We start from the raw sequence: 71,268 nt of genomic DNA on the forward strand, positions 1-71,268 counted from the left end.
ATTTTTCTTCAACTCTGCATTGAATATCTTTGCTCATGTTTCCCCTGTATTCCTCTTAGATATTCTGCTTTCTAGAATGAAGTTTAGTGAAAAAAACATCCTTTACCAGAATATCAAGCAGCTAAAAAAACACTGAGCATTATGAAGCTGCTCTAGTGTCTGTCAGTGACCTAAAACCATTAAGACACTTAATGTTGGTATTTTATATCTGATGGAACTTTGAGTGCGGAGATTGAGCAGTGGGAGAGCAGCAAATGGCAGGAACCATTTTTGGAATAAATGGATTCATGTTCACATGTCAGTAAATCTCTCTAATGTTAAAACATGCTGTTGCTATGATTTAACTATGGGAGGATTTTTATTTTAAATCAAAGGAGCTGTCTCAAATGTTAGCTCTTGACTTTGAGGCAGCTTTTTAACTGATTTACTGATGAAACAAATCACTTTATCTTTTGATGTCTGAGACAAAGAATTAAAGTGTTGCTTCACCGGAGTCTATTGCTGCTTAGCGCTGATGTCTATATTCTGAATTATACAATGAAGGAGGTATCGTAAAATGAAAAGGATCACCGACAAGGGATTACATAAAATGAAAATGAGAAGAGGCTGTCTGAGCCAGTGACACAGGGCTTAAAAATGCAAAGGTGTTAGCTTCAGAAATGACAAACTGCAGTCTATTAGCGACGTTTAGACAAACACAGATGAAAGAAATACTGCAGAGACCAATGAGGATTTCTAAATGCTCTGGGATCAATGATATTGAGGGGTGCTCTTAAATCAATAAGAAAGCCTGCTGGGAGAAAGCACTGGTCTGTGGATAATAGCAGGTCTTTTTTTTTAAACTTGAATTATTGCACAGTCTTGGTGCAAGTGGTCTGATGGCAAACTGGAGAATATCCTGGACTGTTTTCTTCTAATCGAAAAGGCAAGGACTTTCATCATGATGTACTGTTTTTTAGTCAAGTGGAACAGTGGATCGTGTCTCAGTTCATCAGCTGTGATTATTACAGACCACTGACCTTAGACTCCTTTAAAAATGATGTAATACCTGCCAGAAAGAGCCAGATGCTCACAACAGAAGACAATGAGGGATTCAAAATGTTACGACATCTAAAAAACAGGTGGAGCATTTACCTATCAGTCCCCTGTTTGCATGAATCCCTCTGTAGTTTTATTTCTGTGCTTGTACCAAATGACAATGCATTGAGGAGGTGGTGTATGAAGACTCGTGGGCAGACAGGGATGGGTGGTGGAAAAAAGATTTCTTTGGTACAGTTTGCAGAACTGGTTCAGCATGGACTGGTTCTCTCTGCCTAGTGCTGCAGACAGTGTTTAAGCACCTTCCCATCCCTCGCCCTTTATTATGCTGCACATGGGTGACATAGGACCGAACTAGTGCGGGCTGCTCCAGCTGCATCTGCTTGTGAGCCCACAGGGAATGGTGCGCGTGTGTGCTCGCATGCGTGTGTGCATGTGTGTACCCTTCCTGCGCACCAAGGCTGCCAGAAAATATGGGTAGAGCGCAGGGATTGCAGGGCTCTGCACTTACCTAAGCCATTCACAGGCTCAGCATCACACAGTTGATTCAGCACCTTGCTAATAGCGCACACATTAACTGCAGCACAGATCTGAGGAGGAGTGCAGTAATGAGAGAGAGCCCGGCGTTTATTGCTTCTCAGTGTGTGTGTGTGTGTGTGTGTGTGGGGGGGGACGTCTGTGTTGAGCAAATGTGTGCATGGTGCGTCTAGTGTGTGTTTGTGAGAAAAAGAGAAATAGAGGCAGAGAGAGTGAGAGAGAGAGAGAGAGAGAGAGAGAGAGGGAGGGAGAGAGAAGGAGGGAGGGAGAGAAAGCGGACGTGTGTTAGTGAGAGCTGCGAGGAAGGATGGCTGCTCATGTTTGAACTGCCTCAAATGCTCAAAGGGAGAGTCAAGGCAAAAATTCAGCAGAGGCAGAGAAACAGACGTCTCACTGGGGGACGCATCTTGTTCATCATTTGTGGGGAAGAAGAGAAGATTTGGCAATGCCTGCTGAAGTGAAAGAGGTAAGTGTGTGGTGGAATGGCTCTATTTGCTCTGTACCCTCCCTCTTTTTTTTTTTTTTGCCCATCAGTTTTTTTTTCTTCCTGCAGAGAACTGTAGCCCTCCACAGCTTTGCATTCTGCCTCTGTCATGATGAATGAAGGAGGCATCAGTCGCTTCACCTCCTTGCCTCACGCTGATGCAGTCTCCTTGTGTGCATGGGGACATGATGCTAACATCTTCATCAAGTGTGTGTGCATGCACGCGCGTGGCTATGCATGTGTGCAAATGCATAGGCAAGCTTATGGGGGGGGGGGCTAATGTTTGATTGCATTAAGAGGGGAGGTTGTCCCTCCAGGGGGGAAATGCTGCACATACTCTGGTAAGTGTATTGCCATGATGTATCAGAAAGACATTAAATCTGACCATGCAGTATTTAACTATTTGAGGATCAGGGGGAGTGACGAGAGGCTCCAAATGGAAACTTTGAGGATGAATATCCTTCCCGTCTTTTTTCTGGGCTGTCATTTTCAATCAGTATTCTCTCAAAATAGACCTGCCTGCTTGGATTATGACTAAACATGAAGTATTGCATAATGGACAATTGTGTTTCTGCAGGAAACAAGTCTTATTAAAGAAGACTCTTTTTCATGCATGGGTCATTACAGTGCCATTTTGATTCACAATGTACACTGACACATTCTGTATACTTACAGCAACGAATATGAGCATCACTGATTCAACAGATAGCGGAGGGCAGATGAGTTGTGACAAAGTTGTGACTAATGTCTTCTGACATCAGTGGGCTGATGTCATGTTTTATTATCCACTGGGAGTATTACTCTCTCAATCCCACAGTTTGATAAAGACAAACTGCCTGCTAAAGCTGATTTATTCCAAGTTTGATCACTACAAGATGACTTCGCCCATCTTGTTCAATTGCAATCGAGAGTGCCCATTTCTCAAATCATCCTTTCCTTCCGTAATGGATTTGTGACAAGTTTGAATCATGGCTTGTGCCTGTTGTGCCCTTGAGCTGGTCACCAAAATCTGAACTCAGTCAGCATTAGATCAGACTCTGTGTCTCCCAAAATAATACCCTGGCTGCAGCTGGCCTCAATACTGAGAGTTGACGGGAACAAGATGCTAATCATGTCATTCTGTCTCCTGCATCGCTGCACCTAACGTCTATATACCATACTTTGTTTTGTTTTTTCTTTCCTCAGCTGAAGTCAGATTCAGAATCGTCATCTCGACCTATTTGGCTCTGTGAGCACACTTAGTTAGTGATGGTGCAGTGAGTTATTTAAATGAGCTTTGACTCACAGCGGCCTGGCCTTCCCTGGAGCTTGAATCAGACAGGAACGGCGCACAGGCCCCTGTCCAGCCTATTATCGTCCTCCAAATCCTTAATCAAGCTGTCTGTAGAGGACAGTGGTACCCCCGTCTGTATGTTGGCCTGGCGTTCATTTTAGTGCTGCCTAACAATACCCAATCAGCCTCCCCCAGAGGTGTCCAAGCCAGGATCATCTCCCCGCTGCCAATTTCTCCTTTGTGACCCTTTCATCTCCTCGTTCCTCTGACACATTTTGTGCATGGATATGAGGGGCTCTTGTGTTTGGTGAGGTGTTTGAAAAGCGAATCAAGCCCTCTTCCTCCACATTCAGTCAGCTGTTCACTGCAGGCTGATTTAATGCGGTGGAGTTGAGTTCTCAGCACTTGTTCAGTTTAATGCCGCAGCCTCAGAAAGAAGAGAGTTTGGGGAAATTTAACAGCTTATTGTTTTTTTTATGTCAGTGCATCGCTCAGCCTGGTGTGTCTGTGCCATTGTGCGATAGATATCAGGTAGGATTATATGCAGTTGTGTCACATTTCTTAAAATGAAAATTGATTTAGGGAGTGGAAACGCAAATAGTAAAATGGGTTATAAATGATGCAGTGGAATTGATTTCCTCCACAATAAAATCTTTTAATTATACTCTCTAATGTTTTGATGGGTTGTTTGCGTTATGGCTTGTCCTGGATTTTAGAGAAATTCAGCTGCTGTAATCAGAAGGCCCTTGAGCCTGGGGGGAAAAAAAAGGTGTATCAGATAATCGGATATTGATTGAGATCATTAGAGCAGCGAGGCGAATTTTTGTAGACACGCCGAAATGAACGTGAAGTTTGTTAGAATATCAGCATAAAATGTGTTTACAGTCAAATACTGCCTCCAGTTCTTTCTCAGACCAAGATGCTGAATAATTAATCCACTCTGCTTGATGAAACCCATTTTGTTGAAAAGAAAAAGATCATTTACGTTCTACTCGAAATAAACAAGTGGAAATTACAGAAATATCCACATGTTGTACTAAAACAGGAGTTGGGTTTTTGAAATCAGGTCTCACACCAAATAACTTAAATGACAATAACTTAATGTTCACATCCAGTCCTGTTACAATCCTGCTTCATTCTGTCAAGGGGCATGTTTTATACTTACATAACACAATGGGGAAAGTCAGCATCTGTTTAGAGGGACAGTTACACTTAAAAACACATTTTACTCTCACCTGTTGTGTTCCCGGTGTGAGTTGCAGAGTGTTTGAGATATCAACCTTGGAGATGTCCACCTTCTCTTGAATGTAATGGAAGTAGATGGCACTCAGCTTGTGGTGCTCAAAGCACCAAGAAATACACTTGAAAAACTCAGCAGCGATGTCTCTTTTCAGAAATCATGTCCTGGATACTCAAGATAATCCACAGACCTTGTTGTGAGCAGTTTCACACAGGAGCTATTTTCTTTGTCCTGAACTGTATCCGCCAACTGTTTCACCGGGAAGAGAGATGTATGCATCTACTGTTAGCTCCCCACTGCTAGCACCAGTGAGCTAGCTAGTGTCACAGCTCAGCTGAGGAGGGCACCATTAATGTTCACATCTCACATTGTCATGACCATGAGCCTCTTGTTCATGAGTAGATGCACACTTCCTTCTGCACAGTGATACAGTTGGCAGGTGTAGAAACAATAGTTCCCACGTTAAACTGCTCACAACAGGGTCTGTGGATTATCTTGAATAACTGAGTCAGGGAATCTGGAAAGTGACATTTCTGCTCAGATTTTCAAATGTATTTTTTGGCACTTTGAGCTCCACCAGCTGAGTGCCATCTAGTTCCATTATACTTGAGAGAGGGCAGACATTTCTGCGGTTGATATCGCCAATACTTTGCAACTCATGCCAAAACAATCTAGACTGATAAAGAGCATTACAGGAAAGAGGAAAAATATGTATTTTTGATTTTAGAGTGAGCTGTCCCTTTAAGCATAAAATATGTAGATGAAATAGCCAGTTTTTGCCAGTAAATAAAAGGTCTGCTCTTTGATATTTAAACAGTTTTTTGCCAGTACTGATACAGATAACAATACAGATATTGTCTGTATTGTTTCATTTCATGTGTGATGCTCCCACCAGTCGAGTTGACCTACTAAACTGTTACTGAGGAGCTCGCTGCAGATGCATGCTTCTGAAAAACACTGCTTTACCCTGTCCTGATTTATTACCAAACACTACTCTGTTTGTGTTCCCTCACCCTCCTTTTTTTGTTACACAGCAGTCTGATCTCTGAAAGCCTCCCTGTCTGTCAGTATTTGTACACATCAAAAGAAGTAATTCGGTTCCCTGAAGTCATTACAGGAGTTTTAACAACTAACTTTATCAATTTAAAATCGGCTAGTGGCAAATTCAAACAGGAGTTGAACCTGAAAGTTCAGGAATTGCCTATTATGGTTAAAATAATGAACGAACACTCCAGTGCACATGTAATTAAGGGACCAATCATGCATGCATTCACCAAAGGATTCTGATACATCAGGAATAATTTCTCACTTGTTATACTAATAGCACACTTTAAAGCAATGGCATATTGTGCATCCTAGTCTGCACACAAGGATATGACACTGGAGAAACCCTGGAGCCACTTAATTAAATAAGTGGTAAATGGCATCTCACATCTTTATTATATCTGTCTGCATGGGCACATTGCTCAATTAGATTACAGCTCACCAAATAGCTTAAACAGGGGGAAAATGTCTCAGATTTTCCAGACATATATTAGTCTAATTCATAAATAAGTATGCATATTGGCATTTTTCAGTGTGAAATCAACAGATCATGTTTCAAATTATACAAATTATATGGTAATGGAGTGGAAATGAGTTGTGCACTCAACACTGACTCTGCTTACATCCCTTTATCAAATACAGCTCCCTTATTATGTGAAGACAGCCTTAATGGCATGGTGTGCTGTCATAGCGTTGTCTACCCTGTAATCATTTCCCAGTTTGTGTATAATGTATACATGACTTACATAATTCACACAAATGATGCTGGTCAGTGACAGCGCCTTACTTATTCCTGTCTGCGTGCTTTAGGAGCAGAGTTCAGAGGGGCCTCCTCCACTATCTTTGTCCCAGGAGGCTAAAGAGGCAACTCTGGATAATCCATCCGCCACTGACGAACTGGACACGCCCACCTCCATCGCCTCTGTGATGACCTCGACCAATGAGAGCTCCACAGAGACGGACACCCCGCAGCAGACAGACACTGAGGTGCATGACTTTATGTTTGGTCACACTTTGTCACCACCTACTGACTCCCTACGGTTTGTTAGAATCCAGTCTTTGATCGATTGGCAAAGACCACAGAGTAAAATAAGTTTAAAGGCCATAGAAGAAAACTTTTGCTACGATAATAAATCATTTTTTAAACATGTGGACATATAACTCAATTTGCTGTGTTTTTTCCTATGGTGTCTTAAGAATGAGAAAACAGGAAAAGTGAGGAGTTACAAATTAAAAAGAGCTAGTAAAAGACACATCTTGGAATATATGATTTAGTTTTACATCTGATCTAATGTCAGATAATACATTTTACAAATACTTTTCACTTTTTTCAGTTATTTGAATTTTATATATTAATTGATTTATACTTGAATCATCAGCGTTTAACAGCGTTTGTTTTTCTCCATGGATCATATTGAAACTTTTTAATCATTATTTTTTTTATCCATCAAACCAGAATGTGCTTTAATTCATATAGAAATTAATCTTTAGAAACAGATTCTGCATATGTGGGCAACGGAACAAGATTTTGGTGTCTGGAGTGTTCCGCTTTTGGTTTGTAGTTGGTTTGTAGTCCAAGTAGTATTGACCAGTCACATTTGAGCAGCAAGTAATCAGTCCGTTATGAGACTCTATTGGCCGAAATGCAACCTTGGAACCCAGCAGCTAACATCTGAATTTATATGAGCTTTTTATAGATGTATCTGCATTCATATTCAGGTATCTGTTTATGGAAATTAGAAATGACTGGTGCACAGAAGAGGAAGATACTGGGTCTGCCAAAATACTGTCCCTCACCCCCAGATGCTTATTGTTGTCAGAGTGATAGTTAATGGGTTACGAGATAGTAAAAAATGTTATGCATGTATAAGGAAATTTTCCAAAAAATTGCAACAGACACACATACACAAACATTGTTAATACTATGTGAGCATTTATAGTAAATAGTAAACTGGTAGACTGCGCTTGTATAACGCTTTTCTAGTCTACTAACCACTCAAAGCACTTTTACACTAACGTCACATTCACACATTCACACACTGGTGGCTGAGGCTACCACACAAGGTGCCACCTGTTACTCAGTAACCATTCACATGGTCTCACACACACTGATGGAACGGCCACTGGGAGCAATTTGGGGTTCAGTATCTTGCCTGAGGATACTTTGGCATGTGGATTGGAGCTGGGGATCAAACCGTCGATCGTCCAATTAGTGGATGACCCGCTCTGCCTCGGAGCCACAGCTGCCCCAAAGTAGTGAATAGTGAATTGTAATGCATACATTATGCTTTATTACAACCCTCATAAACACACATAATGCTCACTGATACACTATATCAACAGTTATAAATCATTATAGATGTGACTTACTGTGAAATAATAGTTAACTAGAGGTTGACTGATGGGCTTATAAACATACATTATGAATACCTACACTCACCTATAAACACCTCAACATTCAGCTGTAGTTGGGACTCATAGTATGCTGTATTAGTCTATGTAGTATCACAAGTTATCATTGTATCTGTTGAGTAAAGTGAAGTTTATATTGATGCATCTATAATAATGTATGCTTCATCTTAATGTTTCACTGCTGGTGGTAAGTAAAGTGTACATTTTCATGCATTTAGAAGGAATCTATGCTGCATCATAAGTGGATGTTGCCAACCATACACCAGAAGGCTTTGAAAAGACTTTGAAAATACATTTAAAAGACTAAAGTCTGACACCATCTTACATCTGAAGATACTGTGTCAGAGGTGAGAGAGTTTTATTCACAGACTTTATACACAGATTTTGCAAAGACTGGGGGTCACTGTTTGCAAGCGTGCTAGCTTCAAAAAGGAAAAAAAAAAAGTATACAGAATATAGATACATAAAAAGAACACAACATAGAAAGTTTTACCAAACTATACCTTTTCACCTGAGGCAACTTTTGAGTCTGGTCTCCTAAAATCTCTGTGTGAAACCATCCATTGCAGGTTCTGTAAGTTCACTTCAACAAACAGCGCTATAACACTGAGTTTCAGTTATTCTGACAAGCAGAGAAAAAAACGCCCTCTGGGGCAATGATACCATGAAATTTAATGCAATTAGGTTCTATTTCATTGAGCTGCTGCATATTTATATGTTTTTGTGCTTCAAATGACAACTTTTGCTCACACTCTGCTCGGGAAGAGTTAAAACCAAATTCAGTTTGCTAAACCAGACAATTAAATTTCCTGCAATTTACCCGGCTTCTAAACAGTGGCTGGACCTCAAGTTGTTTCATCAGAGTCCAATCTAAACTCATTTTCAACAAGGGGAATTCATTATTGTTTGGCAGCGAAGAAGAATTCATTATTTACTGGTGGCTCAAAAAGCCAGGGAAGTGCTGAAATGATGATGATTGATCATCACAATGAGAAATGAGCTGGGGTGGGCTGTACAGTTTAAATGATGAATAAACACACCGTGGGTAACAAAAACATGTTTGGTCTATTCCAAGTAAATGAAGACCAAGCAGTTCCTGCTCTGACTGTAAACACACCAATTTGGTGGAATTTATTCGAAGAGGAAACCTGAGACCTTTCAGACAAATGGGATTTTAAGGACGAACAGATTCTGATTAGATTTTTGTAGAGATAATAGCTGTGGTGCATTAATCCTTGTAGGAGTCCAAGGCCGTGGAACAAGAGGGCGAACAGGCCCCCAGTGAGTCCCAAGACTCCTCAGAGATGCAGCAGGAGAACTTACAGACACCGGACACACCTGATCTCCCATCGACTCCAGAGGTTCAAGAAAACACTCCTATTGAGCAACCTGTTCCTGAAGCAAATGTTGAACCCACTGAGTCTGTAACACCGACCACACCGACCATCAGCGCCACCACAGCACCCCCACAACCTCCGGCGGTGGTGCAGTCTGAGGAGCCTCAGCCAGTGAACCCAGACAGGCAGAGCAGAGTGTACACCCTCCCTGACACCTACAGAGGCATTGGGGGTGACTTATGTGCGGGGTATGGAAGCCTGTCCCGCGCCACCCTCCACAGCTACTGGCCTGCCAAAAACTTCCAGCCCGGGGCTCACTACACTTTACCGTTCCTCAGGGACAGCTACGCTCCAGCAGGCCTCAGCAGCCAGACAGAGGATGATGGCATCAGCGAACGGGGAGAAAACCCTTCCGACATGAAGACTGACTACCCAGCTGCCAGTTACCCAACACTCGGGGGAATACACCAGTTCAGGCCAATCACCACCATGGAGCTCCTCAGGGAGCCCTCGAGAACCAGGTAAGAGGACGGTACATTAGATCAAACGTATCGATCCCACAGGGGAGACCGTGTAAATAGGTTTCAAGTGTGTTTCCATGGTACCAAGCTGTGGGGTCAAATATAGATCAGTCTCTCCTTGTATTTAGCCACTTTGAAAGGGCCATGGGAAAATGAATCAGTAAAATGTTTGTTTTGCTTCGTTATTCAGTCACTAAAGTACAATAAAAACTTTATTTAAGGTCAATCTCATTAAACTTTTTGTGGTTAGAAAAAGACAAGACAGGAAAGGATACTCTGTCTGTGTCACTGAAATATCAATAAGGTCCCTGATAATGAGATCACCTTAAACAAAGGCCACTAAAAAGCCAATTCACCTTTGACATTAACAGTAAGAATAACCTAATGACAGTACAGTTTTGTTTTTATAACAGGAAAACACTGTGATTACAGATATGTGGACAGTAAATGTGGCCAAATACCTTGACACCAAGCTAAGTTAGCTCTATGGTCAACCTGGTGTCAGTCCCAACTGGTAAAATACCAACGCTTGGTCAGTGGCCCTTAGTGCCAGATACTGACACACAGAGGTGCCCTTTAGCCATGGTATGAGACGTACCAGTTGGTGGCATTTTTTTGATGCTCCCAGCAACTTTTGTAGTATAAAATGCAAGAAAGTCCATGTGGAAGTGAAGGTAGATGGGTCAAACAAACTCCGGACTTTCACCCAGGAAAACATTTTTTTGTTCTCCATGTCAAACCAAAATTTAGCAGCAATGTGGTGTGTTGGTATGTGTAGCATACTACGCTAGTGACGTATGTCATGTGACATTACATTAGGTTAATAACAAAGTTATTTTAAGCCAAACTATGAAGTTTTTTTTCTAAACCTAACCACCTATTTTTGTTGCCTAAACATAGCTCTTTAAGACCAACAGGAGCGCCCGCAATCCCATTTGCATATCTATTTTTAAATGCCGGTAGAATTTCAACCAAATAAGATAGAGCAATAATTCTTTTTGCATATAAAACCAGAGGAGGCACACTGACATATGTGGCATTCATCATGCCCCAAAGTGCTGTTTCCTTGCACTAATGGGTTTGTAGAAATAGAGTAAAAAGCCCACACAAAAAAAAAACATTATAGTCCAGACCGCGGATATTCGGTACATAATCTGAGATGGGAACAGAGATTCAGAGGTCTGGCACCAGGAAAGTGAAATAAGAAAAATTTAAAGAAGGTGAGAGAGTGCATGTGTAGTGGTACTGCCACAGTACAGTAGTAACAGTGTACAAATCAACACTCACAGAGGACCTGCTGTGAAAATTATATATCAAACTTTGAAGCAGCAGACACCCAGTAGTCGCCTCTATCTCGGCCCTGCGAGTCAGCCTGGACAATAGAAAGACATATGGACAGCAATTAAGTAGCAGCTGGTATCAATCAGGAATGGCAGCAGGCTGCAAAGTCGATAAATAAGGAGGTTTCACCTGTTATTGCCTGCCAGAAGCTTTTCCTTATCCCATATAAAGTGACAGAGCTGCTCACAAAAGATACAAGCGACTCACTCATGCTGTTAAACTCCCTGAAGCCCAGTCTATTAGACTGAGAGCCATTAAACCTGTTGCATTTACAGTAAAATGAATAATATGACACTTTGGGAAATTTATTCACTGTCTTGCTGATAATTAGATGAAGTGATTGATATCACGCTCATATTTGTTTGTTAAAGCTACATCCTGTGAGCTTAGCTTAGTTCAGCATTAAGACTAAAAGCAGAGGGAAACAGTTAACTTGGCTCTGTCTAAAGGTAACAGAAAATATTGTCATTGTGAGGAAACACCAGGATGCCACTATCCTGCCAAGAAATAGTGCAGCATATATCACCGGGTAACACCACAGCATGATGCTTTTACACTTCAGTTTTTGTATGGGATAAAAAATCAAGATATAACATGTCAATTAGTGAGCTTTAGAAATGCTGATACAGTAGGTGTTTTTTTGTGTGCAAGGTCCCCTCCTGTGTTAATTTTAGACTTTCAGGGACAGTGTGTCAATCCCTTTTTTAAAATGAACCTCAATTTTTACAGTGAATGTGCAGTTTCTGCTGGTTAAATGCATATAGAACGTACAGAAAATAAACTTAGAATGTAGGCTAAAAACATTTGTTTTAAGGTTTACTTCCTTAGGTTTAGCCACCAAAAGACTTCAGCTATGGCTTCGGAAAAAAAAAAGGTTTATCTCAAGATAAGTAACTATAAGTAAGTTTGTTACTAACGTCGCTTCCCGTCATGTGACATACTAGCACACTGTGTTGTTATTAAAATTGGATTGACTTTCACACAGGGCACAAACAGCCAGCACCTAGGTCAAAGTCCAGTGTTTGTTTGACCCATTCACATCCACTCCCACCGGCCCTATGCAGACTTTCTTGTTCTTTATAGCACAGCTGCCCCCCCCAGCATCAAGAAATGCTGGACCCATCACCTCTGTGTGTCAGTGTCTGACGCCAATGGGCCCTGACAAGCGTTTGCGGAAGTTCATGGAGGCCAGCAGTAATCATGTTTATCCTAAATACAAGAAAAGCTAACCACATTTTATTTTGAAACAAAACATTCACCACTTATTAAATCAACAACAATAAAACCCAATTGTATTTATTGTTGCTGTAGTAAAATGTAACCTATGTCATAATGAAAACCCCCTCCTTTGAAAATGGGCAAAAAAAGAACTGCAGATGGTCTGCCACATGACCAGGCATGTGTTAATATGAGTAAATCAGATTTAAGGAGGGTCCATTCATGGGAGCTTTTCAGGGGCCCAGCCTTTTCTGTGGGCAAGCCTATCTTTAGGTTAAGCTAATTAGCTGCTGGCTGTTGTGTACAGAGAGTACTATCAATCTTTTCTAATTCTCAACAAGAGGGCATATTATTGTATTTCTCAAAATGTTGATTAGCACTCATAAAATAATCCAAATCTTAAAATTCAAGATTGATCCCAACACGCATTGTCTCTGTCTCTTCAGAGGTGGCTACGATGACGCCTTCATGGCCCAGCTAGAGGGGAACCTAAATCCTTTCTTCCAGGCCATGTGCCGAGCGCAGACCCTTCAGTTCCCCCACAAACGCAGCAGCATGGTCAGCCTGGACAGCATCCGCAGAGACCCGCGCTGGAGAGACCCCAACCTTCATGAGGTGATCTCTATGCTCAGCCACCCAATGGACCCAGTCAAGTCCAACGCTGCTGCCTATCTGCAGCACCTGTGTTACGAGAATGACCGCATCAAGCAGGAAGTGCGGCAGCTCAATGGGGTGCCGATCTTGGTGGAATTATTGGACCACCCTAAAGCTGAGGTCCATCGCAAGGCCTGTGGCGCTTTGCGCAACATATCCTATGGAAAAGACCACAATAACAAAATGGCTATCAAGAACTGTGACGGCATTCAAGCTTTAGTGAGACTAATGAGGAAGTCTAGCAGCATGGAGGTCAAAGAGTTAGTCACAGGTACAGCTCAGTTCCTCATTCTCCCTGGAGCTATATCCTGCAACCTCTACTTTGCCTCTACAGATTTTGTTTTCCTTCCTTTGCAGGCACTTTGTGGAACCTCTCCTCACATGAGCCGCTGAAGATGATGGTAATCAACAGCGGGCTTCAGACACTGACTGATGAGGTCATCATCCCACACTCAGGCTGGAGGAGAGACACAACCGACCCCTCCAAACTGCTGAGTGCTGAGTGGACAACAGTCTTCAAAAACACCTCTGGATGTCTGAGGTACACTTTAATTCTGTCATGGAACAAATGACAACAGCTACTAGAAGCTGGAGCTTCTTGCAGCTTTGTTAACAGAGTTGTTTCTGCAGGAACGTCAGCTCGGATGGGGCAGAGGCTCGACAGAGGTTGAGGGAGTGTGAGGGGCTGGTGGACGCGCTCCTTCATGCCCTCCAGTCAGCTGTCACCAACAAGGACACTGACAATAAGGTCACTTGAGTCATCACACTGACTTGAATTTAGAGACTTCAGAAAAAATGTTGCAAAAGAAGATTATAACAAAACTAGCACCCTGATACATTTAGGCAAAATAATCAAAATTACTGTTTAATGACTATTAGTCATTTTGGTTATCAAATGCTGTGTTGTAGAAGAGAATTTTTAGTCAAGTGAGCCATTTTCCTGAAATAGTCAGTTACTATCCATTATGTATCCAGCTGAATCCACTGAGACTTCTCTCTCACACTTCACTGATTCAGCATCAAATTTAGGTTTATAGCTTGTAAACAACTGTATTTGATTCAGACATTTAAAAGAAAAACTCCAGGAGATTTCAACCTGGACCCTATTTTCCCATGTTTTTTGTCTTTTTTTCTTTTTAATTGGTCCAGTATTGAGAGAGAATAATCCCTACTGGTCAATGAAACATTTTTCTCCACCATTCACTTCATCCAGTCTGTTTGTTATCGTGTGTAACCAAGTCTCATTCAAGGAAAAGTCTTGTTCAGAAATCTTTTGAGAGGTAACTTGTTGCAGGAAGATAATAATAATATGGAAATGTTAGTGAGAGTTGGAGAGAGGAGTGCCAGAAAGTGTTATCTTAAAGATTTTCATTGTCATGGTTGAGTATTTAGCAGACTTTGAACACTGTGGAAAAGGTAGTGAGATTTCAGAACAAGACTTGGTTACACACAGTAACAAACAGATTGGATTAAGGGACAGGTAAAGAAAAATATTTCATTTTTTCTGTAGGGATTCTTCCCGTAATGTTATCAGACACTTATAATTACAATCTGAGCCTGTCAGTGGCAAACACAAGCACTTTTAGTGGGCGTAAATTGACAGTAAGAACATGACCGAAGTGGTTACATTGCAGCCTGTTTAGCTGCTGTTGACTGCAGTGATCTCCCTCAGTAATGGATCATTTTCACAAATTGTGTCTCCATTAGCTACTTAGACACAAAAACATGGGAAAATACAGAAGTTTCCCTTTAATGCATGACTCCAAAAACAATCAAAGTATGGATAAGGTTTCTTCAAAGTCTGTAACATTTCCTCAGAATTTCATTTTTGATAGGAAAAATAATCCTTATATTTTATTCTGAAAGGGAATTAGTAAGTATAAACACTCATATGACTCCTGCTGCACAGCTTTCTGTACAGCATCTTTAATTGGAATCTTCTGTTGTTGGTCTCCATTCAGTCGGTGGAGAACTGCGTGTGCATCCTGCGAAACCTGTCCTATCATGTCCACAAAGAGATACCGGGAGCCGAGCGATTTCAGGAGCCCCATGTCAATCACCTGATGAGATCAGTGGGGCACCAGAAGAAGAAGAATGAGCCTGACTGTTTTGGCGGGAAAAGACCCAAAGGTTGGTCGGCTGTCATTCGTGATGACAGTCATTATTATATTATTTCAATATAGGTTGCAATATGATTTTATCAACTATCATTCCATTTCTCAGGTTGATTTTTTGCTCATTGACAAAACAGAACCCACTCATGAGGACATTTACTGTAACAATTAACACCCCAAATTAAGACTTTAATAGGCTCTATTTGAATTTCGAGTCTGATAGGGACTTTAAAAAAGCAGTTTCCAAAGCACAAACGACTAATAGAGATGCACTTATGTCTGATTGTACACACGCTGAGTCATTTTTAGAAGGTTTTACTGTTTATTTTATGATCTTATACTTTGTTTTTCTTCCGTCTTCCTCTCCTCCCATTACACTCCACATGCATCTTTTAGTTTTCAATAGTTTCTGTGTTCTGTTTACGTTTAACAGCGTATCTCTGTAAATCAACCATGTTCTCCATTTGAAAATTTTCATTTACTTTCAGCATGTCTTGGCTTCGAGCTTAGGTTTCACATTTCTTGCCCTTTTTTATGCCAATGAGAGCCTGAATATTTCATAACCCTGCACATGCAGGATCTGATGATATATTTTGCCCTGCAGGAGGAGTGCCAGGTTTCAAAATTGAAAAAGCTTGTTTATACTGAGTTACATCAGTTATGTGATTTTAACACCATGCAAGGGATGTACATAACAAGCAAGACAGTTTTTAAAACTGTGAGAAACATTTGGTAGTGATGCATAATGGATACTGTGTAAGTAACAATTTGAGTAACAGCTGATATACAGTAACTAAATGGCTGCAGCAATCCGAGCTGCAGGATACAGCTTGATGGAGAAACAACAGGGTTAGAGTTAATTGTGATTTAAAGTTTTATAGCTTTTCACCACTGCTAGGCTTTCAGCTAAATTGACAAATCCCTCTGTGAGCCAAACATCAATGTGATACTGTCAGTTCCCCCCAGTGTCTCACCACATGGAGGCTCTGTGTTTTCTGCATAATCTAATCTTTGACATTGTTCTTCTTCTCCCTTCATATTCATCAGAGGAGTGGTTCAATCAAGGTCAGTCTGCTCGTTACTCACGAATATTTCCATGGCAGCAATATTGTGATTCAATACCACATTAAATTTGCTGACATTCTCCATCTGTGTATTGATATAATGAAAACTGGTGTTTGTGTGCATGTATGTGTCTGTGATGTACAGGTTGGAAAAATGGATTAATGGACAGAAAATACGGTACATTGGATTTACCAAAACGTACAGAACAAATGAAAGGTATATACTTGATAAAAAAATGTAATCACCCTCACATAAAACATTGTATTCTAAATTTAACACACTTACTGATTGCGGTAACACTCGCAGTGACATTTGGAAATACATTAGGCTTATTACTAATACATTAAAGTAGATAGCTTATGTATCATATATCATTATCATACGTCACTAAGGTTAAGAATCAGTACCTGCTTTCTGTGTTATGCTATTTGCTTTGTATGCATGACACTGGCATGGCCTGAAAGAGAATTCATTTAAATTCAAAGCCACACTCCAGCACCTGCACCACTTGAGGAGAGTTTCATTACTAAAACAAAATGACCCTCCGACTGAAAGACATTTTTATCTGGCAACATCTAGAGGAGGAACATTTCCTCTGGCAGGCACCGGAATTTACTCAAGATGCTGCCTGACACTGATATATCTTTATTTGCACGCACTAAATTGTCTTTAGCTTTTGTGTAGCTGTGTGGCTGTTTTTAGTCATGAATGCATTCTGTATATAGAAACTACAAGATTGTTTTTTCGCCACAATAGTACTGTAGTGCGGAATCCTGTATATATGGATCATGGCTGCTGTTTGAACAGAGATCAAAGCTGAGCTCATGCCTCCCACACTCCAGCCAGTGAATGCAAATCAGTATGACAAGCATGTTACGGTCCCGGGTCAGCTTTATACTACTTGTCAGTGATCCAGCAGCCTCCACTGCGTCAGTACAAAAATAAAAACCTCTGCAGGACTCTGACAGAGTTGTAGTTTGCTTTTTTGTACTGTCCAGTATACCTAGTGACCTAAACTAATCTAGGTAAAGTGTGAAACAATGTTTATATGATAATAACACCATCATTTAAAGGAACAGTTCACCTTAAAATCAAAAATACATACTTTTCCTCTTACCTGTAGAGCTGTTTATCAATTAATATTGTTTGGGTATGAGTTGCTGAGTGTTGGAGATATCGGCCGTAGCAATATCTGCCATCTCTGGAACATAATGGAACTAGATGGCACTCGGCTCAGGAGGTAGAGTGGGTCATCCACTAATCGGAAGATCGGTGGTTCTATCCCTGGCTCCTTCAGTCCACATGTTGTAGTATCCTTGGACGAGATATTAAACCTCAAATTGCTCCTGATGATTGCGTTGACTGGTTGAAAACTGAGTCACAGGTGGCACCTTGTATTGTAGCCTCGGCCACCAGTGGGTGAATAGGGGAATGTGACAAGTGGTTTAAAAAATGGAGTTTGAGTAGTTGAGTCTGATACATTTGAAAAACTCAACAGCAATGTCTCTTTCAAGAAATTATGACCCAGTTACTCAAGATAATCCACAGACCTTGTTGTGAGCAGTTTCATGTTGGAACTATTTTCTCTCTACTGAACTACACCTGCCAACTGTATCACCACGCAAAGGGAGCGTGCATCTACCGCTAGCTCACCTAGCACCACTGAGGTAGCTAACATTACAGCTCAGCCGAGGAGGACACCATTAATGTTTACATCTTGTACTGTCTCAAGCACAAGCCTCTTGTCCATGAGTAGATGCACATATCCTTCCGCGCAGTGACACAGTTGGTGGGTGTAGTTTGTTAGAAAGAAAATAGTTCCTACATGAAACAGCTCACAGCAAGGTCTGTGAATTATCTTGAGTAACCAGGTCATGATTTCTGTACAGAGGCACTGCTGTTTTTCAAATGTATTTTTTTGTGCTTTTGAGTGCCATCTAGTTCCATTATATTTGAGAGAAGGCAGACACAGAAAAATATATACTTTTATTTTGGTGGTGAACCATCCCTTTATGTATTTAGCCACTGTTGGTCATGCAGGCACTTTTCCACTGCTTGAATATCATCCCTGACTTTCTCTGCTTTTCTGTTAAAGGTTTGGAGCTGCTGTACCAGCCTGAGGTGGTGAGGCTCTACCTCTCTCTTCTCACCTGCAGTCACAACCACAATACCCTGGAGGCAGCTGCAGGGGCACTGCAGAACCTTGCTGCGGGACAGTGGGCTGTGAGTGGATGGAACAGTTGCTAGTTTTTTCACACACTCAGATGTGGAGTATATCCCAAACATAAAAAGGTCTCTTCATAGGACTGGGAATTGGAACATTAAACTTTAAGTCAATGCAGTTACTACAGGACATTTTGGTTGGCCCAGTCTATATCCAAGTGAGATTGCTATAGCTGCTGTCATAGTGTCCTGGTGTCCTTATACATTGTCTATGGAACACATCCAAGATTTGCCTCTTGATGACATCATCACTATCACTCTCTTTGCTGTTCAGTTTAAGGAGAGACTTAAAATGAACCATGAATAAATAACATAAATCAGTTTATTTTGGAGGTGTATTTACCATCTAAGTCAGATCACAATGTGCAGGGTCAACAAGACATCCTCCTCAGGCTCGTAAATGCCCAGAGAAGCTTTTTTTGGCTGGATGGGTTTTGTTTCTGAGGCTGCATCAATGTGCAACTGTGCAGAAGGGGGAAAATGTGGGGTTGATCATCTTTATCCAACTGGACTCTCCACATTGACTTTGTCACTAGCCCATATGATCAAAAATCACTTTTACTGCTATGTACTCCAAGTGGATCCATAGGCATGTCAAATAATGTGCTTTGCCAAGACGTACTACGCCATGAATGTCACTATAATTTAACACAAACGCAGAGGCCGTGCTCAGATTAAAGGAGTTTTAAAGTCCTTAGATTGTGTGATCGAGTTGTATCACACACAGGAGAGCAGTTGTGAGAGCAGGACTTAGTTCTTACTCATGGTATTTTTACAGTGTACTTGTGGAGATATGACTTGTTTGTAAGGGTGGAGAAATAGATGGGTGTAAAGGAGGGGATACTCCCAATCATCAGTCAGCTGTTATATATTCCTGGATTTGTTCTTGCAGTGGTCCAGCTACATCCGGGCCACAGTGAGAAAAGAGAAAGGGCTGCCCATTCTGGTGGAGCTGCTGCGTTCAGATGTGGACAAAGTGGTGCGAGCTGTGGCGATTGCTCTCCGCAACCTGGCGATGGACAGGAGGAATAAAGACCTAATAGGTAGAGGGCAGGCTTGTGACTTTCATCTGCATACACATGGCTCTACACCTGCACACTAACTGTGGGTTGTTGTCTCTCTGTCATTATAGGGAGCTATGCTTTGAGGGACCTGGTCGGTAATCTGCCATGTGGGCAGCAGCACCCAGCGAAGAATCTTGAGGGAGATACCGTGGTGTCTATTCTGAATACCATCCATGAGATTATCACAGATAGCCCAGAGAACGCCCGAGCGCTCATACAGGGTCATGCTGTGCAGAAACTGGTGGCCATCAACAAGTCAAGGTACTTTAATGCAGGACTTCTGATTTCAAAGGTGCCTTTATATTTTTACACAGAACCAAATAACGCAGCATCATGCAGCTCCGGTGTGTGATTTTAGACAGTGCACCGGCATTACCGAAGCAAAAGAGGCATGAAGAGTGTGACACATCACAAAACAGCACTGGCTTCTAGTATAGTGGTTCCCAACTGGTCCAGCCAGGGGGTCCAGATTTCTCCTTAGTCAATAGTTCAGTGCCCACACAGTTTAATACATTCTGTGTCATGCTTGCATTTGGCCATGTCCTCGAGCTAGTTTACTGTCTTTGTTAAGTAGCTGTCCGCCTGTCACTCACTCTTAAGCAGGAAACAGCACTTCAAAATAAAAGCACTGTGCTGGAAAGTCACTGTACTTCAAAATAAAGTGTGTTTTTTACAAACTTGACATGTTGGTGAGTCACTTGCGGTTGATTTAGAATGGACCCATGACCCACTTTTGGACTGTGACCAACCAGGTGGGAACCACTGCTCTAGTGTGACATTAATATATGCGTCAGCAGCATTTTATAAACAATACAATGGCATAACATGACAATAACAATAACAATCATTTACCATCTCTGTTCTATGGTGGCTAATCTCAGTCTCTGCTTGGAGGTTAAGGAGCTCCCAGACCTCATTGTTTCCCCAGTGTGTGGACATTTTCAGCTGCTGTTGGTCTTCTTTGAGTTAGCTGCTAACTGCTATGAGCTGCTTTTTAATCTCCCGCTGTGGGACACACGTACAACATGTTGTAGAAACCTCATGTGCCACTCATGATCTCATCCTGGCAGCTGTCCCTTTTACATAGATGTTGTGACAGCGCTGTTATTACCTCAGTAGAACAAAACACAATCATGTCTTTCCATAGTTTTGATATGTACCCTTCATAAAATGGATGGTTGTTACAAAAATATTTTGTATGGCAAGTTCAGCAAAAAGTGATGACATTGATCAAAATAATTGACTAATCCCATTGGCAAACAGAGTGAATAAAAACCACTCAGAAGATTCCTACTTAATCGCATGTAATTTTTCACCTATCGCTTGGATTTACTTCATATTTGCACTAACAATGCATTGATATCTGCTCTATACCTCAAAGCAATATGAATAAATTAAAAGATAAATAAATAAATGGATGAATAATAAATAAAAATATATATATTTAATAGAAATAAAGCCTAGGGGCTTTTAAAAACGAAGTTGCTGTCGGCAGAAATTTCACATTTACACCCAGACCCTTTTAAAAGAAAGTTACTTTAATGGAAGGTAATGATGGTATGTTGGTACAGTTCAGGCCAACACATTGATAAAGCCACTTTACAAACAAACAAACAAACAAACAAACAAACAGTACAGGTGGTGCTATACCTCAGTATGTGTAGAGTGAAGAGTAAAATGCAAAGTATTTAAAAAGAAAGTGTTTTTTTTTATCTCTTTTATACCTTTGAAGAAATACCAAAAATATAAATTTTAATCCCATTCAACCCTGTGGAGCTCAATGGTTTTACAAATGTATCTTTTCTTACAGTTTCTAAAGGTATACAATGCAGGATTGTCCGTTACTGCTTGTAAGCACGCTCGCCACCACTGAAGGTGAAAGTAAAAGCCAACCCCAGATTCAGTCGTGTTTGGCATTCACCTCGCTCTATTTGCGTTTTCTCTTGGATGCCTTCTGCGTATGGTCTGGCACCTGGTTGCTACCTTTTTATAAAGCCCCGACCTCACCTGGATGCTGTGGGAGCGCGTGCACATAAACAACTTGAACTCAGAAAATAGGTAAAAAAAAAATAAGAAAATAGAGGCAGAGGGCAGAGTCTCCGCAGAAAAATACACCGTCACACTCTTCTAATGGGTCATAAGTGATGACTGAGTGGGATTGCTTTTGTGTACGTCTATACGTATATTGTTTTATTTAAAGAAAATCCTGCATAGTATGTCTTTAAATTAGACACTCCAGGCTCACTATAATTGATGCTGTTACCACGTTTAAAGACTTTACACAGATTTTTTCTAGTTATTCTCAATTCCATACTCGCCTCTCTTTGTGTAATTTCTTACAACTCATAAACACCATTCTACAGTCCACACCTTTTTTTTTTTTTGGATAGATCCAATATCGCCCTTTGAAACAGTGCAAGGGACATGTCCCCTATGTCCCCCCATAAATTACACCCCTACTTTAATGTCTTTTAATTAGATTTTAAACTTCCTACCTCTATACAAAATCTAGATATATACTGCATTCCAAACTAAGCAATAAAAAGCAAAACTGATTAAGTAATAATGATACAGCTTGCTAAACAGAAATCCTACAACTGCTTAATATCTGTTTATACTTCAGACGCAGCCTCGGTGCATCAGCTCATGATATAATAAGCACCATATCCCAGAGCAATCAGAAATGCATTTTAATCATCAGGACAGTTTTGTCTCAGAGCTGTCCCCTGTTGTTTACCACAGTGTCTAATTGATTTATTGTCAGCCAATCCGCACGGGAGACTAAGGCAGCTTCCCACGTGCTCCAGACAATATGGGCCTACAAGGACCTGCGAAACACCCTGAACAAGGCCGGCTGGAACAAGAGCCACTTCAAGGTATTTGTTACTATTACTCAGATGTGGCATGATGACTATACAAAGCTCTTTATAGCTGGTGATGTAAGTAGAGAAATAATAACACAGTGTCAAATATGGATAGGGGAAAACAAACATTCTGTGTTTTGTCAGATAAAAAGAAAAGTGCAAACAATAATATTTGGGCATGATCTGAACCCAGAAAATCCTGTGCACAGTTGTCTGTAGGCTACTGAGCACTGGGACACAAGATGCTCATTATGAAAGATGTAAAAGGGATCAATACATTTAAGCTGTTACATCCAAAACATGATGAAAAATAAAAGGTGTATCACTGTCCAAGTAATTCAGTGCTTCTAATCAAACCAATGTAATACCCTTTTATGAAATTAGGACAACAGGAAAACATCAGATTCTGGTTGTCATCCAGTAATGTAATCCCTTTTTTGTCCTTCAAAGCCAACAACCACCGGAGTGACTAAAAAATCCAAGAGTGGGAAGCAAGGCAGCGATGACATCACCTTGCCTCTCATGGACAAAAACCAAGGTCAGCAAATCACTGCATGCGTTCCCCTCCACAAAATGTTATTAAACCATCATCTAAATGAGAAAAGTGTCCTCTAGCTCAGGGAGCAAAATCTGCTTTTTAACATAGTGTGGTTCTTGTCATGTCAGGGACACAGAAATGGGCATTTGCAGTCCCAGACCATATTCTTCTGAAACATAGCCTTAAACCAATGATGTGCTGCCAAGGTTATCAGTGCAGAGACTTGGCTTATTAGCCTGAACAGGCTTTCCCAGAGGCAGGGCAGGCTCACGCATCACCAGTCACATTTCATTTGAACGCTGTTCCAAAAGGGCACCCGCTTTCCCACGTCAAGAGCGACCTCTAGCTTTCCACCAAAACAGGGATTTCCTGTGAATGCCTCATTATGTTTTATGAACTTAACTTAAACACCCTTTGAAATATACAGTTTGGGGGAAAGGTCTAAACTACTTTCAGTTAATTATGTCATTGCATTTGCCTTTTTCTCTCACTGGTGTTTCAGGCTAAATGAATAGCTTCTCCAGTGTGATGCTGCCCTGCTCTGTGATGACTGGCCCAGCCCTGTTACATAAAATTACTGTTGGTGTAGGCCGGATATGAGCTCCTGTGGACAGAAATAAAAGAAATAGCACATTTTTCATTTGGTGCTTGTTGTTAAATGGTCAAATAGATCTAATTTACTCAGTGCAGACTAAAATTGAGCCACATTTATTGACTGAAAAGTTTTGCCAAATTCTGATTTAAAGCCATGTAACCTACAGACAGGTTGTTGCTCTACATTTATAAGCTGTAAATTCAAAATTATATACATATATTTTAGGCACAGTTAACCAAATAGAACTGCCGAAGTCCTCGAAGGTGCTATCTTTTATTTTGTGCGCACAAGTTAATTGACTTGTTCCCAAGTTATTATCTTGTTCCCACAAGTTAGTTGGCTTGAATACACAAAAATAAAAATATCACCTCTCTGGACTTTAGGGGCTACACCAAATTTTAATAACTTTACACATAGAGATAAGCCACAGAGCATCCAGCTACACTAGCTTACTGGTATGGGTGACGTTAGCATTAACATTAGCCTGGCTAATTTCTTAAAATAAAATATCCTTTATCAAAACTAAAAGAAGGCATAATGGTGGAGCTGTTTCCACAGTAATATATTTACTAGCCAATGTGCTGCTTTGTGACTCATCTACTTCATTGAGATGATAAATTATAACAGGGAACTTGCAATGTTTGTTTGAAAATTAGCATTTGGTTATTGCAATGTTAACCACCCCCAAATGCCCATTTGAATATCAATTAGTCCCACTCACCGTGTGTTACCTTGAATTCATGATGAAACTTTGTTTTTCTCACCCGCCTCCACAGTGAATGGAGAATCCATTCCATTCTTCATGAATTGAAGTAATCAACGTTCGCATTTAACAACAGTAAAACTATATCAAAGTATCTATTTACAAACTCTCACACAGCTTGTGCAGTGTAATATAAGTCTTATTTATCCAGTCGGATGCTCAGTACTTCCCATACAAATGCAGTTTTCGACTAAAAACACTAAGTACAAACCCTTGGTATGCTCAGGGTGCACTACTCCTGCATGTAAATGTTTTATATTGTAATGTTTTAGTTAAAAATGCATGTATTTGAGAAGCACTGAGTCTAGGACTGGGTAAATGAGACTTGGATTATACCTCACAATATGTGAGAGTTTGTAAATGAATGTTTTGATATGGTTTGCTCTTGTTAAAGGCAGACCCAGTTTACTTAAGTCATTAAAGGTGCTTGCCTTTTTTGGATTCTCCATTCACCATGGAGGCATGCAAGAACAACAACAAAGTTTTCTTCACAAATTCAAGATAACACACAGTGAGGAACTGATATACATGGTCACTTTGTGGGTGAGGTATTCCTTTAACTAGCTAACTGAGCAGTTTTGAACAGTGGCGTAAGGTGCACACTATTATGCACATATTGTCTTGTCACATAATCAGAGACTTGACATTGGCTAACATCAACATACAAATTACCCAGCAATCATCACTGCATACCTGCATATGACAAAAAATATCAAATAAATTAAGAAATGAAGATGTTATTAATGTAATTTAACAATTTTAATTATTGATTTACAGTTATGGAATAAGCATAATTTTCTTGTAGATGCTACTGACTGTTGTACAACAGAAAAATAAACATGTGATGGGTTTACCTTTCTCAAGAGCATATATAGCAAATGGCACTGTTTTTAATTCAATGACAGTTCGTCTTTGAACACATGCATATTTTCAAGGTGGTAATCACTCAACACATTGTGGGAGGGCCCACTCTCTATGGGCCCCAGTGCAACCACACTGCCTGCACTGTCTATATTTATGCCCCATTTTCTGAATCTCTCTGTGGCAAAACATACTTTAATTTCATAGAGGAACCCTGTAGTTCCTTATTGAACCATTTTAATGAGAGAAATTTCAAGAGTATATAATTTAATTCTGAAATGACTGAACTCACAGATGGCAAACGCAGGCTGTTATTACAGGCTGACACAGGTTTCCAAAACTGATTTACAGCTGTTATCGATTTTTCTCTTTCTGTATTTCCAAGACTCGTCTTTGCAACACCTTCTCCATGATTCTAATTTATCCTACAGATGTATATTCCAGCTTAGAGCCAAATGATAGAGTTGGAGATGGAAAAGGGCCTGTTGTGGAAAGAGACACCCTCCAGGTAATCTGCTGTTTGAATGTAATGAATTCCTTTGTATTTTTTTACATTGTGCTCACAGACTTCATTACCTGTCCCTAGTATGGAGAAGCAGAGATTGTAAATGTTGTTTTACAGGATCTTGTTAAAAAAAAATGATTGCTTTCCAGTGACTTGCATTTGTAACTGTCAGTGTTTTCCCTGCAAACTGACACTAACACCGTCTGTTTGCATATTTCTTTACCTAGGCGATAAGTGAGAGAAAACACTTCATCAGAGCTGGCAGGCCTGCAGTGGGCCTCATGGATAACAAACCTCCACCACTGGACTCCTGGGTGTAAACATGACAACGCAGCCAGCCAAACATGGTTAAATCCTGTAGAGACACTCTCAACTGGTGAAATATGGATTTGCGCCATTTGCTCATTCTTGTACAGACAGAGAAAACACATTCAATTAAAAATAACTTCCTTTGTTTACAGGAAAAAAAATGTGCCAAACATTTACATGTATTTATTATGGAGATTCTTTGGCAGATGATTTAATAGATTTTGTCATTTAGGATGATATGCTGTATGTCTGAAACTCACAAAGAATTATGTATGACATCTGAAATAGCCTAAATATGCAAACTGTGGTGAATCATGACTCCAAAGAATATATGACATGTACAATTTGAATTTTACTGCTACACAAGTACGAGATAATTTATAATACTTCTAGTTTGTCAAGCTTAAGGCTTAAAGTGACACGTGGATCTGTTGTTGTCCATCCCCATGGGTTCTGGGCTGAGAAGATTCTCATATGAAATAATTTTAAAAACATTTTTTGGTCTGTGTTTGAGATAATTAGGATTAGGGCTATCGTTGGCCTAGTCATCAAAAACATCCAAATGATTTGGAATTCAGTTTATTCTTGACAAAAACCTGCCATCACACTAGACTGTGCGGTCATTAGTAAATCCTCTCTATTCCATTTGTTTCATGATAGGCAAAATGGGATTGTAAATGTGTAACAAAGGACTGTTAATATTCTAAATGAAGGTATTTATATTGTAATATTTATTGTAATACCCATGTTATTAATTAAAGGTTATTGATGTGCATTAGCTAATACCGGTAAGTGATCCTACATTCTATACAACTCTGCTTTGCAGTGGTCCTTTTTGCATTGCGATGTTGAATGAAAAATGAAAATAAATGATGTGCATAATTTCTCATTTTTATATGTATTCTCTTTTTGTATTGCAGACTGGATTTTACACTGTGCTTCATTTTATTCGTGGGTAACTAAGTGTACTACTAAACAGCACCCACTGGCTACTTAAACAACCCCACTTTTATGTGTCCTGAACAAGCTTATATTAATAGATAAAGCAATTAAGTGTCCTTGTAAGTGTCCTTATAAGTTGTCCTTAGTGCATCTAGTGAATTGTGGATATTCTTCTTTCAAACATTTTTATGGTTGTCTGATGTACATGTGTTCACAACCAGGGCAATTTTTCCTATTATTTACACTACACAAAGTATACACAAGACACTGTACAACATGATAAACAAATTTCATGTATGAGGACTTGAACTTTAACGTGACTTAACCTCTTCAACTTCACCCCTCCCTCCAATATACCTATTTTTATCTTTTTTTTTAAGGGGGACAGAGGTCTTAATGGGGAAACAGCAGTTCAACAGTAGATACCACATAGAAGTAGAATACATCATATGAAAAGTCGGATCCTGAATATTAATTTAAGATGCAGCTCTGCACTGTGTGTCAAGTTTTTCTAGTCATGAATATGTAATAAACATTGTGTCCTGGTTAGGTACCTATACAAACTTTTAAAATTTAGACCTTATGGGGGCTTAGAACATTATTATGGAAGTATATGATGGCCATTGTCATGCTCCATTGTGTCTCATAAGTTGTTGCAGCACTTTTGGGATGGATACCTCTTGTTACTCAGATTTACTGCTAAATTTAAGAAGCCACAGTAAGATACCAAGACCTTAGGAAACACCACCGAAAAATCCATGCTGTGATTTGGTATTGAAACTTTTGACATTTGGAGATTTTGGTAAGGACTGCATTTTTCAGCAACTGGAGGGTGAGCACTTCTGTTCTGGAAAATGGAACTGTCTAGTTTTGTGTTTGGAAAGTTTCATGAGGCTGTGATTATCCTAGATATCACAACAGGTCATTTTACACAGTGAGTTCAACTTACGAAAAAACAGGTCTTACTACATGGAATGGCTACTGTGGTGACTAACATCATCACACATGAGTAAAATTGGGGTCATTGAATTCACAAGAACCTCAGCTTTCTAGTCACACCTAATGTATGCAATACAATGGGTGAAAATAACACATTTGTACTACATGAGAATAGCTACATGGGACTAGCATAAAGTGCCCACAGAACCCATTTTCACACAGATATCTTGAGGTCAAAGGTCAAGGTATCCCTTGCTAACGTTTAGCCCAACTTTTGGAGCCCCCTGACCTTTCTGACAAGCTTGAAATGGTTGGTACTAAAGGCCAGTGGATTCCTTAGGTCTTCTTGTTTCATATGATAGCATCTTCACTCTAGCTTTAAAACTCAGCCCACTAGGCATCAGCACAACTGCAAATGTGGGTCATATTGGGGTTAAATGCCAGTTTGCTGCATTTGTCAGCTGTAAAAGATTTCTGGCACTCAGTGCAATGATATGCAAGCTTTCACAGTAGTCTAACAGAGCTCCAAAAAGGCCACATCGGTGCCAAATTGCAGGTGCATTAGCCAAAAATACACTGACAAATTTATTTAATTATGCAAGGGGAGCAGACTGGAAAACACGTTCAACTCCCGGTCGTTACAAACAGAAAATAACTAACAAAAATATGGCATAAAACCTACTGTAATATGACCCAGAAGCTATCGCAATAGTGTTCAGATTGCTTTGTCTACCCCCCAGTATATACCCAGTTCTTTGCAAATATGAGAACATTGCAATGCAAAGACATAACATTGATATGTAGAAACAAAAGCAGCTCATTTTAACTTTGAATTTCTGATTGAATATTTCATAAATCACAGACTTGGCAAAAAGTGTTTGACAATATTTGGTTTATACATGCACTATCAATGCATGTCACAGTTGTAACATAATGATAGTGATGAATCATTTTCTGTGAACATCTTGCTTTGTTTATATTCATATTTCCTTTCTATTTAGGACCACATAAATATGTTTAGTGCATTTATACCCCCAGACAAGCTGTCAGGACATTCATGTAACCTCATATCTGCAGTAGCCATGAGGAGCTATTATGAACTTATGAACTTGTATGTTGCACACAGCCACCGAGAGGGCTGAAATGTGTTGGCATTAGTCATGTTTCCTCCTGCGGGCTGCAGGGCTCACTTACATAAGTGGTGACATTTTAGATAGGCTGCACGCTGAGGATTCATATATGTATATGTCTCATATACATTAATCAAGCTAGATGAAATTTCTTATGCCACACTAATCTGTAGTTACGTATATTTCATCGCTTTTTATTTGTTGTCATTTGTTTAAGTGGGTGTACGATGAAATGATGGTGATGATTGCATATGCGAGCTGTCAGACAGCTGCTATTAGGACACAAAACCAGCAATTAGCTAAAAGGGTATGCAAATGAGATCAAATCAGTTCCCTTCACAACCTAATGAAAATGTTTAATTCAATTTAAGATGAGGAGGCAGAAGTACACATATTGAGTCTACACTGGCCTCTTGTGGAGATTGCAAAGCATAAATTAACAATATTGTTAATTGGTAATTGATTTTCTGCTTTAGAAGGGGTAATAGTTCTCACAATTAAGTTTCTGCGTTTGATTTGTTCACATTTTGGTGAAGTTAAGTGCAAGAACTTCACAATCTCTAATCCATCAGTATTCTTTATAAATAAATCATCACGGTTAAATCTTTTGATTTCAGCAGTGCTGCATATTGCAGCTCATAAATGAACTGTCATAAATCTACTGTAAGGCAAGTTTTGTGGTTAATCAGGAGAAAAGCATACATCACAACGAGACAGAATATCAGTGGAAATATGGATAGTCATAAGTTCCTGGCGGGGAGAGAGAGAGGAGGGCCGAGCAGGGCCTTAGTGACATCTCCAAACATGTCAGCACAGCACATTGGACAGCACAGCCCTGCCCTCAGAACCAAACCTCAAGATCAACAAGGGCAAAGCTGTGTTCTCGTTGCCCCTGTTGTCCTTTAACAAGTCCCTCCACGAAAGGTTGAACCGATTGCAGGTGTCCTCTCCAACGGATCCATCCCGCCTTCTCATCTGATATTCAATCTTTGGATTTAAACCTTTCCTCCTCTCCACCATGACCGTTTCAGTCAGCTCCAACCTTGGCTTTGTCCGCTCTCTGAATGTCCTGCTTCTGATGTTGACTGGTTTGAGCTTGAGCAGTCCCATCAGGTCTCCTGAGAGCCATCACAGGGTATCAGTCGGTAGGGATGTGGGTGATAATCCGCTACTTGATGCACAGGACTTTCTGAGCCAGTTTCTGTCCACAATGAACCTCACAGAGCTGAGGCCCCAGGCCAGGCCCCTCGCTGCCCGTAAGGAGCCACCAGAGTACATGCTGGAGCTGTACAACCGATTTGCCAATGACCGCACTGCTGTGCCCTCAGCCAACGTTGTGCGCAGTTTCAAGAACGAAGGTAGAAACTTGTTTTTGTTCAACAAAACATAGAATTTTGGGAAATGTATATATTGCATAAAAAATTAAAGCTTTGTTTTGCAGTTTTTAAAGGTTTCGTGCAAAGTGATTTATAGAAGTCAAAGTGCTATAAATCTGGAAGTGTTAGTAGTTTTTGGAGCTTTGGAAATGTATAAGTTATATGGTTTGAAGAAACCAAAAACATCTGTCATGTGTATTTGATACAAGGGTACATTTTAATATTTAACATAGTTTAACTTGATTTTTGATCACAGAAACATACAAAATGCATTGAGACACATTATTGATGTTTTGATTTCAGATTCCTCCCCCTTCAGTGTAACGGCCAGGGGTGTCAGGATACATCCCCTGCTTTTCAACATCTCAATACGCCACAGTGAACACATAACAATAGCTGAGCTTCGCCTTTTCACCCTGTTCCAGAAGGCCCAGAGACCAAATGTTGGCATTGACTGCAAGGTGACCATATACAAAATACACGAGGGCGTACTTTGGACAAAAGAGGTGGGGAAAGAAGGGAGAAGGAGGGATAAAGAGGAGGTGGTGGAGATGAAGGATTTGGAGGAACTGGTGACAAAGCATATCCATGCCAAAGATAACAGCTGGGTGTCGTTTGACCTGACTCATGTGGTTGCACTCTGGCGGAAGTCAGGCTGTGCAACTCACAGATTGGAGGTTCATATTGCAAATCTGGGGTCAGAAGAGGAAGAGGCCAGGCAGGAGGTCACAGAACAGGGCCAGAGGTTGGTTGAGGTTGATATCGACAGGAGCTTGGATGGGAAACACAATGCGGTGATGATTGTATTCTCAGACGATCAGAGCAGAGACCACAAACAGGATAAACAAGAGCTCAACCAGATGATCGAACATGAGAATGACCTTCCTGAAAACGTGGGCCGGCGCCAGCAAGCTTTCTGGGAGCACGTTAATCACAACGCCAACCAGGACGAGCTGGACAAACAGTCCCTGGTGCAGCTGCAGTCCAACGTTATCTATGACACGCCTCCCCGAATCCGTCGCAATGTTAAGAGCGAGCCCTGCAAGAGGACCCCACTCTTTGTGGATTTTAAAGACATTGGCTGGGATACGTGGATCATCCAGCCTGTGGGCTACGAGGCGTATGAGTGCAACGGCGTGTGCAACCCACCAATGACCTCTGAGGTCTCGCCTACCAAACATGCCATAGTGCAGACACTGCTGAGTGTTAAGAGCCCAGAGAGGGCATCGCGTGCCTGCTGTGTACCCACTAAGTTAGAGCCCATCTCACTCCTTTATCACGATAACGAGGTGATCACATTCAACCACAAGTATGAGGGAATGGTGGTGGCGGAGTGTGGCTGTAGATAGTCTTGAACACTAGAGATAGAGACTGTGCTATCTACTTATCTTCTCATGTGCTTGTTTCCACAGTATCTAAGATCTCATACAGTGGTGTGTAAACTAGATTTATAGCTGTAAATTAGGGATGGACACAAATCTGTGCTAAATGATGTACATTTGTAATTGTATAAAGGTGAAATAGTTCTAATTATATTAGTGTAGAATATAAATTTGTCTGTCATGATTTATTATAATTATTTGAGTCGGAGTTTTGTATTTTGCTTTTGGGTAAGTTCCACACTTCATTGTAAACTACAGGCCATATTCTTGCACAGATGGCATCAGCGCCATGCGACACAGTGACGGATAAAAGAAAAAGAAAGAAGATTCTGACAGCAGATGTCTGAGTATTCTTGTAAAAATCTCTCTCCACTTTATTCAGATGAAGCGAGCTCCATGTCATTAGGGGCGAGTCAAAAGGTTAAACTCTGCAGCACTGATATCAGTTACCATAACAACCTTTTGAATAATTTGGAAATAGGTCTGCGTGTGTGAGATCTAAGCACAAATGATGTACTCTGAGTGCAAAGTTTCAAGGTACAGTGTCTGACAAAAGCGCTTGCGCTTTGGGTTATTTCAGTTCAGGTGCTGGAACAGAATACACTTAATAGACTGAATCTTCCACATACTATCTTATTGCAAAATCTAAATGTAGTATCATTGATTTTTCACCACAGGCCTTTCTCAGAACTTTCTTTTTTTCATCTACATTTTGCTCTGGCAGAAATTATTCCTAATACACAAGTCAAGGAGTTCCATCTTATTCAAGCTGATTTGAAATATTGGCATTTTAGGATATATTACGATGATTTGCACTACTGATAGGATGCTGTGTGTTTTTTAAAATATGAAAAGTCTCTTATTTCAATTGTAATTGAATCACAGTCTTGCCAAGATGCTTTTTAAGTAGATATACATGCTGCAGATTTGTAAATGGTATCATTTGTTTCTGCGCCCTGTGGCATGTTGGAGGCACTGAAACGTTTTAAAGAATGTGACATTTTTCTTCTTATTTGCTTGCCAAACTTGCAGAAAAATATATTTTCGCTGGCTTTTGACCAGGAGAGGATTTTCACGGTGTCTCGGAGCACTTCGGGGCTTCTTGTCTGAAAAATGAACAATTTCTCCTACCTAACGTTGCTGTCAACTGCTGTGAATTCTCTCTTCACGCCCCAGCCATTCATATCCTGCTTTTGGTTCTCACACCAATATTAATGTTATTATGGGTTGGAAAAATAAAATATCTGAAAACAAATATAGTCACTGAGCAACTTCTGATCTCTTGTGCACCCTCATTTATTGTCAGGTAATCACAGCATTCCCTACCTAACAACCTTAATCCCCATCCCTCTAGCGTCACATGCCTGGAGGGCCTCTCTCTGCCCGCTCCCATGCCATAGTGATAACGAGGTGTCAGAGCCTGGAGTCTTGTAGACCGTCACTCAGGATGAGACGCCACTCCAAGTGGTAGCGTTTGTTAGAAGGTGGTGTCAGATTCCTGGTCTCCAACACCAACATGCTCTATTGACAATCCTGCCATCAGGTTGCTCGGTGCCCTCTGAACCCTCCCACTTCCTTTTTCTGACACGGGCATGCTGCACGCTCTTATCAAGGCCACAGCAACAGTACTACAGATGGAAAAAATACATGTCACATCATCACCTAGCTTCTGCTGTTAACAGTCGGAAGCAGATAACAATAATGGAATAACACTGTGGAACTTTCTAACTCAATAGGATCCTCACTCAGCACGCGGATTTACATAGGCCAAGTGTGCAGGGCAGAGATATCGACTCACAGTAAACAAATTGATTCCCCAGGGTGAAACTTATTGAGAATAAAGTTTCAAAATGTAGAAAATATTCCTAAAAACAGCAATATTCCTGACTTCTTTGTTGGCTCGTTGCCATTGTAGTTTGGGGACTGTACATGGTTGGTGTGAGGAGGGGGCTGAATCTTTAATTTCAATTAATAAAAGGCCCCTTCCTGCGTTGTTAATATTTACCTCTGACTCTAATTTTGTCTTTCCGATGTCATTTTCTGTTTGTTTTGTCAGCTTGAACACTCTGATATTCACTGTGTGTTGTCGTGGGTTCATCACATTCTGTTGTGCTGGCTTTAGTTTATGGAAAACAGAAGCAAACAACTGCACCGACTGTTTGAACGTTAACAGAGCTTCAATAAAAATACAAAAAGGAAGAGTTTCATTACTCTAAAATAATTAAGCGTTATAAATGAATAGTTTTGTTTATGTGTCTTACTGTTTTAGGAACTGAATTTGTAGTTGTCCAAATCTCATATGTGAACATTTCACACCTAAACATCTGCAACTGAAACAGTGCTTAATATCTGTGTACTAATGGTACGACCATGGTATTTGATCAACACAAACATTTACTATATGGGTTATTATTTCTTTAAAAGTAGAGATATCTATCAAGCTCACCATAATAACAAATATTTTCACTGTTGAAGATACAATAAATAACACAACAGCTGATTTTTCATAACACCATCATTTCCCTTTACTTAACCTTTACATGCAACAAGCTATTGTTGTTCATTGAAAGCCAATTTTAAATAATAAAAAAAGGTTTATCTCATTGGGAGACATGGGTAAGAGAGTATGAGAGATTTGGACAGGGGACCATTGTCATAACTGTAATGTCAAACTATATTATAACCACAAGGGGGAGACTTTATATTACGGTAAAACCACTGCACCACAAAAGCGACACCTCATGATGTGTTTTAAATACATAATTTTAAGGTTAAGCCTTGTCAAGACTCAAAAAATCAAGATGACGCTACTGGTATGCACCCAGCAAATCTAAAATGATATTAAAACTTTCTATGACAACCAACTGGTGACAAGAAAAGACTTATTTAGACATATAAAGAAAATGTTTGAATGTTCTAAAATGAAACTTGTGGGTGAAATGTGGGTGATTTCTAATTATGCATTAAGATTATCATAGGTGTTTAGTTCCATGTGAGGGTTTTGTGACAGCGTACATCTCCTCTGACTCTACTACAGTAAATGTACCAGTATGCATTTTTATCAGTGGGGAATTTCAGGAGACATTAATGTGATTGTACGGCATTAGCTGCCTTGTTGATATACATATATAGCTCAACCATGAGGGTTATATATATTTTTACCTTCCTTGATGGTGAGAGCTAACTATATTTGACTCAAAGCATTATGTTCCATTTTTAAAGATGTCAGTCCAGCTGCGAGCTCTTACTGCCTCCCCATTTCCTTTAACGTTTCAGTATGGTACATGTACCCTGTCACCTTTAATCACCCACAAGGTACAGTTCACACAGCAGACAGCATTTTGCAGCTATCAGCCCCAGAAACCAGTAAACTTGGGAGAAGTTTCCCTTGTAGGCTTTCTCCAACAAGGACAGAAATCTATTCAATTTAACCCAAATCACAACTTTTTCTTCCTAACCTTAACCAAAACTCTTTGTGGTAGAAAGCCTTTGAGGAAAATTTCTCCTAACTGGGAAATGAGCCCATTGTGAGATACTGGGGATACAACTGTGAAATGGTATTCATGCCCATATTGCCTCAGTTGATAATGTGTTTTGGGGGTGCACATCCTATAAACCACACAGTTATTAAAGCTACACATTCAACCTGGGGTTTGGTGCCAGTGAGGGTCTGGGGCCACTGAGAGATTGCTCACTTAGCCCTGTTGATAATCCAGCACTAGTTAGATTGTTCAGATTATAATGCATTTTGATTATCTGACTTATTTGACTGTTGAATATTGAATCAAACCATTGCATATTTCAATTTGAGTGAATAAACAGGACATGGCCTACGTTTTCAGGAATACTGGAACATACAGTAAGACTGCTCAAAAGAAACTAACTGGTTCATTGCAGTAAAAATAGCAATCACTTGCTTTAAATGACATTATATATAAGGGCAGTGATTTGCAATCAGTAACGTTGCATAGCTTTGATTTTTCTAACAAGCACGGTAACAAACAGCAGCGCCACGCCTGTCACAGCGCGTGCATGCGCAGTCCAAGCGTGGTGGGTGGAGAGGAATTTTTTGTTTATTTTCGTGGCCAGTTAACCAGTAAACGTGCTGTTATATTATTATCTGCTGGTTTTATAGTTCAGCATAATAAGGCAAACAGATAAGCGGCTGCGCGTTTACCTAGTAGGATATTTTACCATTTCGTGAGGTAGCGGATTTGGGCCATCACAGAGGAAGGTTAGCTAGCGAGCTAGCGTCAAGTCGATGAGGGTCTTGTAGTGTTAGTTAGCTGTTAGCGTATGTGCTAGCAGGCTAGCCACAATATTATTAATGCAAGATAGATAGCACAACAAAATTTAGCAAGCTAAAGCCACTCGCTTATCGGCCTGCACCACTGGGAGTAACGCCACGGCGCGGAGAAATCACCGTGAGTTCACAAATCAGTTCATGTTTGATTCAGCTAGCGATAATGCTTGGAGATTAATGCTAGCTAACTTGCTAACGGTATTCTACGGCAAGCCCAGTGTTAGCTTACGCCAACACTCAACATTAGCTGGGCAAGGTTAGCTATCCTAATGGTCCTCAACAATTATATATGCAATAAATATATGTATGTCTTTTAAAAGCCATAACATATACGCTAGTTTTGTAATTCAGGACAAGTTAGGTTGCACATTACCAAGCCAACGCCAACGATATTATCACGAAGGATAATTGTGCTATCTGTGTTTATTAGCTTTGGTACCCATCCTGGCTAACGCTAGCTACGTTTGCTTTACAGAATGCTTTGTAAAACCTAACCTTAAACTAATGCTTGTTTTATCTGACTCCTAATACGATAAACCCGCTATAGAAATAGAGAAAACGTGTTTTTTTGGTGTCATAAGAGTGTCTTGTTTGACATTTCAGCGTGGATGAAATGCTCATATTTACAGAGGATGTGCAGTGCGAGTTTCCGCATGAGTAAACATGAGCTGCAACGTTAAAGCAGTAGCTGTCAGTTTGTAACGTATCCCTGACAGCAGTTGTAAACACATGTCACATTAAGATGGGTATTTTCTTAGAGTGTTAAATATGACATGCCCAGACAACCAAATTTAAATATATATGTATAGATGTTTTTAAAGTTGCATGAAAACCATTTTCTCCATCAACTGTGGCTAATTGCTGTCATTTTAAGGGTACATTAGATTGACTTCAGAATGGTGCTGCCAGTGACAGTCCCTTCTCTTACTACACCCGACATTACGTTAAGGTGGTACACAGATTGTACATTCAGTGCCACTTTCTGTAATACCAATACAAGGTAAATTTTGGTTGGCATACCCATCTGATCTTCCAGTCATAAGACCCTGCTCTTTGTTTTTCAGGTTGCTAAGCTTGGGCCTTTTCGGATCAACAATACTTTCACCCTGACGTTTCTACTGGTAAAGACATACAGGATACAACTTGAAAGTCTCCCCAAGGTTGAAACCTAAGCAGCAAGATGTCAATCACGAACACTCCCACAAGCAACGATGCCTGTCTGAGCATCGTGCACAGCCTGATGTGCCACCGACAGGGAGGGGAGAGCGAAAGCTTTGCCAAGCGAGCAATTGAGAGTCTTGTCAAAAAGCTGAAAGAGAAGAAGGATGAGCTGGATTCCCTTATCACAGCCATCACTACAAATGGAGCTCATCCTAGCAAGTGTGTAACCATACAGAGAACTTTGGATGGGCGCCTACAGGTATAGTAGGAGATATAGAGTGAAAAAATTGGGTAAAAATGACGCTCTTTGTAATTATAAAATAAAATATCTTCTTCCTTGTGCTTTAGGTTGCAGGGCGCAAAGGTTTTCCCCATGTTGTCTATGCGCGACTGTGGCGATGGCCTGATCTGCACAAGAATGAATTAAAACACGTGAAATATTGCCAGTATGCCTTTGACTTGAAATGTGACAATGTTTGTGTCAACCCATACCACTATGAGAGGGTCGTCTCTCCAGGCATTGGTGAGTAAAGATCACATGTTTGTTAGTCTTGATTAGATCTCATTGTTTAGGTAAGGTTGATAAAATTTGATGTATTTTGTCTCTTTTAAATGAAATAGTTTTAATTCACAGCCCTTTATGTCATTTATTTAGAGCAACAAACACATTCCTAGTACTCACATTCTTAGTGATAATATGAGGAAGTGATCTGGTTTAAAAAAAAAAGAGCATTACTCAGAATTGACTTTCATAAACTGACAGAGTGATATATCTGTTCCTTTTTATGTTTTTGCAGACTTATCAGGGCTGACTCTTTCAAGTTCAGGTAAGGGGGTGCCAAAGTTTTCCTGTTTGCTCGTTGAAGATTGTGTGGATGTCCATCAGTCTTACCTATGTCTTGTTGACTTCATGTAGGTCCCCTCATGGTAAAGGATGAGTATGACTATGACAACCAGCAATCTCACTCAAGCTCTGAAAGCCACCTGCAGACTATTCAGCATCCCCCGTCAAGACCTGGTCCACAGGAGACTTTCAGCAGCCCCGCTTTGCTCCCCCCATCAGAGAGCAGCAGTTCAGCTTCAACCTCGGCTTTCTCCACCATCAGCGCTGGACCCTCAAGTGAGATACTACAGGGGAACTACACATAAATACAAAACATAGTGGAAAATAGACTCTGCTCTTTTTTACCAGTCAAAAATGAATCAATACAAACAAGTAAAAAATGCTGTAGAAGTATTAATTTTGTGTCTTTTTAAAGTTCATTTTTCAAATTGCCTGTTGATTAGTTTGTAATTTCATATGGACAAAGTTACTTACAATGCAATAAACATCTATTTTTAGTCTTTAGGTTTATGATCTGATCTGCCACACAGGCTGGAATTTACCACAACTTTGGCAACACAGCTATTTAATAATTTGTATTTACAGATCCTCCCCCCACTTGGAGCAGAAATGGCAGCTTCACCCCTGCAGTGCCTCAACATCAGAACGGGCATCTACAGCATCATCCACCCATGCCTCACACAGGGCATTACTGTGAGTGGATGGAAGACAAAACTTCTTTGCAAAACTCACATCAAGTTTTAAAAATAGTCTAGAAGTTGTAGTCTAAGTTGATGTTCACATTAAGGGAATTTACCTGGTTTAAAAGTTGGTTTGAAAATGTGTAAAATTGACATGTGGCGTAGATCAGAACTCTTTTTCCCTGGCAGATTTCCCATTATAATCCTTTATACATTTATGAATATGTGCATTACCTGTACTCAGGTCTGAATAATATGTCACATCATAAGAACTGCTGTGATTTCAGAGTTGCATGTTCAAAATTAATATTGGCATGTTCTTGCAGGGCCTGTTACCAATGAAATTGCGTTCCAGCCGCCAATATCCAATCACCCTGGTGAGTATTAAGCTGCACATGGAAGACAGTCCACATATTCAGTGCAGTCACCATAACCTAGTTGACCTGAGGTTGGTTGTTTGTTTGTTTCAGCTCCAGATTACTGGTGCTCCATTGCATACTTTGAGATGGATGTCCAAGTTGGAGAGACATTTAAGGTGCCATCCACATGCCCAATAGTGACGGTGGATGGCTATGTTGATCCATCAGGAGGGGACCGCTTTTGCTTGGGCCAGCTGAGTAACGTCCACAGGACAGAGAACATAGAGAGAGCCAGGTACTCCCCCACACACTCTTGGAGATATATCATCATCTCCCTGCTGTGGGGCTAATATATTCACTTATTCAATCAACTAATGTCTGTTTCTCTTTTTGCTGATAAACTCTAAATGTTGACAGTACGACAGTAATGCAAAGTGTCTCACTTCTCTCCTTTCTGTCCTTAGGCTCCACATTGGCAAAGGCGTGCAGCTGGAGTGCAAAGGTGAGGGAGACGTGTGGGTGCGCTGTTTGAGTGATCACGCAGTGTTTGTACAGAGCTATTACTTGGATCGGGAGGCTGGACGCGCCCCTGGAGATGCAGTTCACAAGATCTATCCCAGCGCTTACATCAAGGTGAGAAAGCAGTACAGTGGTCATACAGCAGAGACAAGTTTGTGTCATTCAGATCTACAAATCCCTGATTGCTCTTGGCACTGGCTACATGTACGTGCACACTAATATTCCAGTCATAATACAATTACTGGTCTAATGTGACTAAGATGGGGCCATTGTAAAAACCATTCTCTTATGTTGGTGCAATTATGCTCAGAGTTGCAGTGGCCATACCCACAGTAAAATATATGGATCATCCCCCCCTTTAAGTTTTTACCATATATACGTGTTAATCTAACTCTGATGTGTTCAGACAGTCCAAATGCTTAAATGTCTATTCATGATCTTGTCATCAGATTTAAGCGTTTGTCCTGTCCCCTGCCAGGTGTTTGACTTGCGTCAGTGCCACAGGCAGATGCAGCAGCAGGCAGCAACAGCTCAGGCAGCAGCTGCAGCCCAGGCAGCAGCAGTGGCTGGGAACATTCCCGGGCCTGGCTCTGTGGGAGGCATCGCCCCTGCCATCAGTGAGTGTGCATACTGCTGCACTTACCTTTCAACAAGTGTATTATTATGATGGCTTCGCATCGTCGTCTTCTGTGTCTAGACTAATATCAGGGACTTTATTATGGTACTAGCATGCACAGTGTTGTGAGTGAGAGAATCATAGAGCAGCGTGAACAGAGGAAAAGTAGCCAGCAGTGTCAGTTAATGATGAAGAGAGGAAAAACTGGGACACAGGCTGTTTTCTTAATAGATAGCTGTTCAGTCAGCAGTAACTAAATTAGACTGAGTTAAATCATTTGAACTTAGTCATGATCAAGGCAAGTGTTGCCGGTACAACTGTATTATGGAGGAAAATATAAATACTGAGTTGGGATATATCAACATATATCTGATAGGCGTTGTGATGTGTTTGATAATAGAGATTTGATGATTGCTTTGACATTATGGGGGTAAGTTCACTAATTTTAAGAAGACAAAAACCCTGGACACTGAAAAGTCTTGAAGATTTCTGTCAGATTTCAAAATGTGTTGACATCAAAAGGTATTTATTTACATGTCAGTGGCATTTTAGTACTAAAATAGAGCTGAGGTTGAAGAACTGTGACTGCTCCTCTTCACGTTTTAGAGTTACTGCTTTAGAACAAACTTTGATTGAGTGACCACATTAACAGTGAGTACATACCAAGCAGTTTGCTTTGCTTTGTCTGCCACTGCACTTTGAACTGCTTTACAAATTAGTTTTAGCAATGACAATTTCAGTTGTAGATGATGAAATAAAAGTTCCACGTAGCAAACATCACTATAGGCTAACATTTACACAGTGAATATATTCTGTGGGCTTTAGCCCGAAGGCAGTAAAACGTGTTGCCTGATCAGAGTGGGAGATATGCATATGACAGTTTGTACTTTACCACTCGGCCGTGTGTCTATCCAGTATACGTTCAAACTTTTACTGCAGTAGTAACTTTGCTAACATATCTGTGCAAGCTTTGGCCTATAGTGTCACATCGATCTTAAAGTTGCTGCCTGTAATTCTCCCGCAGGTCTGTCTGCCGCTGCAGGCATCGGGGTTGACGACCTGCGCAGGCTGTGCATCCTGCGGATGAGCTTCGTGAAGGGCTGGGGGCCCGACTACCCACGGCAAAGCATCAAAGAGACACCCTGCTGGATTGAAATCCATTTACACCGAGCTCTGCAGCTACTGGATGAAGTTCTGCACACCATGCCCATAGCTGACCCTCAACCCCTCGACTGAGTTAAAAGACATGAACTGTACAAAAAAAAGAAAACAATCAGACTGTACTTTTAAACAGACCACTCCACCTATAGGCCCGGAGAACCGAAAGAGGACTGCAACCACAGGGATGCTGAGTAGGTTGTAGGAGTAAGAACAAGGGCATAGAGGCCGGCAGTATACTCCAAACACGCTGCTTTTAAATCCAGCGCTGCGAGCGGTTGCCAGTATACAGAGTGAGACTCCAGATCTGTAAGTTCAGTGGCTTACAAACAGCAGCTGGAGGAACCTGTGAAACACGCTGGGAGGAATCGTACGCCAAGAGGATGAAAAAGGAAGCCGGTATTCTGGCATTGTTTACCAACTGAAAACTTCGTAACAGCATAAAGCGAACAAGGCTTTGTGTCTTTCAAATCTCATGTCGATACATAAATACTCACACAGTGATGTGGATTAAAGAGCATGCCAACAGCAAGATTAACACGCTCAGAATTCTATCAATTATTCAATAAGTGCTGGTGTTATACAGAAGGAACCACAAGAGTGCAGGGTGTCAAACAAAATGATTCATACTCAGCTGTCGACTTTCTGACTGGTAACATTTCCACTTTAAGATTTTAAAATATACAGAGCCCCTGCAACTGACTGACTAAGCTCCTTTTTTTTGGACTATTTACTGTGAGAACAAACTATTTGACTTTAAACCAGCAAAGCTGAGCACAATGTGACGCCTTTTACTGGATTAAAAGCTGCTATTTACCCCATCTGAACTTACAGTGTGTCATTTCAGTTGGAGTATACTGCCGATCCAGTCCTCCTTCATCGGCTCTCCGGTGTTTATATGGCTTCATTTAAGTGGAGTTTCTCACCTCACAAATCAGGACATTTATGTAAAATGCTATTCATTACTTATGTTCTCGTAAGATGTAATCTTAAATATTTTTCAATGCCAACGGCCCTCGTTTGATGTTTTTTTGATTTATATCCCCCCTTTTTCAATAGTTGTTTTTACAGATGTAAAGAGCATTTGAAAAGCCCGTTTTAGCTGACCTCCGCTTCTCTTCCAACACTTCAAAACTTCCATCACTCTACCACCAGTCAAGGCTGTTAGGATATCGAGAAGCGATGTTTTTAACTCAAGTTTTTCAGACGCCAAAATTACATTGGCTAAAAAAAAAAAAAATTCAAAAGAAAAGGTTATTATAACACGTCGTAATATAATTTGTCATTTTTTTTTATTAGATGCCCACATAGTGTCCATTAGCACTTTATTAATTTGCCTGAGTATTTTGTCTTGTTTCATAGTCTCATGCGTGGTTACTCGTATCCATATAATTTCTTAGCATAGTTGGAAAGTTTTTCTTGCTAATGACCTTGGTGACATCCATGGACAATGTGCTTCAGATTGTCTGCCTAAAATCTGTTTTCAGTATCAAACGCTCACCCACAGCAGGTTGTAAAGGTGTATCTAACATTTTTATGACGAAATAATGGCTGAAACATGAAGTTGTGGTGTAAGAATGGTTTGTGAAATTTGAAAACACCTTTTAAACCTACAGGCAGTGAATCTTTGGTACTCAGAAGATACATTTTGGGTGGAACATCACTTAAAGATGGCTCACCGCTACCCATTTTAATTTGAGCATTACTTGGATGCCATTCACCATAACATATTCTAGACAACAGCTGAGTAAAGGAGGCAAGGAATGAACTGTGAGAGGAAGTGTAAGCCATATTGATGCCAAATATACCCTATGAAAAGTGAAAAAGGTTATCGGACTGCAGTCGATTGTGTCATGTCGCTTGTACAAGCATGGTTTTAATCGTCTAACTGAACGATCTCAGTTTTTGCTCAGCACAGTCGATCAAACAATATTTTGGTATTTGGAGCTCTGTTTACCCACAGCTGTCGCAGTATTTTATACTCTTTTGCTACCTTTACAGTGATAAACCACAAAAAGAATGGGGAAAAAAAGAAGAATGCTGTACAATTTTCAGGAAATGCAAGTTCATGCTCATCTTAATCTTTACAATTGTGTCATACACTCAATACGTATGTAGTTTGAATGATATTGGTGTTTATATGTATGAGTATGGTTGAATAAAATTCAATGGGCTAACACTACTGTGTTGGGAGTTGTGAAATCTCCTTCGTTTGGGATTAAAATTACGAGGACGCTTGACTTTGAACAAGAAAACATTTATTACTGCAAAGACGAGTCACAAATTTTAAGAAAACAACACTAAGAAGCTAGCCTGAGCTGAGATCTGAAATATTCAGAAAACCAAACTACATGTGTCTTTAATAGTTTCTATATTCATCAATACGACACACTAAATGATAATGTCTTTATAAATATAAAAGTCCCCCAATTGTCCTCGTTTTTTATGTAAAATACACAATACAAATCACCCTACACGCATTGGTTTGCTCGCCAATTTGAGAAGAAAACTGAATGGCACACAAAAAGAAAGTCACATGAAGTTTGTATGTATATATTATATCAGATACTATACATTATCCAAAGGAAAAAAGAGAAAAAAAGAAATCACAAAAGCACTTTAGCCAACATATCTGATATCTGATAAAGAACAAATCAAATAATTAAGACACAAATAAATAAACCTTTTTTTTTCTCCCCAGTTTTTGATATATACATACTTTTGTCTAGGGTGAATCAAAATAAGAACCTTCCCCAAATGCCACTGCCAAATGCTTGTGCTTGCATTAGAGCGTGCTACAGATGGCCACGACTCACTAGACTGTCAAATGGCACTTGAAAACATCCAAATACAAATCTCAAACAGGTCACAGCATTCAGAAGATATCATTTTGACAAAAGAAAAGCACGATCATGAGAAAACAATTCATTAGAGAGCATTTTACTTACAGTAACTCTCCTTGTTCATTTAACCAGTTCTGTACAATAAAAAGCTGTCTGCAGGTTATCTACCGTGTGTAAACTACTAAGTATGTGTGTGAGTGTGTGTGTGTGTGTGTGTGTCTGTCTGTGGTGTCACATCCAGTAAATAAATAGTCCAAGTCTGAGGACAGGTCTTTATGCTTTCCTGGTGTCTTCTCAGTGGCAGCACCTGTGCAATGAAATGTCTGTTCTGATAGCCTCTATCTGTAGCCCACCAGAGACCCAATAGTCACCCAGGCCATCTGCTCTGGCCGGGGCGAAATTAAAGGCACTGGAGTCTGCTATGGGTCAGTGAAGCTGCCGTTTAGTCCAGGTGAAGAGGCATCTCTTAGCTTTCGCTCCTATGATAAGTTAAGGAATAGCTTATGTCTTTTTTTTTTGTTTCTTTTTTCTGGTTGGAAACAGGCTCCTTTGCAAACAGCTGTTACAAAACAATCTTACTCCTCAATTTTTTAAAGACACTGAGAAATAAAGTACAATTGTGTTGGCAGCATTAGCATCAGTCCAGTCAGTGTTAAACCAGGCAGGCTTTGAGATGCAGAAAGCTAAATCACTGTCTGGCACATGAGTAAGTCTATGTAGAATAAAAAGGGGGGGGGGGACGACAAAATTGACATTAAAACAAAATAGTTTCAAGCAGCACATGGTAGGCGTGCAAGACCAGAAAGCACTTATGATCCTAAAGCACACAAGTAAGATTTAAAGAAAACATTTCATAAGCCATTTTCCACTTCAGGCACAAAATAATACAAGTTTACATCTACAATGTTAATTTATATGACAAGGGAGCTGAGATTCATATGTGGAAAAAAAACAACAACAACAAAATCATTCAGTGAGAGAAAGGGAAAAAAATGCCACAAGCAGAAAAGAAAATCCTGCAAAACCTTCATTCCTAACCGGTACACGACTATCCAGATTTACAACATAATTTAAACTTTAAAGTCACAGACACAACCCCATCTCCACTTTTTACAACGCTGTTCTTAAAAACTCAGTGCGTGCCGGAGTCAGTCAAGTGAACTCTTGGGAATGGGGAAGTTCATTCATGTTGCAGTTATTACAGAGATTTATGTGCAGCTCTGGAGAAAGTATAAGAGATGATCTCGGGTGTAAAATTTTGTATGCATTCCTTTCTTTTATTGGACAGTTTCATTATCGTACCCCCAACTTGCATTAAACAGTTTAATACCAAAAGTCAGGGCGCAAGTTCGTCATGCTTGCAGACTGATGTAAACGAAATGCCTCAGGCCTTCAACTTCCAGCTACTTAAAGTACGTTGACCTTTTCTTGCAGACTTTTTAAACTATTCTTCAGCATTATGATAAGAAAGCCAGATTAATGTGCGCTCAATTCCTAGATCTGGTAAGCCAGACATTTCAAGGCAGCAGACTCGGGGTAAGGCTACAGTATGAGATGTGTACCGCAGGTTTAAAAAGGAGCTGTGTGTAGGATTTAGCGGCATGTAGTGGTGATGACTGCAGACTGCAACCAGCTGAAACTTCTCCCAAGTGCCACATGTGAACTCAGGGTAAGGATTCCCTCAGTGGGCATTGTTCAGGAGGTTTTGTGGTGCAGCTGCAGAGGTTAAAATCTGTATAAACACTGAATAATGTAATAATAATAATGTAATGCAGTTTCACATTACAAATCAGTGTTTCTCTGACGCTGTTTGGCTTGTAGGAGGTGGGCTGCCAGCCAAGCACCTTCTAATGTGTGCTCACCTTTTGTCTCTAGTTACTTATGGTCAAGACGTTCAGGAGGGTTTTAACGGGAGCTGAATTATCCGCAGAGGTCTCTTCCTCGCTAAAACAAACAGACCTGTGATTTAAACCGGTATAAACACTGAATAAAGCAGTTTCACGTTGAAAATCAGTGTTTTTCCGACACTGTTCGACACGCAAAAATGCTAATGGCCCTATCTAGAGCCAGTGTTTGGTTGTCTGTTCAGGGCTACTGTAGAAACATAGTGATGCAACATGACGAACTTCATGGACGAGGACCCTCTCCCTATATAAACATCTCATTCTAAGGTAACGAAAACACAATGGTTCTCACTGTCAGGTGATTATACACTAAAGGAAACATACTTATTATATTATATTCCATTTTTGCCAATATATCCCCCTAAATCCTACACACTGGACCTTTAATCGATGACTATGTCTTTGGGGTTGCCAGACTCCCAAAAGTGTTGTAGAAATTATTTAACAAAACATCTGTGAGACTCCACTGACCCAGTAACCTAAATGACACGCAGTATTTGCACTCCCAAACCTTGCTTTACTGCCAAGCATGTTTTCTACACAGACATAAAGAAAATAATTGCCAAAGATCCCTTGCACTTCTTGTATCTGAAGGAATCATTTGACCAGTGATAGAGCCAAGAAGTGATTACAGCACATACAGTGCCACCCCATATATTTTTTTGTACCTTTATCAACCTACACACATGACTTACAAAGAAGAAAACAAACAAAACAAAAAAATCGTCTGGTCCTCCTGTACAGTAGGTCTGCCATTTGCAGTGGTATAATTTGTGATTCATTATCAGGACCCATTAGAATAAGTTGTAACGGGTAAGCGTTGAAACCAAAACACAATAAATATCAATAAATAAACATTTCTGCAGAGAAATCGTGCAGACCATTTCAACAAGCATGAAAAAACAATAACAAAAATCTTTTTTTTTTTAGTAACAAAATGTTCCTATTTAGAGGATTAATCTCAATAATCTCCACAACATAGAATGCTATAACAGTTCAAGTATAGATGTAGTCTAATGAATCAGAAGTTAGTCCCCATGCCTTTTCCCCATTTCACAGTCTATGAACTAATTACAGAGGAGCTACGAAAAGAAACAATCACATATAAAGCAACAAATATATGTAGTGTATCATCATTATATATACTATACATATATATCTATATATCTCTTTGAATATCACAAAATATCTACTTTTGGTCCACTGTACAAAGATGATCTTCAAACAGGGAACAAAGGGTGAAAGCATTTTATGGGCTAAAAACTGAAATGGAAATGTATCAGAGGTGAGAGAAAAAGCAATGCAGCTTTTCTCTGTCGCGTTGAGATTTGTGCAGTACAGTGGTGTGTGTGCAATAAGGTTTGGTGACTGTGCTGCACGCGTCAAAAGGGCTGGCACCACTGGTTTGAGGTAGGGTGACTGATGGATGTGTTCCAACACATACACACACAAGCACACAGACACACAGACTTATATACACATGTACATAAAAACACAGTGCAGACCGATGCATCCGTGTTCACACACACATACGCACACATACACATACACATACACACACACACATACACTTCACCCGATAACAAAGGCGAATGCAGGAATAGGCCTCAAGAGGGCAGAGTGAGGGCAGGAGCAAGGCTAAAGACCATGATTCGGATAAGTAATAAGCTTAGTAGAAGCTCATCCAGAGAAAACAACAGGTGTGTCTGTGCCTGCATCCCTTGGTCTCAACACTGATGAGCCAGCCCAAATCCAGCCACGAGTCACCAGAAAGCCAAATCTGTGGCTGGGACAATGCAGAGGGGCTGTGGGCTCTCTACAGCACACAGTCAGGACTACAAGGACAGCTGCATTTAAGGATAAGGCACTATGATAAAGCCGAGGTACATTAAATCCCTGACATTCCTTCTGCTCTGCGACATGGCACTGTGGGACAGGAAACAGCTCTCGGGTGGCCCAAGTGGCTCACTCTCAGCGTCCTCTTGTTGGTTTGTTTTTGGTCCTTTGTGAACTTAAAAAAAATTTCAGTAAGACAGAAACTGCAAAAGAAAAACAAAAACAAAAACGGGGGATCATGTCCAGTAAGTGTTCAAGATTACAGCTGGTCACTTACACCGCACTACAGCGCCATCTAAAATGAACAAAGGCAAGCGATATGCACAGAGTGCATAGAACAGCTAGCACTGAGGAAGTGGTTTTGTACAGCTGGTCTTCTCCATCTCATTTCTATTTACACAAATAGCAGCACAAATATTTCTTTAGGGGTTTCTTTTTCTGTGGCTTAAAATCTAGAAGTGGTTATCAGTGGGTGGCTACCATATCATTTTTAAACATAACGGACAAAACTGCCCTATGATCCTTTTTCAAATGCCATACATAGATAGAAAGTCCTCCCTTGTTTTTTAGCTACATACATCAGCAGTTGGAATGCATGTGGACATAAATCATGCTAAAATTAGGAGGGATAAATGGAAATTAAAACAAAACACAATGATAGCACCATGAGTTTAGGGATATACCAATTGAAAGTACAGCAAAACTATTTACAGTAGGTGAAAGTGTTGAGTCAATCGATGACTTTGCTCCACTGGGACTAGTGACATGGATTTGAGCTCTGAGACATCAGTAGTTTAAAAAAGTTGAATTTTTTCTTCAAGACAAAACACGTCTGCATAGACAGACAGAGGCGTTCATGTCATGCCAAGGCAGGAAACATTTACCGGGTCAAATTAGTCCTCCGCCAGCTGCTGCATTGCGATAGAGCACAGACTTATGGGATCACACCACATCCAGAATCTAAGCAGTCAGACACGGACAGCACATCTTGGCCACAGTATCATCATTTGAGCACTCCCCCACTGACCGGGCTAGATGGGGGGAGGAGAGCGTGTCCACACGAGTGCAGACGGAGACAATGCATGAGAAAGACGGACACATCTAGACTTACAGAGAGAAAGATATGTGGAGAGTGAGACAGCAAAAACAGACCAGGCGAGGCTGGCCATGCCCTCAGACCCTCAAACGGAGGCGTAGGTGTTGCCTGTGGCGCTGCAGTGGCGGATGGTGGGAGTGCCAGCAGAGGGGGTAAGGATGTGCTCAGTGTGGTCCTGCGGGGGCTGCGGCAGTGAGTGGAGGACGCCGGGCTGGACGACCCCCACCACAGGGTGGGACCCGTCCTCTAGCGCCCCGACCTGTATCACCTGGATCACCTCATGCTCTGACTTCTCTCGCTTGGCAAGAGGTTCCCCGGATTCTTCCGTGTCATCTTCTAAGTCGCTGTCCATCCCACTTGTTTCATCTGGACATGAAAGAACATCACATATGTTAAACACTGTCTATGGATAAGTATCTTATACGACCCCACCTCAAGAGATCCGAACTATCCCTTTAAAAGAAGGTTTTATAGAATACTGGTTCTCAGGCTATAGTGCTTAATACATTTTATCACATACCTTTATCAATGTTAGTGAGGGACAAGGTGTTGAGACTGTCGAACTGAAAACAGAGACAAACATCATAATTAGTGGGGGCAATAGCCATTTATCTTAATGTGTTTCTAATCTAAAAGAGAAACTCCATTGTAATTAGGTAAAACATGTCCTCTGGGGTGATTTTATCAACAGATTTAAAATGACTAAACAGGTAATTTCACACCTGATGTATAATTTATCCGTCATATTGCAGTGCTCACAATGGCACCATAAATACTGTGAAGATAAGATGCCACATTTATACCTCCCCCATGACACCAATTGGTGTCTCTCCAGTAGCTTGGGCCACACGATGCTCCACTAAGTAAAACATGTACTCATCGTACAGCAGGCGAATCAGGTGGAAGGAGCCAAAGCTGGCAGCGCTGCGCAGTGTCAGGTCCCTGATCACCATAGAACTGAGAAGACATTTAAAAACATTATGAGGGTTTTGTCTCCTGCTGCACACTCACAGATGTGTCTCAGTGTGGTTGGGTCTTTTTTTTTTTTTTTTTAACGGACCTGTAGAAGGACCACTTAAGCAGGAACTGTCGAGCTGCCCTGGGGAAACTGGGCCGGTGCTCGTAAGGCTTGAGCACCTGAGTGACCACATTTTCCAGCCAGGCTGCCCATTGCTCCAGGGAGCTTTGCTGCTGTAGTGTGGCCTTGAAGTCCTGCTCCAAGTGCTGAACCACTCCCTCTTCACACTGGCACACCCATGATGCCTGCTCCTATATAGCAACACAGGGAGAGAACAAAAGGTTCACACTTGGACAGTGAAAACAGAGTGGCGTTATAGAGAAGGAAAGGAAGGAAAGTAGCTAAACATAAAGAGCTGTTCTGACCTGTACATTGGCAAAGTCAACACGATTAAGATCACTCAGCATCTGGTTGATCTGTGACGTGTTTTGCAAAACAGCACGTGCCGCCTGAGCCAGGTGGTTCAGAGATGTGTATCTGCGCAGTGTTTGCGCAAAGGCACTAACAGCGGCAATCTGAAAAGAGCACACACAAAGAGCCAGGTGTTACATACTGTAACCATCCATACCTTTATAAACTTATCTGTAGTGTTCAAATAATAGGAATACTGAAAGTGTACCTTGGTCTGGATCATTCTCTGTGGAATGGCATTCATGGCATTATTGAGCCAACCTTCCAGGCTTTTGGCAAAATTGCGAATGGCTTGAGTCAAGGCACCTGGAAAACAAAAACAATGACAGCGGGTTAAGGATTTTAGTGTTACAAGCATAAACAAGGCAGACAAATAAACATGAGAGGCTTTGGCTCACTGGGAATGGGTCTCAGGACATCAGGAATGAGGATCTCCACAAGGGCCTGGTACATTAGATGGTCACAGGTGCTCATCCATTTGAGTACAGCCTCGTTTCTGCACAGCTCCAACAGCTGTGAACGGGGCAGCCGCGCTTCAATCTCACTTAAGCTACTGCGGAAAAAAAAACATACCAGACTCTTAAGTTCAGTAACATGCCTTTATTCACCTATGAAAAAAACAAAACAAAACACATTGTATGTCATCATCAGCTTGACCTCACCTGTTTTCTGTTACAGTGGCACCCTCTACAGAGTCAGGAGGAGAATAACGCCAGAATGTCTGCCAGAGCTTCTCAATTAGACTGAACTGGAGGTTGACGACCACATCCAGGATAGCCTGAAATGAAAATGGAGAATAAACTAAAACAATGAAGAGGAAATAGTCCCTTTGAAAACTACGGACAGCGAGGTCTGTGGTTTGTCCAGGATATTGCAGGGCTGGATATCATATCAAAAATTATGATGCCAGTATCAATACCAGTGCCATTCAAGTGATACCAATACCAATACAGTACTTCATTTGATACCCATCACGTAAACAGAAGCATTCACTTGCGTAAAATGCAACCAGATGCCACAGGTGTGTAGTATGTCCATAATTTTGAACGTTTTGGTGGCATCTCAGCACGCTCAACTCCCAAGTGTGTCAAATACATTGCTCTCGACTTCACCACATCAAAGACTGTATGGGTTGTAGATGCTGTGGTAGTGGGCCAATCACACATTGCATTACATTCAAGAACACTTGCAGTGACTGGCTGCGAGCAGAATCATACAAATAGTATTTTTTTGGCTAGATCTGGGTACAAAAAAGATCAAATGCAGGTATCATTTGCCTGGAGAAGTTTGGATACTACTTGATACTGAGTTGTAGGTATGGAGTACCGAAAGACTGACATGGACACTGTCAATTGGCAATAGGTGTTTTCAGACCAAACTATTCAAGAGACTCGATGAAAGGAACTTCCCACTGGGGAGCTTCCCACGAAAGCGACATACTTTCAAGGGCTTTCTTTCTGTTTGCATTCGCACTGCCAGTAGAAATGCTAAAATGATGTACTGTTAGCCGGCCAGCAGTTAGCTACCTCACTTTCCCTTTGGGGAGTCAAAATTGCATTTCCACCGCCATGTATATGCTCACTACTGTTCGTCGTCTGCTGTTTTGCAGCTACCAGGTTTTCAAAAATGGCATTTGCCGGTGCTGCATTGGCTGTGTTTGACAAATCAACGTACACTGCCAATATCTGGACTAATCACAGTGCACTTGCGGCACTCTTGGTGCTTGGAGAGTACCTACTCTGAAATAGAAGCTAAAAAGTCCCTCAAAATGGTGTTCTAAGAACTATGATTGCTCTTAGGTCTTGTAGTGCAGACAGCACAAAGAGGGAGTTCTTAGAATTAAGTATCAGTCTAAAAATACCTAAGGATATTTTTCAGTTCTCTGAGGAGCAGATATGAACGTCACAAAACCTCAGCACACCAACTCAAAACTACCTTGCTACCACTATGTTTATTTTATGTAATTTGGATGAACTGACCCTTTAATCACAAGAGGTGGACATCTCTCTGTCAGATCATAAGGCCTTGGCCATCACCTGTGTATGACCTGAGCTCTAGTCTCCCAGACATTAGGAGAGCTGTGATTGAAAACTTCATAAGATAAAGACAAAAATCTGCTCTAAAATGCCAGCTGCTGGCATTTACGAATCTCTGTCACTACAAACACACATGACCTTTCCCCAAAGTTTCCACAGTCTGAATCCAACCAAAGTTTAAATACATGTGCTTTTTAGAAATTTGTGGAACCTGAGTTCAGAGTGTTCAGTCCTACCAATATTTTCTCACTAAGGACAGCTTATATAAGATTAAACTATTAAACTGCTGTAATAATAGATACTGGCAGATACATTTTTAAGAGGGAAAAACATGGATGAGAATCTTAATAGAAAAAAAATGGAATTGATTTAAAGGGTGGTGAGGTCCAGGCAGATCAATAGACAAATGTATAGTCACAGTGCCTGTACAGTCCTATTGATAATGTGTCAATATTGAAGAGGATCGCTTAGCTTTCTTTTGAGCACTGAAGAAGAACCCGACCCCCTGCCCCCCTGTGAAACGCACTCATGTGCCACTGTGAGCTGTGGTTACATGTGAAGTAAATGTCCTTTATCTAACCTCACAGTGCTCTCTGTACAGGGACTGGAGAGCTTTCACATCCTCTGGGCTGATGTTCTCTGTATTGCTCTGTCCCAGGTCCAGCTCGACAAAGTCAGGGAGTGCACGTGATGCATCTGTTGGAGCGATAAAAAAATGAAATGTGGAAAAATCTGAAAAAACACAATATTAAATATACTTAAGTGCATCTTATGTGGCAGTTAGATAAAGAGAAAAGCAGCTTACCTAGGAACTGTTGGTGGTGTTGGCTCTGTGCAATGACTGTCTGCTCTGCTGCACCAGGATGGTGCTGGCCTCCACCTGAGTAATTCTCCCCAGAGCAGCCATCAAACTTCTGCACTGGCTTGAACCTGAAACTCAAATATTACGTCAGTATCTATAAAAAAACAACAACAAGCACTGCATGTCTGTATGCATGCATGCCTAGCTGCCTGTGTACCTCTGTTTCTGCTGAACAGGTTGCTGTCTCAGGGCCATATACTGCATGTCTTCTTGAAGTCTGTTGAGGGGGGAGTCTGGCTTCACACGTATACCATAGTAATGATATTTGGAGTTCCCTCTAGAAGACAAAACCATACGTGAACACACATTAGCAGACTCCTAATGTGAGGTTCACAGAAAAGTTCATATGGGTGGCAGAGAGGGACAGAAAAGAATAGATGGTGCTTTCAGAACATTACGATTCAGAACAGTTGTTCCCAACCAATCTTACTTAAGAGATCCCTTTTCTATTATTTAAGACCCCTGACTATGTGACATATTTGATCTATATTTCATATTATATTTAATGCATAATGTAACAGTACAGAAAAACTGCATAGATTTTGTGTAAAACGAGTGATTTCGATGGATTTTGAGCAGATTATTTCCACATACTGCATCAGAGATTAGTTTCCCTGATATTTTTAGGAACTTTTATACAATCATCTGTCTGCATTATATATTTATCTAATTTTTAACAATCCTACAAACTTACTAGGCTTCTTTTTGACAGATTCAGTGTCTTCTTCTCCCTGATGCTTGGATTATTCTGTTAGCCCTTTGGCTTTTCAAATGCGTACTTTTCTAATGCAGGACAAGTCTGTTTAGTAGCAAGTGAAGGCTGTGTGAATAAAGCCTGATTAAGGTCGTCAACGTGCCCTTTAATTTATAACTTAATAATAAACTAAACTTTAAAATTAACAATTCCATTTGGGTTTCTTCACAGAAATGAATAAAATCCTGAGATACAGGCCTACTGTACCCCCCATGAAGCTTTGGCGACTGCTAGTAGGGGTTGGGAACCAATGGATTAGATGAATGACAACAGCAAGGGGAGCGAAACAAGCAAACAGCCACTGGGTGAAAATTGTGAATCTCCAAACTGATAACTTTTCTTAACCTAAGAAAAAAGATCTGGGGAAAAAAGCTAACCTTGTCCCAAGGCGCCTTGTACGGAGTCCCATGAAGATGGAGCGGATGAGTTTGCCAAAAGAGGCTGCATTTACAGGGTCCAGTTTCTGCTCCTGGCAGTGGCGCAGATAATGATTGTAGAGGGTGGATCGTGGTAGACTTACGCCCTCTGCTGTCTCGTAATTGTCCAACAGCCACTGGAGCTGCAAGGGAACACGCTTTTTTTTACTCAAGAGATTCACACATCAGTCCACGCAAACTGTCTGGAAAGACCTCAGACTGACAGTCTGTAATCTTCATGTTGCAGCATCATCACACCTCTGCGAAAGCATCTCTACAGCAGCCAGTTAATTTAAAACAATAGTAACAATTGAGATAAGCAACAAAAACAGCAAGCACCACATCAAACTCAAATGTATACAAAGTCGAGAGAGGCAGAAGTCTTGCAAAAGTAAAGCAAGGGCAAGCATTCGTAAAAAAGCAACTTACATGGCTGTTGAGCAGCGAGCTTCTCTGACTGGATAAACCCTCAGATTTTTGGAGCGTCTCAATCGCCATTTCAATCTGATAAACCATGAAGCACAGGACAACAAAATGTAAGAGGGAGAAATAAAAACAAAAGCAACAGAAATAAAGAGTTGATGTAGACAAGTTGGTGTCCACTAGAAAAAAATAAAGAGAATCTAGAAAGGATGCCAAAGCAAGCACCACTAAACCCAAGCAGAGCAGGACTCATGTCATTTAGGGAAAATCTTTGCATAGTTAAGAAATGAGGACATGGGCTCAACAGGATCAGCTACTGCGTACATCAATCGTGGGTAGCTGGCAGACACACAAACCTTCCAGATTCCACTAGCACAGACCCACTTATTACAACTATTATGTGCAGAGAAAATGCCAGACTCCATTACAAATGCAATAGACGAGGGCAGTGTGCCAAGATGATTTAGTAATACCTGCACGTCAACCTCAAGAGTTACGCCGAAAAGCTGGTTCATGTTTCATGGGAAGATTTCTAATTGGGTATTGGCAGTTTCACAAACAGCCTCACAAAAATATACAGCAACACAGGCTAAAAGACAACATACTATATAAAAGATGATGCCCTGACTGTAACTTTGGAATACAAACATTTAAGGTCATACATGTGAAATCATGAGCTGAACACTATGGTAATTCTGCAGCTGCAAATACTGCCTATATATAGGCTCATTTATCTTGTCAATGACATCACTTAACATAGACAAGGATGAGCTGGCATTTTGCTTAAGCGGTTAAAATACCCTTGTACCCTTGCACACATTTTGATTAGAAAATAAATATCTACTAAAACATTTCTCCTCTGCACAGCTATTACTGGATGTTCTAAACTCTCTGCCGTGACTGATATCCACATAATGTAATGTCAGTCGCCAAGCATCATTGCTACAGTACTGCCAGGAAGTATCATTACGGTGGACTGTGTGAAAATACCTAATGGTTCGTTCAGATTATGACAAAAAAGCGAGGCTCTTGTGCTGCGTGCACCACTTTGTCTGATGCAGGAGTCTCGTGAGGAGTGGGTGAGTCCTCCCCTCCTTAATACACCTGTGTCAGCTTTTAGCCTCGTCTTTCTTCTACATCTGTGATACTCTACTTACAACCTGTGGGCCAAATTTGGGCCATGATAGGGTGCTGGGTGGTCCAATGACCATTTTCTAATTCACAATTAAGTAAATGAACTCATTTGTGGATTTTTTTTTTGTAATCTGATGGTAAATAAAGTGCCAGAGTGCATGAAAAATATCAAAACAGAGCTTAATTAACAAAGAAAAGTGCTAGGAGAGCCCCCAACAGAGATCTGGGCTAAGCCCCCAATGTCCTCAAGTCCTGACCTGCTACGACTGGCTAGGAAGAGTGAGGACAACAAATGTAAAAAGCCTAAAAAACAGGCATCATTTATCATACACACTGATAAATGTTATTAATGTTTGTTTATTAACTGGTCTCCTGTCATTTTGCAAAAGTGGCCCCCGGGCAAAGCAAGCTGAGTATCCCCGCTCTACACCAAAGAGTGGTAATATCAGATAAATGAAACAAGGCATGGAAACAAAGTCCTGCATTACATGAACATTAAATATTAAGGGTTACAGTGTGAACACTGCTGGCAGTAGTTAGATCACTGCAGAGACACAGCCTACGCAGCGCATCGCATACATCAGCAAAGGATCATTGCCAGAGATAAAACACACCGTACACAATCATTGAGGAGGTGCGCACAAAAGTAGCTTCTCTATAATGTGACATAATATATATGTACTATGTGTATACGCTGGTATTTTGAAAACATGACACAAATATTGAGTTCAAATATGGAACCCTGCTGAAGAGACTGGTGTCCTACATTTGAGATCAAACTAGTGCATGGATCAATAAAGTGTGACAGAAACAGAGCATCTATGTTGATAGGAAGAGTCTATGCAAACTAATAGCTGTGCGGGTCTGAACAGGGGAGAGGTAGACTCTACATACACTAGTCTGATGCTCCATCAACAAACGCACAAAAGCAGGCAGGCAAAGGTAGACCCAAACTAGTGGGTGCTATGCACTTACAGTAGCTGGGGAAGTTCGTGCCGTCTGGGTGGCGGGGTGGGGTGCAGCATTGTCCATGATGTAAGCCCCAGGACTGGTGCTGATTACCTGACCCCCTGCCAGATTCATGTTCATTCCTCCACTGCCCCCTCCTCCGTTGTTGGTCATGCCATGAGATGTCACCACAGTGGAGACTTGCGATGAGCTGCCCTGTGTGTCAAAGTAGTTCCCTCCACTGTTCTGGCTATACAGCTGCGGCTCTGAGTACGAGTAGGTTCTTCTGTTCGAAAGAGAGGTTAGCAGTCAGTCAACGTGTCCAAAATAAAACAAATCTTTTTTTTATATTTTATTTCTTTTAGTCCAAGTATGGTTTCTTAGTTATGCAAGACACCTATTAAACCTATATGGTAACAGTAACAACACACAGTACATGTGTTTGTGTAGGTTCGGTCAAATAATGTAAACGACGACTGTCATAATGGAGACAATCTTAAATAGATTTTTAATCCAATTTATATATTTAAACATGTTTTATGATTTGGGTGACTCTTTAAATATAACTTTCACATATGATGTTGACACAAGCCTGGTGCTCAGCTCATGTGTCCAGTTGTTTGGTGTATGTATGCTTTTGTATTTCCAAGCACTTTGTCTGGCGATGCCTCTTGCATGAGTGTTTCCACTAGTGGCTGAGGTCACAGAATTTGTGTGTTTGTATCTGTACATGCACCGACGTGTGTATCACAGTAGGACAGCGTGGGCTTGTTAGTCGAGTGCCTATGTAACCCTATTCCTCAGACCCGGGGGAACCTGGCGTGGCATCAGCACTTAAAAGACAGGCCTACTTCTGGTCATGTTCAGGTGACTGAGCACAATCAAACACACGACTGCAGACGCCTCATACGAGAAAACAAACACTCACACACAAAAAAAGAGCGCAGTCCCCACCGACATCATGTGCTTTTGACATGAATGATGGTTTGGAGAGACTTAAGAGGAGAAAGAACAGGCTGCAGAGACGTCGCACTAATATTTGTGAAGTGGTATAAGAGCAGAGCTGGGTAATAGACTGACTCACATGTTGCCATTGGTGTAGACGCCACTGTTTTCCTCCACATACTGCACCTGTGCTGGGTAAACATGCTGAACCTGTTGAACAGTCTGGGCCTGGTAAGACAAAAAGCAAGAGTTGCATATCAATTATCTAATTTAGTTAAGGCACATAGTGCTCTGGGAAATACAGACAGGCATGTACAGTATGCACACATGGAGGAGTGTTCAGATACAAACACACACACACAGACAGGCTGAATGTACCTGTTGCTGGACAGGCACCTGCTGGGTGGAGCCGGTAGGCTGGACAGGCACGGTGGTCTGAAGAGGGACAGTGGAGGTGGAGTCAGCGCCTGCTTCAGGGGTCTGCATGGCGCCTAAATAAGACAGAGAAAACACAGTCTTGCTGTAGACAGATAATGATCACAATTGCTGAAAACACTCTCAGCCTACTGGTCTAACCAGAAAAGCAACTTAACAACTCGGTAACATCAACATAATAATCGTAATGCATCACTGAGCCAATGCTTATTTGGCATCAACATATAGATAACTCACTAAAGCAGAGTACATTTACAAATACAGCATTGTATTCTTTTGGATGTCATTTACAACAAGCAAAGGACCACACACACATTTCTTTTTCACCCCTCTTATTTTATAACATCTGCTGAAACAGTTATACAATTAGAGGCATCGTTCTCTAATAACTCAACCAACTATAAACCTAATCCTTAACACAAGACACATAATATCCCTAAATGAAATTGTAATCAAGGCATAAGAGAAAACATGATGTTTCCCCACAAATCACTAACGTTTCACCCAAATGAATGCTACTAAAGCTGCTCAAGAGCAATCCTGCCCAAGCACCTGTTTCTGCCTTGTGGTACTTAATGTACTGAGAGCCTCATGCATCAGTGACACATGGTCTTGTCTCCATGTTCACAGCCATAAAGCAAGTTAATATTTAACAAACTCCAAATAGATGCTGCTTCTTGTTGCTCTGTCAGTTCCCACTTTCATGAGTTTACTCGAGATTGGAAGTCCTTGATCAGCACTGAGAAAGTGTATCACAACAACCGAAAAGTTATGTAATTTTAGAGTATCTCTCCCACATATTGTCATTACTAGAGCTCAGTGTGTCAGAGATTTACTAGTAGTAATAGAAGTATTGGAAAGCGAGGCTAAAGTGAACTATTTTGAAGATAAGGGTAAGAGTGTAAACAGACACTGATGGTGAACCTGTGTTTCTGAGTTAATAATAGTACGGCTACCATCACCCATTTCTTCCAGAGGAAGGCCACCTCCTCCCCATCACAGTTTCCACGAACAAGCCTCTCTTGGTTAATTAAGCTGGGTCTCCTAACAGCTCCAAATCTCTCCAGAGACGGCCTGCCCCCTTCCCTTTATCTTCAATATCATACTGGTCTGTTTCTTTAGGAGGAAGGCTGTGACTTTATTGGTGTTGGGGTGACCAACCTTGTAGTTGCGCCAAAGCAGAGTCAATCTGTCTCAGTGCACTGAGACGGTGAGGTACAGTGAAGCAGCAGGGAAAATCTGCATCTTCTTCAAACATACAGGGGCACTGAGATTCATTAAAGCAAAGCCGTCTGCTTCCAGCATGACTATTTTCAACACCTTGGGGAGGGGGATATGAGCATATACTATCACTGTCAGACATGTCAGCAGGCTGTTTGCTAGACAGGCTGCAGTCTGGCTAATGGAAAAATAAACCACTATCCAGTTCAAATATTTATACTCTGCGAAATCGACAAGACGCTGTAAATTATAACAATCAATTCGCGAAGAAAGCCTTTGGATGTAGGCTGCCAAAGTGATATAAAAATGTTAAACTGCAAAGTAAAAACCGTAGCCTTCGGCTCACTATATCCCAATGCTAAAAAAAGGATTGTGAGGAGAGGAGAATGCAGACTTCCACAGTGCAGTTTGAAAGCTAAAGTACATAGCCCCAACTGAGCCCACCTAATAGAGAAAAAGAGCCCCTGCATCACAACACACTCTTGTTGCCTCACCCCAACCCCCTCCACAAACACACGCACACATATACACACACTAACACACCTCCTGCCTCACCATTCAGGCACTCCCTTGTGGCCCACTTAAATGCTGTGCTCCACTGAGCAAGTGCAAGCCCTACAAAGACACAGAGGAACAAAAGCCACCAAGGAGGGCAACATTTTGCCCTGCCTTTTCTCCCCTCGATTTCTCTTGCTAGCATTACGAGCAACAAATAATAAATAAAGAGTGCAGGGTTCACAGTTGCAGCTACCAGAAAACACACATTACCATAATTTGCATCTCTGATTTTAAAAGGTGGAGTCTGATGGAGCAAGTAAAGAAATAAGAGCTGCTGAACAAGGTTGAAAAGTACACCGTACGCAAAATCTCTCCCTCTCTGTCTCACACACACATACAGTACATGCAACCCCAGGCAAGATAGGAGCATGATCAGGTGCTAGTACAGCAGGAAAACAGGTGGAGGGTAGATGTAATTCAGAGCTGACGTGGAGGGAGGTATGCAAAATGTTGTGTTTGTTTAGGAGCTTTCAGATTGTAAGGATATCTGGGAGGGACTTATTTTTTTTAGGACTGCTGATGCTGATTGTGATGTCAAAAACATTGCATCAATATTAAGATAATGTAAACTGTTGTGAAAAAAGTGAAAGTCAGTGTTTACTGTTTTGTCTGATTTTATTTCGTGACAGCGCCACAGCAAACAGACATGCCAAATGTGCCAAAATTTCTAGAACAATCATGACAAGTTACAGAGGAACTCTCACTGCGCCTAACTGTTATCACCAGATGTGGGGTTAGGAAAGAAAAACAAGGGCCTTTAAGTCTCCGCTTTCATCAACAATATACATTATTGTGGGCAGGCTGGGGAAAATAACAAACCAAACATGCTGCATTCTGCTAAGCCATGAAAATGGATGACTGAATAATTGAATTAATCAGCCCCTCTTTAAGTGATTGGAAATGTAACAGGATCCAGGCAGCAGGTGGCATGGTACTATTTCTGTGCTAGCGGACTACAGGTAAGTGGTAACATGATCTGATAACTAGCAGTTCCCAACATCCTGTTTTCTGTGTTATGTATTGGGAGGGGTGTCTGTCCATGTCCTATTTTGGGTTGTGTATGCCAATAGATCAATATATTCACACTATTTAGACTTTACCTGTGTGTATGTGTAAAAACTGTTACATTGGTGTTGTAGCCTGATTGGTTTGAATTGCTCTGGCTCTGTCAAGCCTGCATCTACATGAAAAGTTACAGATTCACCGTTCACAACTAACATACAGTTGAAAAGAGAACAAAATGTTATGATGACTTTTTTTACGATGGAAAATCAAGTTTTATTTATAGTGTGTGGACACATACAAATAGGCCTTGCTGTGCAGGAGTCCCACCACTACTAGAGATGCACCTGTCCTCCATTCACCTCTCCACACACACATATATACACACACACACCTGTTCTCTCTGCCCTAACGGGAATCAGAGGTCGCAGCTGCACAGAGGACCCAATGGACCCAAGAATAATTGTGATGCAACAATAAGAAACCAAGTCTCACATGTGAACCACCCACAAGATTAAGGAATCCTGAAATGCATGTCTACTATTATATTGTGAAGAAAGAGAACATGTGTATGTTATGTAATTGAAATAGATGTGACTTCATGATTTTAAGCCAACTTGAGTGAGCACAAAATCAATCTGGAAAAATACTGAGATCAACTACAGACTGAGCATCTTCCCCCTGGACAGTGTCATGCTGGATTGAGCACACAAGTCTTGCGCACCCTCAGAAAAGCATGCACACGCAAAACAAAAAAACAAAATGTACTATTTTAGCTGTTTGTCAATGATTGTATCTGCATTGCAGAAGGGGTGGATAGATTTTGACTTTACCAGCCCAGTTGCTGAATGTGCAATGCAGGATTACAAAATGATTTGTGGGAAAACGGGTCGTAACATTGGGGTATTTTAATGTTAAATCAGGCAGGTGTTTTTCCACTGCAAAACTTGCCCCTGTGTTATCAGGGTAGCTTATCACAGCCATCTGATGCCACAAAGAGGGCAGATGGAGAGCTAGCGAAGCTATCTTGCTCCCTAAGACAAAAGGGAAAGTAATGGCTTAGCTATTGTCAATAGCAGTTAGTGTATGGAGAGCTAGCTCACAGTGCGTCCAATTGCCGGTCGACGTTATTGATTTTGTATGACCAACAAGCTTTGAACCACCCGAAACATGAACTTACAATACCACGGCAACATTAGCCCAAAAAATGGGCTACCAACAGGCATTGTAAGAGGGCGACGCTGGCGTTAGCAACCTAGCAACAACAGACACCTGCTCCTGCTCCAGCTGACCAGCTAGCATCAGTGACTAGCCCGGACCTATGCTACCACCCAGCATGGTGACTTTAAGCAAATAAGTTACACGGAAACCCGTTTTCCGCCACACTCACTGACGTTTAGGGCAGTTTTAGCCCAAAAAGCACCCTTTGAGAGCACATAGCTAGCTCCTGCTAGCGAGCAGGACCTCTCACAGCTGTGGGTATCTACAGGCAACGTTAGCAAGCAGGCTACCACGTCACAAAGAAACACCCTCGCTAGCAAACTACCCCAGCTATTCACCGAGCCTTCATTCAGCAGCAGACAAAACATACACCACAGCATTAATATCTGCTTCACACAGCCGTCCAGTGAAGCGAGGACGCACTTGAATTCGGGCTACAAATAGTATAAAAATATTCAAACCTGAGCTGTGGACTGGTTGATGAAGATGAGGATGGTGGAGGAGGTGGTAATGATGGAGCGAGAGGTTGTTGTTGGTGGGTTACAGTCGCCAGGACTACGGTGACTATGGCGCTGCCTCACTGGGCAACAGTTGCTATAAAACTCACCGGGAGCGCGCAACCTTACCAGGCAGGTGGGAGGAGATTAAAGCGCACTTAATGCAGCCTTAACGGAAATAAAATCACACCGAAATACACGTGTTGGACCATACAGAGGGTATTTTACAAGGCTGGGAATTCCTACCCGAGAAATTGGAGACATTTCATAAATCAGTATGTTACAGGATGTTGAAATAGAGTCAGAAATTTGTTTCAGTTATGCTCTCTTTGGATGCAAAGGCAACAGCTGCAGGCATATTCTCTAAACAATACTAATCTGCAATAATCAAGATGTTTTAGACTGTAGTTTTCCCTCATAATGTGGTCATAATTTTGGTATCACCTCAGTTTCATGGTGGCATAATTATGATTAGACCTAAATAGATAATTGTGCATGTTTTTAAGGCCATTTAATGCTCTGCTGCAATGACATATGCTTGTATTGTGAGATTCTGAAGATGAAAAGTTAACTTATATTTTGGCCAGAGAGAGGGCAAAGTTTCACACATGGGCTCACAGGGATTGTCATCCAGTCCTGCCACAAAGAGCAAACTGTATCCCTAAAGCTGCTACCCATTTTGGTCACTATCTCAGCCTCAGCAACATCTGGGTGTTGCCTTTATATTTTGCTTTCTCTACAGTTTGCCCCAGAGATATGCTTCTCTCCATGCTCACTTTTTTATTTCACGAAAATCAGGCACAGTCGAATAAAAACATCAATTGTTCACCATCAAACCACTCATAGCCACCCCCAGAGTGTTTTAAATAAAGAAGTAGGCCATAATCATTTGCATTCATTCAGTTATGTATAATCCTCATCAAAAGATATGGAAATTCCAACGTTAAAGATCTCAGTTTAGTCTAAACATATTCCAGCCGTTTCCTAGTTCTCAGATTTGAGAGCTGAGCAAATTGTATAAAATTTTGCCCAAATTAAAATCAGCTTCATTTTTCTGTTTTCCCACCTTGTGTGGAAGGATAGAGTAAAGGCAAAGGCAGGAAGAAAAATTGGGTGAAAAACATATCACAGCATATAATTTAAAATGAATGCAGACTGACTTGCTTTTCAGTTTTTGTGTGAATTTGAAATCACATGCGTGCAGAGGCAGTGTCCAGTATTCACCATATCAGATGGCTGCATAGGTCAAGGGTGAACCATTCCTCTCCACTGTATTTTTATTGACTATTATGTTGCATTTTTTGCATTTTCCTCACGGTCCTACTTTGTTTTTCATGAGTTAACTCCACCTATAAATACATCTACCTGAACGGTTAAATGTTATCATTATAGATGTTTGTCAAATGTTCCTTGTGAACTGGATGTTCACCTTTGCTTTACAATTATTGACAATAACATTTGAGCCTTAAATTATTGCCACACTACTTGTCATTTTCACACATTGTACAAAAGTGGTGCATATTGGTAAAAACAACTGACGTGGACATCTATGAAATTACTTACTATAAAAAGCATGGCACTCATTTGCTCCCAGATAAAACCTTTTACCACATGGCATGAGTAGGACTCGAAACACGCACAACTTTTAAATTGCGAACAGTGACCAAACAAAGCCGGCATTGTTAAGAGGCTTCCTACTGCATGCAGAGCTTAACCAACCACCTGTGTCCACTGCGCAGCACTTTTTTTTTGGTTAGCACTAGTACTAAACAGATGCTTTTTGGAAAAGCTGTTGTTGTTGCTAGGCAACTAGTGAAACCCCCATCTGAAGCATGACACTCTTTTGCTAAAAGAATAATTTTTCAAGTAAAACAGTTTGTCCTTTCAATTTCAAATAAGAAAAATACACTGCTGTGAAGATTGGTACCTGCTGGACTTGTGCAGACTTTTCACACTGGTCAGGTTTACAGCAGTGTTTGCTCATTATTTCTGAAGTGTATTGCCTTCAAATTCAAGTGTCTTATTTGTATTACTACTGTTGTGTTGTCTTATTTTGTTTCATTCAAATAGAAACATATGTATTAACTCCATGGAAAGATATGTGGTTTATGGTGTGTGCAAAACTGCTTTTTGAAGTATCAACAAAAACAGTTTTAGAAATCCACAAAAACTATTTGTTGCACTATTTTGTAGAGCTTTAGCTAGATTAGTAAATCACTGACCTGGCTTTTGAGTGACAAAACAACAGGCAGTTTAAAAAGCCTAAATCAATGTCTCTTGTCTCATTTTATTTCTAGTATAATTTGTGAGCTTTAAATGATAAGAGCATCATGGTTCCTTTATGTGTCATGTGCAAAAGCACTACATGTCTTCTTCATCACTTGCAGGGTGTTGTATGTGTGGGGAACTGTAACCTTGTGTGATCTGTGTGGTGAGCTCTAACAAATGAAATTAGCCACCATGAACTGATCCACAAGAGAGTTAGGTGCATTGTCATATCACTCAGAGACACAAGGTGTGACAAATGACAAACAAGGATACAAATCATTTCAAATATATTCAAAAACTGAGGCACCATAACAGTGTTTTTGCACATTTTAGTCCATTTGCTACAAATCATGTAGACTTTACATTGCTGCTGATGGTGATGAAGTTTGAGTAGTTTTTTTCAACTCAATCAGTCACCAGAATAAATGTAGTCATTGTGTGTTCCTGCAAACCATGGATAGGTCACATTAATGTATGTTATTAGATATCTTGAAACTTTACCTTTCTTTATGTTGTAACAAGGCTGGAAATGCTGTCGATGTCTTGCTAAAAAACATCCAGTTTTGCTGGCACAATCGCCGCTAGAAAGACAGCGATATCTTGCTAAAAAACAAGCTTTTTTTGTGGTCTGTTGGTCTTAAACAGTGGCCTGCAGCCTAGCACATTTGGTACCCTGGGTGAGCCTCCCCCTTGTGACAATACAACGTGTTTCGGGTTCACATGATGTCAGATAACTCTCCCATCTCTCCGAGAGAGCAGGTAAAGGAGTTGAGGAGGGGGGCAGGGGTGGCAGGAACCCACAAAAAAGGCCTGTCTATTATTTGGTAGGCTTTTCTATGTAGTTATGTTGTAGCCTTACGTAATATTTCAAAACAACAGTAGTAATAGTATAAGTAAGAAACAGTAAAAGATAAACATTTTGATTTTTTTTCCGTCCCCCATTTCTGGTGTCCCCTATGGATAACGGTGCCCTTAGCATTTGCCTACACTGCCTATGCCATGGGCCGGCACTGCCTGCAGCTTGGCAAGCATCTCACCTAGGTGTCACTCCATCCACCATCCTGTCCACCTCCAGATGATGCATATAGGCTACATGTCATCAGCATCCCTTTAAAAACATTGATATGATATGTACAAAATGTACAAATGTAACACATCTGGAATTTGCAAAAATGCACAATGCCAACATTTTCTTCTAGTGACTGCAAATTGTTTTGGGTAATCCTGGTGATCATCATGTCTGCTTTTTTTTTTTTTTTTTTTTAACTAAAAGTTGTGATATGGTTACATGTTTGAGCAGCTCAAAGTGTGAGCTGGAGTGAAAAGTCTGCACTGCAGTAAAATAACTGGTAAAAATAAAGACAGCTATAATGAACAGAGTAGTTCACCTATCTCAAGTCTCAACTGAAATTCACCACTATAGAAGAACAGAATCAAAAACATGTTACACATACCATGCTATTCAAAAACATCAACTGCAATGTGAACTTGTGAAGTGTGTGTAATTTGCAGTGAATAAACCAAAACATGTTAAATCACTGGTACGGTCACTGTTTCATGATCTAGGCACAGGAGCAATCAAAGCGCATTACAGTACTATACTCTAAACAACAGGTTAAGTCTCTGAACATTACAGTGAAATGGTGAGGCTGCCTTGTTACTATAGTTACAAAGCCATGGTTCTAAGAAAAACCTTAATAAATGATCCCTTGCATACACTGCTTTGATTGCAATGTTGAACATTGTGCAAAATGACACCATAAACTATCTTAAGTACTCACTACATTAACATTGTTATACACAAGCTGTATACAAACTGGGGAAGTAAACGTAAAAAAAAAATCCTGTAGGCTCAGACATTAGTATACAGTGATTATGGAGGCAGAAGCCGGAGTGTTGAGTCAGATAGTACATTTATAGAGATTTAGTCAAAGAGAGAGAGAAACTTGCATTGCGAATGTGAGTCATTTCCTTCAAGACCCAGGGAGCAGCATCTTGGACTGTTTTATCAATCAACCAATCAATCAATCAAATATGCTTTTATTTCACTAAATGAAGCTGCCACCAGTTTGCTATCTAAAGTGTTCTTCCTATAGACTGTTTGACTAAATGAGAGGGGACACAAAATAGTGCAAGGGAACAAAACCAACATCGGAGTAACATCATCCCTCTGTGTAGATGCAGGACACCTGGCTTGTGCGGTGGTCCACCACACTGAAGAAATCCCCTCCATGCAGCTCTTGATTAGGAGCCCCATCCTGCGCCTGGCTGCGGACATCAAATCCTGCTGATGCACCTGACCCACACACACACACAAATAAATACACAGATGCATATATGCACAGTGAGAGTTGTGGCAATAAAGTGCTCATCTTTGAGTAATTTAGTTTAGACTGTATTTTCATTACCTGTAATGCAGGAAAGAGCTGTTTGTGAGGTGGCCACCCCACTGGGATTATTGACTGCCTGAGCGAGGCTGTCACCAAAGGCATCAACTTGCATCAGGTGACTCGAGCCGGTCTGTGCTGTGATCCCTCCATATTGTGGGGGAGAATATAGCATCTTAATCTGCCCTGAGAGCTCTGCAGTGTAAATGAGAAAACCCTCACTCTTTTATCCACATTGTAAAGAACTCAATTAAAGTCTATAGCTTTTCTCCTTAAATTAAACATTCCTATAGAAAAGCAACGTGAAGCCGCATTTCAGCCCTTTCAAATCTTGTCGTTATCTCAGCACTTAAAAGTAAAGCGTGTGTTTCTGAGCACCTTGTCAACATCACAGTGGCTGTCAAGTCCGCAGGGAAAAGAAGTGATATCTATTTAAAGGTACATAGAATGGAGCTGTCTGATTCACAAGAAAAATCACCAGCCACCTGCTACACATCATAAAGATACGGCGCTGATTAATGTGAATGTGAGAAAATCTGTTCAAACAGATTGTCAGACCACCAAGACATTTGCTAATAGGCTCTTCAGATGTGAAACTTACACAATAAACCCTTTTTCTGAAGAACCTTCCCCTTGTCCCCAGTTTGACACACCTTAAGAATCCACTGATGATAAACCTCGGAGTACCTGGATTGTGATCTGCTATGTCAGGAGGCTGGCTGGGCTGCTTCAGATCTTGGTTGTTCTGCAGGGATGTCCCATTGGGAGGATGCGGGAGGCGGGTGGGAGAGCAGGGCCCGCATTGGTCCCCAGGGGGGAGCTGGTGGGGGGAGGGATCAACAAACCTGAAATATTTCAGACTGAATTAAATACACTGCTTGTGGAATTCAGAAAAACAACAATGTATGTTTTCATTATTTGAAAAAACAACCACAATTTTTATTTGTTTGCATTCTGCGAACCATGCAGAGGCATCCTTGTACAGTTATGACTTTCAAAACCAATTAAAACAGTAGAGGATTTGGTTTTGAGAGATGTTTTATGATTTAAATACATGGTATGTATAAAGCTGGATTACATAACCTGTAAGATGTATATTTGAATAAAAAGATTTCTAAATATTTCTTTGATATTAAATTTTATTTACTGCTAATTGGAATCAAGCATTACTGTATATTCTGTAGGTTTTAAAGAGGCACTATTTTGCACCATGCTGAGATGTAATAGGTTCTACAGGTGCTTCCTTTGTTGTGCCCATCATCTATACAGTTTGTCATTCAGTGTATGGTGTTTCTCTTAAAAAAATAAGACACAATATTCATTTATTAATTTTATATCCATAACTGCTTATCCTATTCAGGGTCAGCAGGGGCTGCAGCACATCCCAGCTGACACTTGGAAAAAGGCGGTTTACACCCTGACACAGGTCGCCACACTATCACAGGGCTGACACATGGAGACAAACAACAAATTAGGCTCACATTCACACCTACAGGCAGTCTCCAATTAACCTAACTGCATGTCTTTGGGCTGTGGGAAGAAGCTGGTGATCCTGGAGAAAACTCATGCAGACACGGGGAGAGCATGCAAACTCAAACACCCAGAACCCTCTTGCTTAAGGGGCAGTGCTGTGCTCCCTCTGCACAGTGATACAGTTAGCGGGTTTAGTTTGATAGAAAGAAAATAGTTCCTACATGAAACTGCTCACAACAAGGTCTGTGGATTTGAGTGAAGGCAGACGTCTCAATGGCCGCTATCTCCACTCAGCAACTCACACCAAAACTATCTAAACTTATAGATTTACAAGTAAAAGGAAAATATGTATTTTGGATTTTTGGGGTGAATTGTCCCTTTAAATTATCATTTTTAGCCAAATGTTGCACTTTAACACCAAAACCATTTGTCAAATTCCATATTTGCCCCATTCTCACACAAAGCCTCAACAACCAATAAAGCACTGAAGCATGAATGCATCATGCGGTAATGACAAGGTAACAGTTTCACAGTCTGTACTAATTTTACACAGACTTTCTTCAACATCGCATCAGATAAACATGTCATCACTTGTGACTGTCCGTGGGCATTCCTTTACTCGCTTGAATGATGCAGATGAGATGCACAACCTGACACCTATTTGAGATAAACACTCTCAGGAATCCAGAAAGCTCCCTCTTTCAACTTTTCCATCTTTTCTACATCTACGTAATGAGGAAAGAATTACAGCTTTCATGGATTCCTTGGCCTCACTTAGCATGGTGGCTTCCTGCACAGATGATTTACTGATGTATAGTTTCTGCACAGTACGGGAGAAAAAGAGCAATCTAAGGTGTTTTAGTCATCGAGTTCATGACCACAAGATTGATTCTAGGCACTTGGCAATTGATACAAGTAGCAACAGAGGCACCATAAAGGCACTTTATGATGTATCACTGTCTGTATATATACTATGGCCTGTGCAACATAAGCTCATTCATGGCATTTTCCATCACAATAATACAAAGTCTGTGCCTGCCATTTGTTCACTGACTTTTTCATAATGGCAGTGGTGCCCCTAGAAATTTTTCACAGGGGTGGCCAGATAGGGGCCACTGAAAAACCAAAAACCATAACTGAATTTCAGAATCATATTATGCTGTTGACATATAGGCTAGTTTAAAACTATGTCAGTATGAGAGTTAAGGAATTGCATAGTGATATATTATGGTGTCTTATTTAACACTTAATTTTACCTATTATCTCATGTGCATAAATTAATACTGGTACAGTCTGAGTCCCACAACAAGTGTTAGGGAGACTTGTGGGTACACATAGAACCCATTTTTATTCAGATATCTGAGGTGAGAGGTCAAGGTCCCACATCAGCTATTAGCCCAAATTTGGAGCGCTATTTAGCCCCCTTCCAGACAAGCTGGCGTGGCATGGTACCAATGGATGCTTTAGGTCGTTTGGCTCCACAGGATACCACTATTTTCATGCTAGCTTGAAAAGTTAAAGAAAAAAAATGGCCACAGCTTCTTAAAACAGTGATGTTGGCCTCCATTTTTTTTCACCAGGGGGGCCAGCAATTGTATCAGAGTGGCCGTGCCCCCTCCTCAGCCCCTTCTTCAGGGCGCCACTGTATAATACAAGACTGCTCCCTCTCCGTTTCTAGCTTAAGTAGGAAAATTTCTTTTACTTTACTGAAAGTCTGTGCTGTATAGGGTCGCATAGGAGTTCAGCCCTACAGTAAATCACCTCAGTCTTTACACCATTGTCGCTCATTGCTACATTAAGAAAATCAAGGACATTACTTTCAGATTTGTGTATATCATTGTTAAACACAGAGGATTAAACTAGTAAATGTAAATACTGTTCAGTGGCCATGGGAGCTGACACCCCTGCTGTTAAGTTTGGCCACATAACACATTTGCAGGTCTACTTGCCAATAACAAGAATACTAAAGCAGCCAGAGTTTGCTGACAATATGCAAGGGCCTGAATGGGAACTGAAAGGAATCTCAGAGAAGTGTACAGAAAATGGCACCAAGGATTTTACAATCGATTTAACATCTAAAAAAAGTAATTACAGCGCCTCTCTTCTCCCACTGAAACTTAAATGGTATTTTTTAGATTTTATGTTTCACTTATTGAATTCCTTAGCTGCTC

The 71,268-nt window shown here is 40.8% G+C and overlaps 5 protein-coding genes across 10 annotated transcripts in view; 3 read left to right on the forward strand and 2 right to left on the reverse strand.

The window, feature by feature from the left end:
- The first annotated feature begins 1,894 nt into the window (after positions 1-1,894).
- Positions 1,895-26,869, forward strand: arvcfa (ARVCF delta catenin family member a). Of its 2 annotated transcripts, XM_049604200.1 has the most exons (16): positions 1,895-2,041; positions 6,427-6,603; positions 9,270-9,886; positions 12,892-13,370; positions 13,457-13,640; positions 13,730-13,847; positions 15,061-15,229; positions 16,261-16,278; positions 16,423-16,494; positions 18,374-18,501; positions 19,394-19,544; positions 19,634-19,826; positions 22,330-22,441; positions 22,880-22,967; positions 25,618-25,694; positions 25,919-26,869. In XM_049604200.1, the coding sequence occupies exons 1-16, from the start codon at positions 2,021-2,023 to the stop codon at positions 26,009-26,011; spliced, it is 2,697 nt and encodes an 898-aa protein (XP_049460157.1). In that variant the 5' UTR covers positions 1,895-2,020; the 3' UTR covers positions 26,012-26,869. The 2 variants fall into 2 exon arrangements, with proteins under 2 accessions (XP_049460157.1, XP_049460158.1); XM_049604201.1 differs by lacking the exon at positions 16,423-16,494.
- A 3,154-nt stretch (positions 26,870-30,023) lies between these two features.
- Positions 30,024-31,736, forward strand: LOC125905985 (bone morphogenetic protein 10-like). The gene is made up of 2 exons (XM_049604337.1): positions 30,024-30,369; positions 30,691-31,736. Exons 1-2 carry the CDS (start codon positions 30,030-30,032, stop codon positions 31,734-31,736), a joined length of 1,386 nt encoding a protein of 461 aa, XP_049460294.1. The 5' UTR covers positions 30,024-30,029.
- A 4,073-nt stretch (positions 31,737-35,809) lies between these two features.
- smad4a (SMAD family member 4a) lies at positions 35,810-42,336 on the forward strand. The gene is made up of 11 exons (XM_049603721.1): positions 35,810-36,193; positions 37,137-37,492; positions 37,582-37,756; positions 38,031-38,060; positions 38,150-38,353; positions 38,663-38,770; positions 39,084-39,134; positions 39,228-39,411; positions 39,581-39,749; positions 40,114-40,252; positions 41,276-42,336. The coding sequence occupies exons 2-11, from the start codon at positions 37,253-37,255 to the stop codon at positions 41,485-41,487; spliced, it is 1,512 nt and encodes a 503-aa protein (XP_049459678.1). The 5' UTR covers positions 35,810-36,193; positions 37,137-37,252; the 3' UTR covers positions 41,488-42,336.
- A 1,610-nt stretch (positions 42,337-43,946) lies between these two features.
- On the reverse strand, positions 43,947-63,281 carry rfx3 (regulatory factor X, 3 (influences HLA class II expression)). Of its 2 annotated transcripts, none has more exons than XM_049603720.1 (17): positions 62,934-63,281; positions 58,414-58,526; positions 58,175-58,263; positions 57,118-57,373; positions 55,015-55,089; positions 54,547-54,728; positions 53,573-53,692; positions 53,359-53,483; positions 53,134-53,249; positions 51,180-51,295; positions 50,916-51,070; positions 50,726-50,823; positions 50,472-50,621; positions 50,149-50,357; positions 49,892-50,045; positions 49,609-49,651; positions 43,947-49,454 (listed from the first exon to the last, which is right to left on the reverse strand). In XM_049603720.1, exons 2-17 carry the CDS (start codon positions 58,519-58,521, stop codon positions 49,174-49,176), a joined length of 2,277 nt encoding a protein of 758 aa, XP_049459677.1. In that variant the 5' UTR covers positions 58,522-58,526; positions 62,934-63,281; the 3' UTR covers positions 43,947-49,173. The 2 variants fall into 2 exon arrangements, with proteins under 2 accessions (XP_049459677.1, XP_049459675.1); XM_049603718.1 differs by having other exon boundaries at positions 57,118-57,376.
- Positions 63,282-65,318: 2,037 nt separating this feature from the next.
- The window catches only part of glis3 (GLIS family zinc finger 3), a 21,918-nt gene continuing 15,968 nt past the window's right edge, over positions 65,319-71,268 (reverse strand). For 2 of the 4 annotated variants that reach the window (XM_049604576.1, XM_049604577.1), the window contains exons 9-11: positions 68,312-68,469; positions 67,646-67,819; positions 65,319-67,533 (exon numbers count right to left, since the gene is read on the reverse strand). In XM_049604576.1, the coding sequence (XP_049460533.1) occupies positions 67,400-67,533; positions 67,646-67,819; positions 68,312-68,469 (466 nt within the window). In that variant the 3' untranslated portion in view covers positions 65,319-67,399. The remainder of the gene's footprint in view (positions 67,534-67,645; positions 67,820-68,311; positions 68,470-71,268) is intronic. The other 2 variants (XM_049604579.1, XM_049604578.1) reach the window with 2 other exon arrangements.

This window comes from Epinephelus fuscoguttatus, linkage group LG18, assembly GCF_011397635.1.
Source record: "Epinephelus fuscoguttatus linkage group LG18, E.fuscoguttatus.final_Chr_v1".
Lineage (NCBI taxonomy): Eukaryota > Metazoa > Chordata > Actinopteri > Perciformes > Serranidae > Epinephelus > Epinephelus fuscoguttatus.

What these genes read in the sequence shown, in the direction of transcription:
- LOC125905985 (XM_049604337.1), top strand. Translation starts at nt 30,030, where the DNA reads ATGACCGTTTCAGTCAGCTCCAACCTTGGCTTTGTCCGCTCTCTGAAT. An exon ending in GCGCAGTTTCAAGAACGAAG is followed by an intron (nt 30,370 to 30,690) that starts GTAGAAACTTGT and finishes TTTTGATTTCAG; the next exon opens with ATTCCTCCCCCTTCAGTGTA.
- rfx3 (XM_049603718.1), bottom strand. Translation starts at nt 58,521, where the DNA reads ATGCAGACCCCTGAAGCAGGCGCTGACTCCACCTCCACTGTCCCTCTT. An exon ending in AGGTGCCTGTCCAGCAACAG is followed by an intron (nt 58,264 to 58,413) that starts GTACATTCAGCC and finishes TTGTCTTACCAG; the next exon opens with GCCCAGACTGTTCAACAGGT. An exon ending in CCTCACTAACATTGATAAAG is followed by an intron (nt 49,455 to 49,608) that starts GTATGTGATAAA and finishes TTTCATGTCCAG; the next exon opens with ATGAAACAAGTGGGATGGAC.
- arvcfa (XM_049604200.1), top strand. Translation starts at nt 2,021, where the DNA reads ATGCCTGCTGAAGTGAAAGAG. An exon ending in AGGGAGCCCTCGAGAACCAG is followed by an intron (nt 9,887 to 12,891) that starts GTAAGAGGACGG and finishes CTGTCTCTTCAG; the next exon opens with AGGTGGCTACGATGACGCCT. An exon ending in GGAACAAGAGCCACTTCAAG is followed by an intron (nt 22,442 to 22,879) that starts GTATTTGTTACT and finishes TGTCCTTCAAAG; the next exon opens with CCAACAACCACCGGAGTGAC.
- smad4a (XM_049603721.1), top strand. Translation starts at nt 37,253, where the DNA reads ATGTCAATCACGAACACTCCCACAAGCAACGATGCCTGTCTGAGCATC. An exon ending in GCTGACTCTTTCAAGTTCAG is followed by an intron (nt 38,061 to 38,149) that starts GTAAGGGGGTGC and finishes GACTTCATGTAG; the next exon opens with GTCCCCTCATGGTAAAGGAT. An exon ending in GCCTCACACAGGGCATTACT is followed by an intron (nt 38,771 to 39,083) that starts GTGAGTGGATGG and finishes ATGTTCTTGCAG; the next exon opens with GGCCTGTTACCAATGAAATT.